This window comes from Lactuca virosa, chromosome 8, assembly GCF_052849685.1.
Source record: "Lactuca virosa cultivar CGN04683 chromosome 8, Lactuca_virosa_CGN04683_v6, whole genome shotgun sequence".
NCBI classification, from domain to species: domain Eukaryota; kingdom Viridiplantae; phylum Streptophyta; class Magnoliopsida; order Asterales; family Asteraceae; genus Lactuca; species Lactuca virosa.
Window position 1 is genome coordinate 200,655,545 of NC_136433.1, and position 72,089 is coordinate 200,727,633.

At 37.0% G+C, this 72,089-nt stretch overlaps 1 protein-coding gene across 3 annotated transcripts; it reads right to left on the bottom strand.

Moving 5' to 3' along the window:
- Nucleotides 1-6,747: 6,747 nt before the first annotated feature.
- LOC145133665 (protein phosphatase 2C and cyclic nucleotide-binding/kinase domain-containing protein) lies at nt 6,748-12,839 on the bottom strand. Of its 3 annotated transcripts, none has more exons than XM_079068602.1 (16): nt 12,708-12,839; nt 11,016-12,221; nt 10,771-10,902; nt 10,440-10,673; nt 10,130-10,255; nt 9,979-10,041; nt 9,799-9,881; nt 9,432-9,663; nt 9,046-9,341; nt 8,855-8,942; nt 8,692-8,758; nt 8,225-8,502; nt 8,080-8,145; nt 7,853-7,974; nt 7,607-7,763; nt 6,748-7,237 (listed from the first exon to the last, which is right to left on the bottom strand). In XM_079068602.1, exons 2-16 carry the CDS (start codon nt 12,030-12,032, stop codon nt 6,986-6,988), a joined length of 3,213 nt encoding a protein of 1,070 aa, XP_078924728.1. In that variant the 5' UTR covers nt 12,033-12,221; nt 12,708-12,839; the 3' UTR covers nt 6,748-6,985. The 3 variants fall into 3 exon arrangements, 2 of the variants coding, with proteins under 2 accessions (XP_078924728.1, XP_078924729.1); XM_079068603.1 differs by lacking the exon at nt 12,708-12,839 and adding an exon at nt 12,660-12,677; XR_013718674.1 differs by lacking the exon at nt 6,748-7,237 and having other exon boundaries at nt 7,625-7,763; nt 7,853-7,960.
- Between the last annotated feature and the right edge of the window lie 59,250 nt (nt 12,840-72,089).

The following is a 72,089-nucleotide window of genomic DNA, read 5'->3' on the forward strand; positions in this document are numbered from 1 at the left end:
TACCAAAACCACAGAGACCACTCGTGTAATTTACTCTTACCTTTTCGGTTTGTTCACATCTGGATAACTATATTTTTTGTACACATCTAGGTAACGAACTTTTTGAAAGTGTTCACATATGACCCTTATGACTGGCTGTAACCTGCTACAGCCAGTCATAATTGTCATATGTGAACACTTCCAAAAAGTTTGTTACCTAGATGTGTACAAAAAAAATAGTTACTCAGATGTGAACAAACCGAAAAGTTAATAACCTTAATAAGTTTATTTCCCTTTTTTATTTAAAATTGGAAAATGATATATGAGATTACATTGATTTGCTGTGCTCTTTACTAACTAATTCTAAATAAATAAATAAAAATACTATTTATTTACTATATTGTTAATAAATTTTTGTTATGGCCACACCGAATACATCTAAAATGAGACTATAAAAGTCGTCCTCTATGTGTGATCGAGAATTCACAACAAAAATGTTGATAAGATAAAAGAGTATGACTTTGACTAACATTCGTCGACTAGACTTGGATAAGTATTGATAACGAGATTGTCAAATATGGAAACACAAATGTCATTTATTCAACACATGAATCTTGAGTGAACCCATATTTCGATAAAAAGTTATTTGATTAGGCAAGAAAATGTAGAAAACGAACATTTATTGTTTTTAGGCACGGAATTAGTTATTAGTATATTATAACCGGCAAGTTAGAGCAATTAGCAATTTAGATCGAACTAAACTTTGTAAAAGTTTTGATTGGTGTATTTTATAATAACATGCTCCTTAATTAGAACAAATTGTTGGGAATTAGGTGAATTTGTTGATGATCAAAAGACCTAATTTGCTTGGATAGTTATTAAACAGTGATTCCATTTTCTTTGAAAACTACTAGCAACCCACGGTTGGGATCTATACATATGATAGAACACTTAGGGTTGTTTGGTGGGATCTAAATGATTCATATTTGAATCATGCATATACGTATGCATATACGTATGAATGGCATATAGGCTATGAAAAATCTTCAAAATGAAAACATATTGTTTAGTTAAATATTTGAAATCTAAATGATTGTACGAGAATTAAAGCAATAACACCAGTCTTTGAGTTACTCTAAAATTCATTAGTGACAAAAAATAAGAGAAATTAAATATCCTCCTACCTATTGTTCCTATCAATCATTATATCCATTTAAATGATAACATGTGTCATATTAGTATCCTAAAATAGTTAGATTTCATTAAATGAGCATTAAATATTATATATGTCACTATTTAATTGGGTAGGATGATATGTAGGAACAAAAAATAGAAAGATATTTAGTTTCTCAAAAATAAATATTACGTAGAAGGAAATAAATTTGGGTTATTCTATATAAGGAATCCTAGTAGTTTATCTCTACTTCTTAATGTGAATAGTTAATGAATTATAATTATGTATGAGATAAACAATAAATTTGTTGGGGAGTGTTTTAGATTATGCAAATGCTCAATTTTCATGATTCCCAATGGAACGTCATTTCGTCTGAAAATTGTCCAAGCTTGCCGAACATTAGGTTTAAATTGGTAAGTTATACATGTGTTAGAGACTTTTTTTTTCGTAAGAACATTATTGTCTTTTTTTTATGAAGTTTACCATATAAATATTGTTTGAACTGTGTGTATGAGACATACCTGAGATAATAAGATTATGTCAACATTATATGAATTTATTGGGTCGCATAAACATAGAAATAGACTTGAAAGAAAAACATGTTTTATTAATATATTAAAAGCTAGCAAGATGCTACAAAAACTAGTTTGATTAATAAGTTGGTTGAGTTGGATTCTAGGTTGGATCACGGAGAAGGAGATCGTCTAGATGAGGTTGCTCAGATGTCTTTGTTAAAACATATAGGTGATATAGATTGTATCCAAGCGTTAGATGTCACACAAAAAGCTAAACTGAATGGGGCTATAGAGGGGAATGAAAACTCTAAATATTTTCATGGCACTCTAAATAAAAAAAGAAGTCATTTGACTCTTTAATGTCATACACCGATCCATTCTAGGAGACAGATGTTAGACGAACCTCCATAGGATGAAATAATCTCCTAAGTATTCTTGGTACATCCATCCATAGAGTAACACATAGCTTGACCAATATCTATAAAAGCATTTAATTCTTCAATAAGAAAAAAAAACCTTGAGGTTTTTTTAACAAATCTAATCGAGTCACCAAAAGAGGAATGTGAGGAATGTGAATCTCCAAATTCTTCCTTACAATGGTTGATTTCAAAATTTGAATGAAATTTTCCTCACTATTACCATTCGAAAATTGTTGATAGGTTTGACAATACCTTTCACCTTGGAGACTCATTTGGGTGTGTGATTCATGTGCAAAAACGAAGGATGAGCAGCCCCTACCGAGGGCAGGAGCAACCCTAACCGAAGGTGAGCCCGTAGCTACTGGAACAACAACTCCCTAACGAGGTTGTTGGCCTTGCTATGACTAAATCCGATGATGTTGGCAGGATTTAGACACCAGTTGTTTAGTGGTGGCGGGCCTAACTTGTGGCTCCAAGTTGTCTAGACGAACTCTAGACGACAAATTCTCAAAGACTTACTGCTGAGAATTGTTCCCAAATTAAGCATTTCTCAAATTAGGGGTGAAACCCGAAGGATGTGAAAGTTCCTCTTCATTGTTTTCCAATTGCTTTTCTTTATCAAGCACATCATAAATGCCAAATGGATCCTTAGAAACTCTCATCTCTTAGACTAGGAGCGTTGAGATGCTCCTGTTGTTGAATTGTATCTGAAATTCCTTGTGAATCATCATCTTCCTTCCAAGTTTCCACCACTACCGAATTTCCCACTTGTCCTTCTTCCAAATCAACATAATTGCTATCATTATTAAAAACTTCATTATTCGCCACCTCCTTCTTAGATTCATCTTCAATAAAATCTGGAGACCATTCCGTTATCTTTTTACCTCTAACCATGAACTTAACCTCGAATAGAAATCTTGAAAGATTCCATGATCAAGGATTGTTCACGTGTAGTAATGCATAAACGCTTACTATAGAAGTTGTTGTTATTCGGGCTATCCATATAAAGAACATATCCCCATTTTTTTGCTATCTTGGAGAATGTTTTAAAAGTGCATGCCATAGTTGGTACCCCTTCAACATCAATCCAAATAACTCTTTCTTTAAAAAAAAAGTCATCACACCATGCAATAAGATTAGAAAACCACGAATACACTCCTACATCTTGGAGAAAATCTCCTTAGCATGGATGGAAACAAATTCCATAGACACCCATCTCCCACGCAAGTAATCAAACTTTATCTCTTCAAACCCTTCATTAATTGTAACGCCTGGTTTTTCAGGTAAATTCCTTATTCATTAAGTGTTTATTCATGTTGCATAGAGACCAAGTACGTTGGGCGTAAGTGAGGTACGTTGGGCGTACCTCAAAGAGCCTTGGACACAGGGTTAGCCCCCTGGTACCCTGGTACCCTGGGAGTACGTCAGCCATAGGTAAACCCTAATTTGTAGTGTATGCACCCTATTTAAACACCTTATGTCCCAATGCTCTCTCCTTATCAGCCTCCATTTCCCATTTTGAGCATTATCTCGAAACCCTAACCCATTTCTCAAGAGGTTGACCCTTGTGTGTGTTTTGGTGTGTGTGTGTGTGTAGTGCATATTGAAGAAGAAGAAGCCTTGTAGAGGAGCATTGAACAAGTTGAAGCTTGTAGATCCAGGGTTTATTCACTCTTTTCAGGTTATTGGAGGTATAAAGTCTTGACCTTGCTTATCCTATGTCTAGATCTATAATTAGTTGAGATTTTAGCATATTTTGGTCCCATGAATGAGTTCTTGTGAGTAAATGTTACTCCAGAAGTTATGATATGTTTCTTTTGATGTTTCTGAGTTTCTTAGTCCATAAAGTTTGCATCTTGATGTTTGTAGATCAACCATGCATGAGTTAGTGATCATCAGTGTTGTAAATATCGGCCTAGGTGGCCGCCTAGGCAGCGCCTAGGCGCTAGGCGGTCTGCAACTGATTACGATTAGGGGTGCTTGGCGGAAATTGGTCAATATCGGTCAAACTCGGGCTCGACGGTCCTCGGCGGTCCTTGGCGGGAAGATTTTAAAAAATTCAAAATTTCGAAATTTCAAATATTACACCAAATTTACAAAACTTCAAAATTTTAAATTTTTAAATATTCAAATTTTCAAATATTATACCAAATATTTCAAAATTTCAAATTTTAAAATTTTAAAATTTTCCAATACTATTTTTTCTTAAGATATATTAAGTTTTAAAATAATTTTATTAGTAATTTATGGTCCCCGATTAATCTCCGCCAAACCGATTAATCGCTTGACTCTAGTCGACCGCCAAGCTACCGTCGAGCGATTTTTACAACCTTGGTGATCATTTGATGGAAGTAGAATGATAAATCTATGGGTTGAGTATCCTTGAGCCATGCAAAGGTATCAAGATGGTAACTTTATTATTTAAGACGTCCCTCAAGAGCTAGATCTGAAAGATGGACGTTAGACTTGAAGCATTAAGTACTTAATGAAGTCTTGGTTGGATGGGGCGTACGCCGAGCGTACGCGGCTAAAGCCCCGATCTTCCTCGCTACGAAGCAGTACATCGAGCGTACGTAGGTGGTACGCTGAGCGTATTCACCTGGGACCATTTTGGAGGTTTTGGGCCTTAGGACCTTTGGACTTGGGCCATGGATTGATGGGCCCATTAGAGGAAGGGGTAAAATGGTCTTTTACCCCTTGGCATGTAAGAGGGTAATCTGAACCATTCAAGGGTTATTACCCTGAGTATTGATTAAGGTTAATTGAAATGTTCAGCGTGAGGAGCCTTAGTAGTAATAGCCCAGGAGTGTGAATTCTCTATCTTCAGGCTGAGGTGAGTTCCTTCACTATACCCGTGGGTCGAAGGGGGTGAAATAGACCCAGTACCGGATGAAAGAGACCGAAGGGGGTGAAATAGACCCCGTTGTGTTTTTTTACTGTTATGTATGTATGGTATGGGGTATTTTGAGAAAACTCACTAAGCGTTGTGTTTACAGTTTATGTTTATGATTTCAGATACTTCCAGCTTGAAAGGGAAGGGTCTGGCATGATCGCACCTCATCCGCCCATGTTTTCCACATCTTGTGATTATCGAATTTTGTACTCTGATGATTATTTACTATGACATACTTTTGGTTGGTTTGATATGAATATTTGATGTTTTGGAATGAATTAAAAATGAAATTTTTAGGATGTTACATTAATGCAAATGACACATTAGTTTGTAAGGGGTTGAAACTCCTTAACCTCTCCAATAAGCGTAATAGAATCTTTTTTAAACACTAAACAATCATCATCAACAACCATTGCAGGTTTATCTTCATTATTTCCATGTAAAATCGAAGCATAAGATTACGTAAAATCGAAGCATAAGATTTTGAGTTTGATTGACCCAATGAATGATAGTTCGAGTTTACCGTAGGATATTTGATCAAATTGACATTAACCCCCTAATCACCCCCTTTGAAAACGAGCAATGTTAGCAAACAACTTAAGTTTTTCAATCCATATGGTGCAAAGCTTTGACAGTAAAATGTCGATATTCACGGTTTTTGAGTACTCAACAAAAGCAAATGGTTGTCCTATCTTTGACAATCTTTTAACAATAAAAACATCCAGCATAGTCTCATATCTTTCACAAGTCTTCTACAATTCACGTTCAGTAAAGTGGGAAGGAAAATTAGTCACGTAAACATTATGTTTGATTTTTATTTCTTTCTGTTAAGGTTTCATTTGTAGGTGGATGTTTAAATCCAACCCTAGATGTGATCGATGGCATGAAACAGACTTACTAGACAAGAAACGAGTAAAACGAGAGAAGGAACCCAACCGACGTTTGTCCCCGTCGGAGAAGATGGATTATATCGTCGTGATCGCCCTAATCACCATAGCGCCTTTTGGTTCCCTGCTAATCTTTTACTCTTTTACTGGCATGTTCGTTTAAACATGATTGCTACTCGTGTCAATTTAGATGCAAAACGCATGGATATGTTGTCCATTGTTTGTGATATTTGCGACCTATATAGTTATATGTGACGTATTTTCATTTTTTGGCAAGTAGCTGCAGATCTTTAATGAATTATTGGTAGATGGTGCAAGTTGGTCATGCCGGATTTTATTGATATGCAAGATGTGGTGCTCTGGATTGATGTTACGCCTTTCTCAAACGAAAATAATTGTTTTGGAAGCTATCAATGTGATCATGTGGTTACTTCTTTGGCGATTTTGTAATGATGTTCTTTTTTAGGGTCACAATATGAAAGAATTCGTTGATTGATAGATTATTCTTATATCTAGATATTCTTATATCTAGATAGAAAACAGGAATAAGAAATTCAATGTTGGTAGATAAATTGGTTTTCGCATTTAAATCATATTCTTTCTATTCCTATGTAATAGAAAGAATTAAGCTAGCTTATACACACCAAACATAACCTTAGTCACATATACGGATCCCCTCCACCCCTTTTTTCATTACTAATCGAATATCCTTCTCTATTTGACTAAAAATGGAGCGAAATGATCTTGTTTTGTTCCTTACAAACCAACTTTGATCAAGTCAAAGTCAAACTCCATCTAGGTTTTTCCACCACTTGTAGTCTAAAAATCCATTTAGAAAGGGACTACAGAACAAGTTGGATAAAATAAACTTCCAAAAAGATGAACAAAATCCATATAATACATTCATTTCAAGTTTTGAGGAACAAAAGATGATTCAAAAGCAAAACTCCGATGCTTACACACATATGCCCTATTTACACAAGTTGAAAAAAGAATAAAAACCAATACACCTCTCTGTATATATAGATAGTGTCTGCTTAATGCTTATATAAGTTTTCATGCAAGATTTATACCAACACAACAAGATAGATGATCTTGGAACAAAACACACATGAGCTCTACCAATCATGGAGCCATTCTGGTGTGTTGAGTTCATCCATGTCTTCATTTGGCAAAATAGATACAGATACAGATAGATTATCTGTGGGACGATTTTCAAGATATTGATCTATACGGGAGATGATCTCCTGTGGTGCAGTGCAGGTGCCATCCTTTATGCTTTTCCAATTCACACCCTTAAACCATTTATGACTTTTGATACCATCTGCACCTTTGCTTCCAAGTCTTTCGTTTTCATCTACTTCCAGCAACTTCAGGTTCAAAAAGAATCAAATTGTTACAAAAAGTGGGACTTGTTTTTGTTAATAATATCCAAAAACCAATTTCTTGAAAATCTTGAAGTACCCCTTAACAGTTTATGACTAAAAATCCAAACCTTTAGTGAAAATTGTGAAATCTTGAAAAACTTAAACAACCCCTTAACAGTTTATGACCAAAAATCCAAATATTGGGTGAGAATTAGTTGTGAGATCTTGAAAATCTAGGGGAAGAAACAATTCTGACTTTTAAGGTCAAAGTTGTTCTTAATCTCAAAATCTTTAGAGAACCCATATCAGTTTGTGACCAAGTAGTATCAAAAGTTTGACTTTTGAGGTCAAAATCATGGTCAAATCTCATACCTTTGTGATGAGATCAACACCTTCAGGGCTAAATGTTTCAGGAAGAGTGAATTGTCCTTTAGCAATCTTTGCAAAAGTATCAAGTTCATTTTCTCTCCATGAACCAAATGGCATTTCCCCTTGTAACATGAAGTATATCAACACCCCCAAACCCCACCTGCATATAATCATTTAACATTTTTTATTTTGTGGGGTCCACATTACACAGGGATAGAAGAAATAAAGGTTTAATTTTTTTTTTTTTACCAATCAGCAGCAAAACCATGGCCTTTTCCTTGAACAATTTCTGGAGCTAAAGAGTCAACCATTCCACATATTGTAAATGTTCTCTCACTGTCTAATTTCTTCCCAAATCTGAAATCAACTAACTATATAAAATAAAACACACGTGTGATTATTATTATTAATATGATTTAAGCTACTTTAACTATTTCTGTAGTTATTGCATTTAAACCATAAACAGTTAAACACACCTGTACATGTCCTGTTTGAGCAAACATTAAAACTTCAGGTGACACACCTCTGTAAAGAATGCCAGCCTGAACAAACCAAATTAAATACAAATTTTTATTAAAAAAACAAAAAAACATTTAATAATTGGAAATTTGAAAGACTAACCTTGTGTAATTCTTCCAATGCTATAACAACAGAAGCAGCACAGAATCGAGCAGATGATTCATCAAGTGGAGAGTGAAGTATGGAATTAATTGGACATGAAATGAGAGTGTTCAAAAGTATGCCTACATGAGTTTGATCAGCACATGTGCATAAAACTTGTGGGACACCTGGCAATGCTTTCGCATTTTTTATTAATTTTTTCTCCTTTAAAACCTGTTCTTCCTTCCCAAGTTTCTTGATCTTCTGTTTCGAAAATCTTTTTAAGCTAAACAAATGCTCTGATTGGATACAAACAAAACATTCATAAATTGTAAATCACCAAGATTTTGAAATTATGCTACAATCATATTCATTTCACCCATTTTATAAAATTTTACATAGTGGGTATTGGTTAGAAATCTTTTGTTTGACCTCAAAAGTCAACTTTAATGTTTTCTTTAAAAGGGAGAGATGATTGAAGCACTAACCTGAATCCTTTTGTTGAACAAGCCCAATTTCACAACAGTCTGTGGAATATAAACATGTTTTCCATTCCTAAATAAAAACTGGATATATTAATTTATTATCTTGATTTCAAGAATAAACATAAAAAAAAAAAAAAAAAAAAAAATTATGATGCAGTTTTCATACCAAATCAGAAAGCTGAACATTTGAGAACAAACTCGGATTAATACTTTTGTTTATCTCACGTGGAAAATCACTAGAAGTTTCTCTTGACCTGAGCAATTGATTAATGAAGAATTAGACACTTGAAGTACCTTTTTGTGGTTATTATGGGAAAAGGGTATATGTGGAAAATGTGTAAATGTGGGATTTCTTACCTGTATCCATCTTGTAAGGCTTGTGACACAGGCCCAACAACTAACTCAAACTTTTCCTTTGTTAAAACTGCACAAACTACATCACCTAAAGCAACAATATGTAAAGAATCAATGCATTCACCAAGAAGTGTCCATTCCCCAAAATACCCCCCCTCACTCTTCTCCATTGAAAGCTCTGAACCACTTTCCATGTCATCAGACATCAAACTGGTTGCATTTTGACTTCTGATATATGAGTCAAACGTGATCCTCACTTTTCCCTTTTGTATCATATATAACCCTGAAACACCATTGCCCTACAAATAGACATACTTATATATAATATTAATGAGTGTTGAAAAATGGGTATTTTTTATTTTTTGATAATTGGTAAAGTTTAGTTTTACCTTATCAACTATTGTTTGTCCATTGGAGAAGGAAACTTCAGAAAGAGCATCAGCAATGAGACTGAGTTGTAAAATGGTCAACCTTGAGAGAAGGTCAACAGATCTGAGTAATTTCAATGATGATAAATTTGAAAACTCTGATGTGAGAATTCCTCTAAAATCTTCTCTTCGTAGGGCCCACAGAGTTCCATTAGTCACTGCACGTACTGAAGCTTGAAGAGGCTTATTGTACCTTTAGTGGAATGGAATCACAAAAGGAATAGAATTATAATAAAAAAATAGTTATTTTGGAACATAACAAAAACTAATTTAATGGAAGTTTTGATTTTATTAAAAAAAACATTAAATAAAGTAAAAGATGTCTCACATTAGTGCCAGCTCACCGAATGAAGATAATTTATCAGCTGTATACCGTTGTAAAACCCTAGGAACTGCTCCTGTTGTTTCTTCCTGTTGAAAAATTGTATCTTTTTTTTTTTAAATCAAAACATGTAAAAAAATTGATGATTATAAATATTTTTTATATTTAAAGAAGGCATCACATCACCTGTGTTGCAAAGACCTCAAATTCACCACTTCCAACCACATAGAAACAATCACCCTCTCCACCCTTCATAATAAATATAACACCAATCAATTAGACTTGATTTTCTAATATCAAAATTGAAAACATAAATATGATTCAAATAAAAAATTACCTGTTTGACCACAGTATCTCCTGCTTGAACTTCAACTCTTTGCATACAATCCAACAAAACATGACACTGTGAATCCGTAAGTTTTCTAAAAAGAAAATGATCATGCAAAGCCCTTTCAATGTGTGCCTGTTTGTAAATCAACAAAAATCAGTTATCAACAAAAAAACAAATCTAATCAAAACCTAAAAAACCATAGAAGTTTCATACATTGTTCCAAATTTAACCATGTTTCAACACCTCTTATATCATGTTTCAACAGTAATTTGGCATGATGTGAAAATTAACAAATGAGGAAAGTAAAAAAGTTTACTTCTTCTTCCCAAGTTTTTCTATGTCCAGGAGATGGTGGGACCCACAACTGTCCATTCTCCAAAGAACTTTCAATTGCCCTCAAACGTGTCCTTGATATATCAGTCCTTACTCTCTGATTTTTAGCATTCCAGTTCATTGTTGTAGAAGGAGATTCTGATCCTGATAACTCTACAATTTGAGGTATTGGAGGCCTTAAAGCACTGCTTGAAATGCCTGCTTGACCTACTGTAACCTGTCATAAAAATATAAAAATTCAAATAACAAATATAACTCAACACCCGAAAATTATTTATATAAAAAAAAGTAATTCAAGTTCAACAACTACTTACCCCTGTTAATCCACTTATTTGCACAACTATAACAGTTATATCATCTGTTCGAGTCTCGAATTGCAACCAAAGTCTATAAGATTCTGCTACAATTGCAGCACATGCATCACGTGGATCTGTAAAGCTTGATACCTATTTTTATAAAAAGGGTATTAGAATTTTATGATTTTGAATAGGATATTGATGAACTTGAAGATTGATTCTGGATATTTCATGTTTCTTTTGGATAAAATAAGATACCTTACCATGTCAACCACAGCTTGACTAGAGAGAAATTCAAACACTCCATCACTAGCAATCACAAAGAAAAGATGATCTGGAGTAAGATCCAATGCAACAATTTCTGGATTTGCTACAACACCAATTGTCTCAGCAATTGAATCACCAATGCTTCTTGTAAAAGCTGTTCCAGGGTACATCCCATTTGGGACCCACAACCGAGGAGGATCACCATCATCACCTTCTTCAGTGTCCCAACATTGCACATCTGGATTCTTTAAACCTTCAATCTGATCCAATGTTAGAACTCTTGCCCCACATAATCTAACCCTTTCAAGCTCATCTTCTCTAAATGGAGTTTGATCTATTGACAAATCAACTGCCACTATTTCTGTCCCTCTTTTTTCAGCTATAATAGCTCTTGAATCACCTGAATTAGCAACATAAAGTGTCTTCCCACGAACTAAAACAGTTATGGCTGTTGTCCCACTCATGCTGTCATCTACATTGTTGTCTGCGTGTAATTGAGAATTTGTTGTTAAAAAAGCAGCATGACAGGCTTCAACAGGGTCCACATGAAATCGGCTGTTTCTGAGTAGATTTTCACATAGCTTTTGCTTCACGAATTGAGAGCATTGAGTTCCATATTCACCATGTCCATCAAAAACCCCAAAGAAATGATCGTTAGGGTTTGTTCCAAATGGCGTGTGAATGCAAAAACTATCTTGATTGGCTTTATCGAGGGCGTCGGGGTAGTAGCCTCTTTGAGATAGATACGAATACTGTAACCTGTAATTTCCTGTTGGAATGACGACGATTCTAGACCCATCTGGTGGTAGAAATTGAGCTGAAACCCTTCGTAACCTTGTTATACCTGCTTCGGGATTCTGATTTGTGTCTCCATCGTCTTCTTTGTATGAAGATTTGGGTGAAAACACGGCGATTTCAGATGTACCCACATTATCGGTTTCTTTCACTTTAGGATCTCTAGGTAAACAGATATCACCGATACAGTTACAGTCTACTGAAAAAGCACAACCCATTACTGGATACGAGAATGCACCATTGATCCTTGTTCAACAGTTGGATTAAAACTCATGATCAAGAGGTTTATAGACTCCGTATATAGAAACGAAATCAAGAAGCACTTTGCCTAACTTTCCAATTAGAGCTTGCGCGATTCTTTACTTCAACTTGTGGACTTGTGGATATTTCTCTCAAGTCTTCGAAAACTAAAACAGAAATGTCAAAGAAACAACCGATTAGAATCCAACAGATACCTTATCTCCTGGCGTAATCTCTATCTAAATCCAAGAATCAAAAACCATCACGTATCTAAGTAAAAGCATACACTGAATCCCCAAATAATTCCTCCAACTAAACAACAAACATTCAAGACCTTAAACAAAATTCTTCTCCAATCAATCTAACAAAAAGTAATAACCACTAACCCAAACCCAAAAACCTTATCTACTAATAAACGGGTAATTGCAAAATTTAGGCTGTGAAAACAAAAACCCACTAAACATAAAACCTAAAATGTTGATAGATACGGTCATGATCTATGAGTAAGGAAAAGCCTGTTGGAAAATGGCACACACACACACACACACACAGAGTTAGTGAATGGATATGGATGGTTGTAACACACACAGTTGCTTGTATTGTACCTTGAAATTGAAGATAAAAAAGAAGGCAGAAACTGACAATTATCTCACCTCGTTACAGCTGGTTTTGATCAGGAAAAAAAGGGAGAGAAGAGCAGAGAGAATGGAGATGAATGAAGGATCGATGCATGTGTGTGTGGAGCGACAAGGTTCTCAGCTTTTTAGTTGATGAGTATAGCAAGTAGACACTGGGGTCTACGCGCTTCTTATCACCACGCGCCGCCATCCTACTGATTACACTAATCATCTTTAAATCAACTTCTCTTTACCCCCAAATCAATCGATACCGATATCAATCTATATACATATTCGAGTGGTTTTAAAAGAATCCAATCTTTTGTTTTTTTAATATAGAAAATTTATTATATTTTATTTTGTTTAATGAAAAATTTTTAATTAAATATGACCGGGTCAGATTCAACTTTAAATTTGATCGAGTACGAAATATATAAAAAAACGACGAGTGAATCAATGACTTTTAATTATGATATAAATAGTGTGTTTTGTTTATTTATATTTTACTTAAAAAGATGTATAATTGAAAATAGATAATCATTTTGAGGGGACGGCACTTGCGTAATTACGAAAGTTTAGGGAGCAAATCTATATATATATATATATATATATATATATATATATATATATATATATATATATATATATATATATATATATATACACACGAAAGTTTTGTGGCCAGAAATCCAAAAGGCTAAGGACTAAAACTACTAAAACTGTCGATATATGAAAGTCCTGTGATGAAAATGTGAAACTCAAAAAATACGAAACATGTCAATATACGAAGATATAAAGATCAAAGTATACTTGTAGTCAAAAGTGTCAAACTATAAAACCCACACATTTTACTGTTTATTTTCAATTTTTCACTTTCAAATTAGTATATATAAATATAATAATAATATTTTCCTCTAAATTTACAACTAGTAATTATCATATGTGTCTTATTCACAAAAAAAAATCAAACATGAGGTACACATATAGTATTTACAAAAATAAAAACCGTATTAACCAAGTCTCACGTCATACATGTATGTCACCAAATTTATGATGTCGGTTTAATGTATTGATTAAAACGCTGGAAATTTTATTATATTCATTTAAGAAAAGCTTTGACAAAATTGACATACTTTAGCATGAAATTTGCAAGAGAATACAAGTATACAAATAAACTTATCCAGTATTTAATTGGACCCGTTAAAGCAAAAAACAAAAGGAAAAAAAAAAAGTTAAAATGTCTTGACATTCAAGATGCAATATTTATATTTATAACTTATAATATATTTTTCGTACTTGTCATATTTATTTAATGTTGTTTTTAGTAACTAATAATACAAATTTCTACTTTTTATCGTCAATTATCTTTATATAATATTTAAAACTTTTATAATATTTAAAACTTTGCTTTTGATTGATAATTCTTTTTTATGATATTTTATGTTCATTAAACTATATGTTGAACCGGATATCATGGAATCATACTAATTTAGAGTTGAAAGTGTGTATTAAAGATTCGCAATTAGAGAATGTTTGGTTACATCAATAACATGATACAGTTTGGCTTTTGGTGTGTGACACTGTCTCGTGTTCCCTTTCAATTTTATCCATAATAAAGCAATCCATGAGTGGGTTGGCACATACCCAAGCCAAACATTCCGATCTCTTTGAAAATAATTGACATCAAACCATTTATTGCTCACATTCATGAACTTATAAATAGTTATATTTTATAACATTTGAATTCGTTGTTGTTATTAATGTTTTGGTCGGGATGTACAAAATACAAGCTTGTTTTTAATAATAGTTTTAGTCAAAACAAGTCAAGATAAAACAACTCAAGCACCTTAATATTATGGAAATAACTTACATCTTACATCTCAATTTCTCTTTCATGTTAATTAGGAGTACTCCTATGCATCATTTGTTTTCTAATCGACTCTTAAGTAGTCAACTTCTTGCATTATGATCTTAATCCTCGTCACAATATAAGTAGAGGTGTCTGTTTGGATGTATCGGTTTGATCTGATCCAATCAAGTGAATCAAATTTGATTTCAGTTTTCAAAACGTGAATCCAAATAGTCCAAATTAAATTCAAATTCAATCTGAACCAACAAAATTTCAATTCGGTTGGATCGGTTTTACAAGAGGCGGACATTTAAAAAATTATATAACATTAATGTTAATCCACTCTAAACAAAAACAAATTGTTTGTTTGGAAATTAAAACTTATGAACAACTGTTCAAAGAACGTATAATCATTTAATATATTATAGATTAAAAAAAAAACTTTGAGAAGTACATTAAGATATTTTATATGATAATTGTTTCTAATCTGTTTAAAAATACAATTTAATAAATTAATAAATAACTAAATGTTGTATATGAAAAAAAAATCCATATAAATAAAATAAATAATAAACTCTTATTCGGATTTTTTGGACTATTCGATTTTAATTTTATAAATTGTAACCAATCCGAAATTCAAGATAATAATTCAGTTTTGCTGAAAAGTTATCCAAAAATTTGAATATCTGAACAAAATAATACGATCAAAATTATCTAATTGCACAATTCGGTTTTATCCGAATAGTAAACACTCATAGGCTCAAGTCACGACATGTTTCACTTAATCTACTACTCTTACTCTATTAGGAACTTGATCAATATCTCATAAATAGTCTATTGTCATCACTTGAAAAATAAATGGTTCAAGCCTAGTTATAAATACATACACAATTTGTTTAAACATGTGATTTAATTAGCTTACTATTTATTCTTGGTTGTTATTAACTATTATGTTTGTTGCAACTTAGTTTAGTGGTACATTTTAATAGCTCAGTTTAGTTAATATGGTGCACGATAATCCTTGTATGTAATCTTGTAATAAGTTCCTCATTCAGTGATAAGTTTAATTCAGTCGTTCTTAATTTTTCTTTTGTTTCATTTTATTATCCGCAATATGGTATCAGAGTGCGCTTTCTCTTATGTTTCGCGCGCATAGTACTTTTGATCTTCATTTAAGCTTCGTTTATTGGGATTTGTTCTTTATTCAAGTGAAATTGAATTTTCGATATCTCTTCAATCGCGATCTGTTCTTCGTTCAAGTGAAATTAATATTTTGATTTCTCTTCAATATTTTCTTGATTTTAATTTAAGTCATCAGATTGTTCTATTTCTTCTAATTCTTCTCAAATTGGATATGTGAAATGTCGAATTCTTATGGATCTAACACAAATAATGCATCTGGTGACACAAATTCAAACCATGATCCATACTTCTTGCATTATTTTGGTCCTGGCTTAGTATCGGTTTCACAGATACTCACATGCGATAATTATGCTTCTTGGAGCAGATCAATGGTTATTGCTTTATCTGTAAAGAACAAGCTGGAGTTTGTTGACGGAAATTTGACTCAACCAAGCCCTAATGATTTGGTTCGATTTAAATCTTGGACTCGAAATAACAATGTAGTTATTTCATGGATTTTAAACTCAGTTTCTAAGGAGATCTCTGCTAGTATCATTTATTTGGACATTATGTTTGATACATGGAAAATCAGCTCCTCATTTGAAAAATAATTACAAAACCTTTTAATACCCACTTCCTATTAATTATAATAATATATTTAGATTATTTTGTTACCCATTACATTTTAAAAATAAAATACCAAAAAACGGGGTGTTACAACTCTCCCCCCGCTTAAATCAGACTTCATCCTTGAAGTCACTATTAACAAACAATTATGGATAGTGTACTCACTTCTATGCTTTCGGTTTCTATGTATACTCGGAAAAATTTATGAAGCTGCCACTGAACTTTGACTAACCCAATCTTTTTGTTTCTCGGAGTCTTTGTCTCCCATTCTAGGATGGATATCGGTCTCTTGACATAATTGAGTCGCTCTTCAACTTGAATATCCTCAATTAGTACCACTACTGACTTATCCACCAAACACTTCTGAGACTAAGTGTAACGCCCGGGTTTCGGGGCTAAGCATTTTTAGACGATGTAATAGTCTAGGTCAACTATTGTAACTCTTTTGATGTAATAAAAATGAAATATTTGAGTATTTTGTGAATTATGTGAATTTATGTGCTTATTATTTAATTATAAATGTATAATTAATAAAGAATAAAAATAAGCGTCAAAATGAAATGTTAGATAAACCCGATATCTATGAAGGATGTGGTAGTGGTCGTGACAAGGTTTCCGAATATATAAAGAATGCCAAAATCCGAGTTATAACGAAGAAGTTATGACCCGACGAAGTTTCACGACGGAACCGACACGATACCGGGAAGCGTAAATAATGAATTTACGATAAAGCGAGTTTTAGCCTTAGCGATCTAAACGAAAGTCGTAGAGTTCGTTAAACTGAAAGTGTGCATAAAAAGAATGCCCAAATCTGACTTCATATGAAGAAGTTATGATTTTTCTAAGTTTCAACTTAGCGGTATACAGCCCAAATACTCGATTTGAGATCGAGCGGTTTTTAGCCGACACAACCTAAACGAGAATTGAAGATCTCGTTAATAGTAATGCAACGGTAAAAAGACAGACGAAAACGGACGTCGGATGAAGAAGTTATGAATTTTTAACGGACTAATCCTGTCCCGGCCCTGTTAAAAATATAACTGTTAAAATAAATTCAAAATTAGCCGACGGAGTCTAAACGAAAGTTGTAGATTACGTTCCCGCCTACGCGTGGATATAAAGAACATCGAAAACGGAGTTCATATGAAAAAGATATGAATTTCCAAAGTTTTTAAAATAATTAATATTTATTTTTAATTATCTATTTATTTATTATTCGTTCGACCGGACGAATCTCCTTTACACCGGAGAAAAGGAAAAGGAGCTGACAACTAATCGAGTACTGTTAGGTGACGTATGCAGTGACGCCGTGTACGCCCAGCGTACTTTGAGATTACGCCCAGCGTACTGAGTACGCCCAGCGTACTTGAAGTTACGCCCAGCGTAATCGGGGTTTCCAGCCCCTATAAATAGAAACCGAAGTTCAGCCATTTTCCTTACCAATATTCATTCTTTCTCTCTAAATTTTGCCTTGGTTTGCGTGCCAATATTATCCCGAAGCCCCGATATTATTCCCGAGCCCCGAAGCAAGTTTTGAAGCCCCGAAGATCCCGAGAAGTGCAACTCTCGAGCCGAAGCTCTGCTCGCGAGAAGCTCGGTTTTTGTGAAGATCTTCCAGGTCTACCGAGGAATACTACTTCTACAAGTCGTAGTACTGTCCGGTTATCTTCTGAACAAGTGAGTGTGTAGTTACTTTCTTCTAACGCATATTATGAAGTATTTATTATAAAATATATGTGATGTGTATATTTGGTTGTTATATGTGTGAATGTATATTCACTTTCTTCTATCTCATATATATGATATATTATCTATGAAATATGTGTTATATGTGTGTGCCTTATCTGTTATGTGGAATATATATTAAATGAACATGCTTTACAGGTTTTAAAACTATGCATAAAAATATATATTTTTATCTACTAATATGTTGGGTAGAACATGGGTAGATAGTTGATGTGTGATAAACAGATGAGAGGCCTCGATGTTGTTGTTGATCTAGTCATCTAGCGGAGTATGGATGACGACCACGGACTCTTCTAGGCAGTCCAGTGGAACACTAGCAGGCTCATAACCTGTAGGTGTTGTGAACGACGTGTTCACCGGTGTACTCTACTCCCCCACATGGTTGCCTTTAGGACATCTATTGTTGAGGAAACCCCTTAGCAGTAATGTCCGTCCCGATGAATTTTCCTAGATTAGGTCCCTTTAGATAGATGTTATTTTAGGGACGTAAAGTGAGGATAACGGGAATGGGTAATCGGGTTATTGTTAGTCGGTAAATATATATATATATATATATATATATATATATATATATATATATATATATATATATATATATATATATAATTATTTATTGCGGGTTGAAAACTCTATATGCTCACCAGGCTCCCAAGCCTGACCCACTCAGTTTATTTGTATTACAGGAAGTGGCGCAAGGGCATAAGATGGATGAATCATCAAGTTGTTTTGTTTATGAGCCTTTATATGAATTCAATTGTTGTATTGCTTGTAATATTTGTTTATGCTTTTGGTCTGTTTATCGGAACATGACATCCCGAATATTGTTATAAAATGATTATGCTTCTTTGATAAAATGCTTTGATAAACTTTATTTTATCATATTTTGTTTTGGGACAAATTCCGCAACTCTTTTGAATAAAAGAAAAAGATTTACTCTGAAAATATTTTTAAAATCATAAATAAAACCGGTCTTTTCTGACCGAGATTTTGGGGATGTCACAGTTGGTATCAGAGCATTAGTTTAAGCGAACTAGGAATTTGTAGGATTTCTAGACTTAAACGTAGAATGCTAAGCGATGATTGTGAGGTGTGAGCACTAGCTTATTTTAGGAATTGTGCCTAAAATGCTTTTATGTGCTAAATGATTTATGCCTTATATGCTGTTATTTGTTCGGATCTATGGTCTGTTGCCGACCGGATCTGGAAACCTTATGTGTTTAGGATTCTAAACGTACGACTACGATATTAGAACTAACATGTAAACGTTTCGGAGAGATAAGGATGATTTAAACGTCTATCCTGAATAAAGATCTAATTCACCTTATTCGGGGTATAGATCAAAATGGCAAGAACCCGCAGTGGAGCTGGAAACGCAAACGAAAACAGGAATCGACCACCTGTAATTGAGCAAATACCTGTTGTAGCTGCAGCACCTGAGCCAGTAGCGATGGCTGGTGTACAATTGATGATTCAGGCGATGTTGGATAATCAGATGGAAGAAACTAGACGTCTGCTTCGACAAAATCGTGAAGAATTTTCAATCCAAGTTGAAGAGCCCGAAGTGAATGGAGGGCCATCGGAAGGTGGAAACTTCAGTGGTACTGTTGGTCAAGCCAACCCACTAATAGTTAGGCAAAACCACCAGGATGGAGGAAATGACGGACGTGGATGCAAATACAAAGATTTCATGGCATCCAAGCCATCGAGTCTATCTGGAAGCCCGACGCCGGTGCAAATTATGGATTGGATCTCCGAAATGGAGACAATGTTTGAAAGTTGCGAATGCAGCAACAGGCAGAAGACCGCTCTTGCTATCCCGTTGTTGAAATCTGGCGTGTTGAGTTGGTGGAAGCTGTTAGCTGACTCTATGCCCAAGGGAGAAGCGAGTAAATTGTCTTGGGAAGATTTTGTGGAACAACTGAAACTGCAATACTGCTCAGAGCAGGACCTACTGGAAATCAATAACGAGTTTTAGAATTTGAAGAAGGGAAAGATGAGCGTTGCTGAATACGCTGCAAGTTTCACGGAGAAAATGAAGCTTATCCCATACCTAGTTCCAACAGAACTCTCAAAGGTCAATAAGTTTGCCTTTGGACTACCAGCGGACTATGGTCCAATGGTTAAGCAAGCAACCACGTTGAAAGCCGCCATCTGGGCTGCCAGAAATGTTGAGACCCAGATCAGGGAGAAAGGTCTGGAAAGGTCAGAGGTTGGTGAGAAGAGGAAGTTTGACGGACCCTCGGGGTCCAGCAAAAAGGGTAAATTCTCAAAGTCTAGTTCGAAAGGAGGTGGAGGAGGCGAAGTGAAGTGGTGTGACAAGTGCAAGAAGAAGCACTCTGGGAAGTGCGACGGAGGGGTCACTTGTTTCAAATGTGGGAAGCCTGCGCACTATGCCAATGAATGCATATTCACTAAGAAGGTCTGTTATGAGTGCAACGTGGAGGGGCACATTTCGAGGGACTGCCCAAAGAAGAAGGAAGCAGGAAGACCCAACATTCCGCCAAAGCCAAAGGCTAGAGCCTTCCAGATGACACTGGAAGCTGCTAAGGAAGAAGCTGATGTCGCTTCAGGTACCTTTCTCGTAAACAAATTGCCTGCCCAAATTTTATTTGATTCTGGAGCCAACTACTCCTTTATTTCGCATGAATTTGGTAGAAAGCTAGCTTTGCCTGTCGATAGACTAGATAATGCCTTATTAGTCGAAGTTTCTAGTGGCAAGTTTGTACCTGTTAACCATCATATGAAAAACATCTTAATTGATTTGAACGGGAATAAGTTTCACGAGGAATTATTGCCTATCGAACTTAACGGTTTCGACATCGTGTTGGGAATGGATTGGCTTAGCACCAATGATGCGGAAATACTGTGCAAAAAGAAGATTGTAAAAGTAAACCCGCCTGGGAAAGAGTCGTTTATGGTGTATGGGGACAAACGCAGGTTAAATTCTGGAATCATTTCTCTAATGAAAGCCAGAAAATGTTTGACCAAGGGATGTACATCATATTTAGCATTCGTGATCGATGCTAAGAAGGAAAAGAAGGTGATACAGAGCATTCCTGTCGTGTGTGATTATCCGGAAGTATTTCCCGAAGATCTTCCCAGATTACCGCCTGATCGACAAGTAGAATTCCGTATTGACTTGTTACCAGGAACGACACCAATAGCAAAAGCACCTTACCGATTAGCACCGACGGAGATGAAGGAGCTGATGATGCAACTTCAGGAGTTATTGGACAAAGGTTTCATTAGACCTAGTTCATCACCCTGGGGAGCTCCGGTGTTATTCGTGAAAAAGAAAGATGGAAGTATGAGAATGTGTATTGATTACAGAGAGCTGAACAAGGCAACAATAAAGAATAGATATCCGTTGCCAAGGATTGATGACCTGTTCGATCAACTGCAAGGTTCAAGTTATTTCTCAAAGATCGATCTTAGGTCAGGATATCATCAACTGAAGGTGAGAGATCAGGATATTGAGAAGACTGCGTTCAGAACGAGATATGGACACTACGAGTTCTTGGTTATGTCGTTTGGACTAACTAATGCTCCAGCAGCATTCATGGATCTGATGAACAGGGTTTGTAAACCATTCCTCGATAAATCCGTGATAGTGTTCATAGATGACATTCTCATCTACTCGAAAAGCCAAGAAGAGCATGGTAGACACTTGCGGGAAGTGTTAGAAGTCTTGAAGAAGGAGAAGCTGTATGCTAAATTCTCCAAATGTGATTTTTGGATTCGAGAAGTCCAATTCTTGGGTCACGTAGTCAACCAAGAAGGGATAATGGTCGATCCAGCAAAGATTGAAGCGGTAATGAAGTGGGAACAACCAAAAAGTCCCACGGAGATCCGAAGCTTTTTGGGATTAGCCGGATATTACCGAAGGTTTATCCAAGGATTTTCTTCAATCGCTAGTCCATTAACAGCGTTAACCCACAAAGGAGCTACCTATGCTTGGAGTGATAAGCATAAAGAAGCATTCGAGAAGCTAAAGAAGAAACTATGCGAGGCACCGATACTTTCTCTACCCAATGGAGTTGAAGACTTCGCTGTTTATAGTGATGCGTCTGGTGTTGGGTTGGGTTGTGTTTTGACCCAAAGAGAAAAGGTGATCGCATATGCGTCTCGACAGTTGAAGGAACATGAAAAGAACTACCCGACTCATGACTTGGAGTTGGCGGCGGTAGTTTTCGCTCTAAAAATATGGAGGCATTACCTCTATGGCATGAAGTGCAAACTTTTCACCGATCATAAGAGTCTTCAATATCTCTTTAATCAGAAAGAATTAAACATGAGGCAACGACGCTGGCTAGAATTACTCAAGGACTATGACTGTGAGATACTTTACCACCCCGGTAAAGCAAACGTTGTCGCTGATGCTCTCAGTCGAAAAGTCAACCTTGAAAGAAAAAGGCCAAGAGCGTTGAGAATAGAAGTTGTCTCGACCATTGTGGAAAGTATCAGGGAAGCTCAAGAAGAAGCTTCAGAGAAGAGTGACCGAAAAGAAGAACGTTTGGGAAAAACATTACTGTTTGGTACAAACAGTCAAGGACTAAAGGTATTCCAAGATCGGATTTGGGTACCTAAGACTGGAGGAATAAGAGATCTTCTGATGGAAGAAGCTCACAAGACCATGTACTCGATTCATCCCGGTAGCACTAAAATGTATAGGGACCTAAAACCCTACTACTGGTGGCCGACGATGAAGCTCGACGTTGCGAAATATGTGGCCGAGTGTGTAACTTGTGCAAGAGTTAAGGCACAACATCAGAAACCATATGGGAGTTTAGAACCCTTACCTATACCCATGGGTAAATGGGAAGACATCACCATGGATTTTGTGACTAAACTACCCAGGACGAAGAACGGTCACGACATGATTTGGGTGGTCGTGGATCGTTTCACAAAGAGTGCACACTTCATAGCTGCCAATGAAAGGTGGTCTATGGATAAGCTTGCAAATGCTTACGTGAAGGAAATTGTGAGACTTCACGGTGTTCCTCTAACAATTGTATCAGATTGTGATAGTCGTTTCACGTCAAGGTTTTGGAGAAGTCTACAAGAGGAATTGGGTACGAAGTTATGTCTGAGTACAGCTTACCATCCGCAGACTGATGGTCAGAGTGAAAGAACGATTCAAACGCTTGAAGATATGTTGAGAGCATGTACCCTCGAGTTCCAAGGTAACTGGGATGAGCACTTACCTTTGGTAGAATTTTCCTACAACAACAGTTTCCACTCGAGCATCAAGATGGCACCTTATCAAGCTTTGTATGGACAAAAGTGTCGTACGCCTTCTTGTTGGCTTGAGGCTGGCGAAAAGCAGTTTATGGGCCCCGAGATAGTCCACGAGACTGCTGAGAAGCTGAAGGTGATCAGGGAAAGGATGTTAGCAGCTCAGGATCGTCAGAAGAGCTATGCTGACAAGAAAAGACGACCGATGACCTTCGAAGTTGGGGATTCCGTTTTGCTTAAAGTCTCACCGTGGAAAGGACTTATACGATTCGGGAAACGAGGAAAGATGAGTCCAAGGTTTATTGGACCGTTCAAAGTTCTTCAGAAGATTGGGAACCAAGCTTACAAGCTGGAATTGCCCAAAGAACTCGATGGTATTCATAACACCTTCCATGTATGTTATCTGAGGAAATTCACGGGAGAAGTTCCCGACATAATTCCGATCTCGGAGTTAAGCATGGATGAGAATAAGAGGCTAATCGAAGAGCCCGAGGCAATTGTTGACCGCAAGATTAAGAAGTTACGACGCAAGATGGTCGACTTAGTGCTAGTCCGATGGAAACATTCGAATGGGCCGAATCTCACTTAGGAAACAGAGGAGGACATGATGAGTCGCTATCTGCATCTGTTTGCTGACGCATGATTCCGGGACGGAATCATCCTAAGGGGGAGAGAATTGTAACGCCCGGGTTTCAGGGCTAAGCATTTTTAGACGATGTAATAGTCTAGGTCAACTATTGTAACTCTTTTGATGTAATAAAAATGAAATATTTGAGTATTTTGTGAATTATGTGAATTTATGTGCTTATTATTTAATTATAAATGTATAATTAATAAAGAATAAAAATAAGCGTCAAAATGAAATGTTAGATAAACCCGATATCTATGAAGGATGTGGTAGTGGTCGTGACAAGGTTTCCGAATATATAAAGAATGCCAAAATCCGAGTTATAACGAAGAAGTTATGACCCGACGAAGTTTCACGACGGAACCGACACGATACCGGGAAGCGTAAATAATGAATTTACGATAAAGCGAGTTTTAGCCTTAGCGATCTAAACGAAAGTCGTAGAGTTCGTTAAACCGAAAGCGTGCATAAAAAGAATGCCCAAATCTGACTTCATATGAGGAAGTTATGATTTTTCTAAGTTTCAGCTTAGCGGTATACAGCCCAAATACTCGATTTGAGATCGAGCGGTTTTTAGCCGACACAACCTAAACGAGAATTGAAGATCTTGTTAATAGTAATGCAACGGTAAAAAGACAGACGAAAACGGACGTCGGATGAAGAAGTTATGAATTTTTAACGGACTAATCCTGTCCCGGCCTGTTAAAAATATAACTGTTAAAATAAATTCAAAATTAGCCGACGGAGTCTAAACGAAAGTTGTAGATTACGTTCCCGCCTACGCGTGGATATAAAGAACGTCGAAAACGGAGTTCATATGAAAAAGATATGAATTTCCAAAGTTTTTAAAAAAATTAATATTTATTTTTAATTATCTATTTATTTATTATTCGTTCGACCGGACGAATCTCCTTTACACCGGAGAAAAGGAAAAGGAGCTGACAACTAATCGAGTACTGTTAGGTGACGTATGCAGTGACGCCGTGTACGCCCAGCGTACTTTGAGATTACGCCCAGCGTACTGAGTACGCCCAGCGTACTTGAAGTTACGCCCAGCGTAATCGGGGTTTCCAGCCCCTATAAATAGAAACCGAAGTTCAGCCATTTTCCTTACCAATATTCATTCTTTCTCTCTAAATTTTGCCTTGGTTTGCGTGCCAATATTATCCCGAAGCCCCGATATTATTCCCGAGCCCCGAAGCAAGTTTTGAAGCCCCGAAGATCCCGAGAAGTGCAACTCTCGAGCCGAAGCTCTGCTCGCGAGAAGCTCGGTTTTTGTGAAGATCTTCCAGGTCTACCGAGGAATACTACTTCTACAAGTCGTAGTACTGTCCGGTTATCTTCTGAACAAGTGAGTGTGTAGTTACTTTCTTCTAACGCATATTATGAAGTATTTATTATAAAATATATGTGATGTGTATATTTGGTTGTTATATGTGTGAATGTATATTCACTTTCTTCTATCTCATATATATGATATATTATCTATGAAATATGTGTTATATGTGTGTGCCTTATCTGTTATGTGGAATATATATTAAATGAACATGCTTTACAGGTTTTAAAACTATGCATAAAAATATATATTTTTATCTACTAATATGTTGGGTAGAACATGGGTAGATAGTTGATGTGTGATAAACAGATGAGAGGCCTCGATGTTGTTGTTGATCTAGTCATCTAGCGGAGTATGGATGACGACCACGGACTCTTCTAGGCAGTCCAGTGGAACACTAGCAGGCTCATAACCTGTAGGTGTTGTGAACGACGTGTTCACCGGTGTACTCTACTCCCCCACATGGTTGCCTTTAGGACATCTATTGTTGCGGAAACCCCTTAGCAGTAATGTCCGTCCCGATGAATTTTCCTAGATTAGGTCCCTTTAGATAGATGTTATTTTAGGGACGTAAAGTGAGGATAACGGGAATGGGTAATCGGGTTATTGTTAGTCGGTAAAAAATATATATATATATAATTATTTATTGCGGGTTGAAAACCCTATATGCTCACCAGGCTCCCAAGCCTGACCCACTCAGTTTATTTGTATTACAGGAAGTGACGCAAGGGCATAAGATGGATGAATCATCAAGTTGTTTTGTTTATGAGCCTTTATATGAATTCAATTGTTGTATTGCTTGTAATATTTGTTTATGCTTTTGGTCTGTTTATCGGAACATGACATCCCGAATATTGTTATAAAATGATTATGCATCTTTGATAAAATGCTTTGATAAACTTTATTTTATCATATTTTGTTTTGGGACAAATTCCGCAACTCTTTTGAATAAAAGAAAAAGATTTACTCTGAAAATATTTTTAAAATCATAAATAAAACCGGTCTTTTCTGACCGAGATTTTGGGGATGTCACAGTTGGTATCAGAGCATTAGTTTAAGCGAACTAGGAATTTGTAGGATTTCTAGACTTAAACGTAGAATGCTAAGCGATGATTGTGAGGTGTGAGCACTAGCTTATTTTAGGAATTGTGCCTAAAATGCTTTTATGTGCTAAATGATTTATGCCTTATATGCTGTTATTTGTTCGGATCTATGGTCTGTTGCCGACCGGATCTGGAAACCTTATGTGTTTAGGATTCTAAACGTACGACTACGATATTAGAACTAACATGTAAACGTTTCGGAGAGATAAGGATGATTTAAACGTCTATCCTGAATAAAGATCTAATTCACCTTATTCGGGGTATAGATCAAAATGGCAAGAACCCGCAGTGGAGCTGGAAACGCAAACGAAAACAGGAATCGACCACCTGTAATTGAGCAAATACCTGTTGTAGCTGCAGCACCTGAGCCAGTAACGATGGCTGGTGTACAATTGATGATTCAGGCGATGTTGGATAATCAGATGGAAGAAACTAGACGTCTGCTTCGACAAAATCGTGAAGAATTTTCAATCCAAGTTGAAGAGCCCGAAGTGAATGGAGGGCCATCGGAAGGTGGAAACTTCAGTGGTACTGTTGGTCAAGCCAACCCACTAATAGTTAGGCAAAACCACCAGGATGGAGGAAATGACGGACGTGGATGCAAATACAAAGATTTCATGGCATCCAAGCCACCGAGTCTATCTGGAAGCCCGACGCCGGTGCAAATTATGGATTGGATCTCCGAAATGGAGACAATGTTTGAAAGTTGCGAATGCAGCAACAGGCAGAAGACCGCTCTTGCTATCCCGTTGTTGAAATCTGGCGTGTTGAGTTGGTGGAAGCTGTTAGCTGACTCTATGCCCAAGGGAGAAGCGAGTAAATTGTCTTGGGAAGATTTTGTGGAACAACTGAAACTGCAATACTGCTCAGAGCAGGACCTACTGGAAATCAATAACGAGTTTTAGAATTTGAAGAAGGGAAAGATGAGCGTTGCTGAATACGCTGCAAGTTTCACGGAGAAAATGAAGCTTATCCCATACCTAGTTCCAACAGAACTCTCAAAGGTCAATAAGTTTGCCTTTGGACTACCAGCGGACTATGGTCCAATGGTTAAGCAAGCAACCACGTTGAAAGCCGCCATCTGGGCTGCCAGAAATGTTGAGACCCAGATCAGGGAGAAAGGTCTGGAAAGGTCAGAGGTTGGTGAGAAGAGGAAGTTTGACGGACCCTCGGGGTCCAGCAAAAAGGGTAAATTCTCAAAGTCTAGTTCGAAAGGAGGTGGAGGAGGCGAAGTGAAGTGGTGTGACAAGTGCAAGAAGAAGCACTCTGGGAAGTGCGACGGAGGGGTCACTTGTTTCAAATGTGGGAAGCCTGCGCACTATGCCAATGAATGCACATTCACTAAGAAGGTCTGTTATGAGTGCAACGTGGAGGGGCACATTTCGAGGGACTGCCCAAAGAAGAAGGAAGCAGGAAGACCCAACATTCCGCCAAAGCCGAAGGCTAGAGCCTTCCAGATGACACTGGAAGCTGCTAAGGAAGAAGCTGATGTCGCTTCAGGTACCTTTCTCGTAAACAAATTGCCTGCCCAAATTTTATTTGATTCTGGAGCCAACTACTCCTTTATTTCGCATGAATTTGGTAGAAAGCTAGCTTTGCCTGTCGATAGACTAGATAATGCCTTATTAGTCGAAGTTTCTAGTGGCAAGTTTGTACCTGTTAACCATCATATGAAAAACATCTTAATTGATTTGAACGGGAATAAGTTTCACGAGGAATTATTGCCTATCGAACTTAACGGTTTCGACATCGTGTTGGGAATGGATTGGCTTAGCACCAATGATGCGAAAATACTGTGCAAAAAGAAGATTGTAAAAGTAAACCCGCCTGGGAAAGAGTCGTTTATGGTGTATGGGGACAAACGCAGGTTAAATTCTGGAATCATTTCTCTAATGAAAGCCATAAAATGTTTGACCAAGGGATGTACATCATATTTAGCATTCGTGATCGATGCTAAGAAGGAAAAGAAGGTGATACAGAGCATTCCTGTCGTGTGTGATTATCCGGAAGTATTTCCCGAAGATCTTCCCAGATTACCGCCTGATCGACAAGTAGAATTCCGTATTGACTTGTTACCAGGAACGACACCAATAGCAAAAGCACCTTACCGATTAGCACCGACGGAGATGAAGGAGCTGATGATGCAACTTCAGGAGTTATTGGACAAAGGTTTCATTAGACCTAGTTCATCACCCTGGGGAGCTCCGGTGTTATTCGTGAAAAAGAAAGATGGAAGTATGAGAATGTGTATTGATTACAGAGAGCTGAACAAGGCAACAATAAAGAATAGATATCCGTTGCCAAGGATTGATGACCTGTTCGATCAACTGAAAGGTTCAAGTTATTTCTCAAAGATCGATCTTAGGTCAGGATATCATCAACTGAAGGTGAGAGATCAGGATATTGAGAAGACTGCGTTCAGAACGAGATATGGACACTAAGAGTTCTTGGTTATGTCGTTTGGACTAACTAATGCTCCAGCAGCATTCATGGATCTGATGAACAGGGTTTGTAAACCATTCCTCGATAAATCCGTGATAGTGTTCATAGATGACATTCTCATCTACTCGAAAAGCCAAGAAGAGCATGGTAGACACTTGCGGGAAGTGTTAGAAGTCTTGAAGAAGGAGAAGCTGTATGCTAAATTCTCCAAATGTGATTTTTGGATTCGAGAAGTCCAATTCTTGGGTCACGTAGTCAACCAAGAAGGGATAATGGTCGATCCAGCAAAGATTGAAGCGGTAATGAAGTGGGAACAACCAAAAAGTCCCACGGAGATCCGAAGCTTTTTGGGATTAGCCGGATATTACCGAAGGTTTATCCAAGGATTTTCTTCAATCGCTAGTCCATTAACAGCGTTAACCCACAAAGGAGCTACCTATGCTTGGAGTGATAAGCATAAAGAAGCATTCGAGAAGCTAAAGAAGAAACTATGCGAGGCACCGATACTTTCTCTACCCAATGGAGTTGAAGACTTCGCTGTTTATAGTGACGCGTCTGGTGTTGGGTTGGGTTGTGTTTTGACCCAAAGAGAAAAGGTGATCGCATATGCGTCTCGACAGTTGAAGGAACATGAAAAGAACTACCCGACTCATGACTTGGAGTTGGCGGCGGTAGTTTTCGCTCTAAAAATATGGAGGCATTACCTCTATGGCACGAAGTGCAAACTTTTCACCGATCATAAGAGTCTTCAATATCTCTTTAATCAGAAAGAATTAAACATGAGGCAACGACACTGGCTAGAATTACTCAAGGACTATGACTGTGAGATACTTTACCACCCCGGTAAAGCAAACGTTGTCGCTGATGCTCTCAGTCGAAAAGTCAACCTTGAAAGAAAAAGGCCAAGAGCGTTGAGAATAGAAGTTGTCTCGACCATTGTGGAAAGTATCAGGGAAGCTCAAGAAGAAGCTTCAGAGAAGAGTGACCGAAAAGAAGAACGTTTGGGAAAAACATTACTGTTTGGTACAAACAGTCAAGGACTAAAGGTATTCCAAGATCGGATTTGGGTACCTAAGACTGGAGGAATAAGAGATCTTCTGATGGAAGAAGCTCACAAGACCATGTACTCGATTCATCCCGGTAGCACTAAAATGTATAGGGACCTAAAACCCTACTACTGGTGGCCGACGATGAAGCTCGACGTTGCGAAATATGTGGCCGAGTGTGTAACTTGTGCAAGAGTTAAGGCACAACATCAGAAACCATATGGGAGTTTAGAACCCTTACCTATACCCATGGGTAAATGGGAAGACATCACCATGGATTTTGTGACTAAACTACCCAGGACGAAGAACGGTCACGACATGATTTGGGTGGTCGTGGATCGTTTCACAAAGAGTGCACACTTCATAGCTGCCAATGAAAGGTGGTCTATGGATAAGCTTGCAAATGCTTACGTGAAGGAAATTGTGAGACTTCACGGTGTTCCTCTAACAATTGTATCAGATTGTGATAGTCGTTTCACGTCAAGGTTTTGGAGAAGTCTACAAGAGGAATTGGGTACGAAGTTATGTCTGAGTACAGCTTACCATCCGCAGACTGATGGTCAGAGTGAAAGAACGATTCAAACGCTTGAAGATATGTTGAGAGCATGTACCCTCGAGTTCCAAGGTAACTGGGATGAGCACTTACCTTTGGTAGAATTTTCCTACAACAACAGTTTCCACTCGAGCATCAAGATGGCACCTTATCAAGCTTTGTATGGACAAAAGTGTCGTACGCCTTCTTGTTGGCTTGAGGCTGGCGAAAAGCAGTTTATGGGCCCCGAGATAGTCCACGAGACTGCTGAGAAGCTGAAGGTGATCAGGGAAAGGATGTTAGCAGCTCAGGATCGTCAGAAGAGCTATGCTGACAAGAAAAGACGACCGATGACCTTCGAAGTTGGGGATTCCGTTTTGCTTAAAGTCTCACCGTGGAAAGGACTTATACGATTCGGGAAACGAGGAAAGATGAGTCCAAGGTTTATTGGACCGTTCAAAGTTCTTCAGAAGATTGGGAACCAAGCTTACAAGCTGGAATTGCCCAAAGAACTCGATGGTATTCATAACACCTTCCATGTATGTTATCTGAGGAAATTCACGGGAGAAGTTCCCGACATAATTCCGATCTCGGAGTTAAGCATGGATGAGAATAAGAGGCTAATCGAAGAGCCCGAGGCAATTGTTGACCGCAAGATTAAGAAGTTACGACGCAAGATGGTCGACTTAGTGCTAGTCCGATGGAAACATTCGAATGGGCCGAATCTCACTTAGGAAACAGAGGAGGACATGATGAGTCGCTATCCGCATCTGTTTGCTGACGCATGATTCCGGGACGGAATCATCCTAAGGGGGAGAGAATTGTAACGCCCGGGTTTCAGGGCTAAGCATTTTTAGACGATGTAATAGTCTAGGTCAACTATTGTAACTCTTTTGATGTAATAAAAATGAAATATTTGAGTATTTTGTGAATTATGTGAATTTATGTGCTTATTATTTAATTATAAATGTATAATTAATAAAGAATAAAAATAAGCGTCAAAATGAAATGTTAGATAAACCCGATATCTATGAAGGATGTGGTAGTGGTCGTGACAAGGTTTCCGAATATATAAAGAATGCCAAAATCCGAGTTATAACGAAGAAGTTATGACCCGACGAAGTTTCACGACGGAACCGACACGATACCGGGAAGCGTAAATAATGAATTTACGATAAAGCGAGTTTTAGCCTTAGCGATCTAAACGAAAGTCGTAGAGTTCGTTAAACCGAAAGCGTGCATAAAAAGAATGCCCAAATCTGACTTCATATGAGGAAGTTATGATTTTTCTAAGTTTCAGCTTAGCGGTATACAGCCCAAATACTCGATTTGAGATCGAGCGGTTTTTAGCCGACACAACCTAAACGAGAATTGAAGATCTTGTTAATAGTAATGCAACGGTAAAAAGACAGACGAAAACGGACGTCGGATGAAGAAGTTATGAATTTTTAACGGACTAATCCTGTCCCGGCCTGTTAAAAATATAACTGTTAAAATAAATTCAAAATTAGCCGACGGAGTCTAAACGAAAGTTGTAGATTACGTTCCCGCCTACGCGTGGATATAAAGAACGTCGAAAACGGAGTTCATATGAAAAAGATATGAATTTCCAAAGTTTTTAAAAAAATTAATATTTATTTTTAATTATCTATTTATTTATTATTCGTTCGACCGGACGAATCTCCTTTACACCGGAGAAAAGGAAAAGGAGCTAACAACTAATCGAGTACTGTTAGGTGACGTATGCAGTGACGCCGTGTACGCCCAGCGTACTTTGAGATTACGCCCAGCGTACTGAGTACGCCCAGCGTACTGAGTACGCCCAGCGTACTTGAAGTTACGCCCAGCGTAATCGGGGTTTCCAGCCCCTATAAATAGAAACCGAAGTTCAGCCATTTTCCTTACCAATATTCATTCTTTCTCTCTAAATTTTGCCTTGGTTTGCGTGCCAATATTATCCCGAAGCCCCGATATTATTCCCGAGCCCCGAAGCAAGTTTTGAAGCCCCGAAGATCCCGAGAAGTGCAACTCTCGAGCCGAAGCTCTGCTCGCGAGAAGCTCGGTTTTTGTGAAGATCTTCCAGGTCTACCGAGGAATACTACTTCTACAAGTCGTAGTACTGTCCGGTTATCTTCTGAACAAGTGAGTGTGTAGTTACTTTCTTCTAACGCATATTATGAAGTATTTATTATAAAATATATGTGATGTGTATATTTGGTTGTTATATGTGTGAATGTATATTCACTTTCTTCTATCTCATATATATGATATATTATCTATGAAATATGTGTTATATGTGTGTGCCTTATCTGTTATGTGAAATATATATTAAATGAACATGCTTTACAGGTTTTAAAACTATGCATAAAAATATATATTTTTATCTACTAATATGTTGGGTAGAACATGGGTAGATAGTTGATGTGTGATAAACAGATGAGAGGCCTCGATGTTGTTGTTGATCTAGTCATCTAGCGGAGTATGGATGACGACCACGGACTCTTCTAGGCAGTCCAGTGGAACACTAGCAGGCTCATAACCTGTAGGTGTTGTGAACGACGTGTTCACCGGTGTACTCTACTCCCCCACATGGTTGCCTTTAGGACATCTATTGTTGAGGAAACCCCTTAGCAGTAATGTCCGTCCCGATGAACTTTCCTAGATTAGGTCCCTTTAGATAGATGTTATTTTAGGGACGTAAAGTGAGGATAACGGGAATGGGTAATCGGGTTATTGTTAGTCGGTAAAAAAATATATATATATATATATATATATATAATTATTTATTGCGGGTTGAAAACCCTATATGCTCACCAGGCTCCCAAGCCTGACCCACTCAGTTTATTTGTATTACAGGAAGTGGCGCAAGGGCATAAGATGGATGAATCATCAAGTTGTTTTGTTTATGAGCCTTTATATGAATTCAATTGTTGTATTGCTTGTAATATTTGTTTATGCTTTTGGTCTGTTTATCGGAACATGACATCCCGAATATTGTTATAAAATGATTATGCATCTTTGATAAAATGCTTTGATAAACTTTATTTTATCATATTTTGTTTTGGGACAAATTCCGCAACTCTTTTGAATAAAAGAAAAAGATTTACTCTGAAAATATTTTTAAAAGCATAAATAAAACCGGTCTTTTCTGGCCGAGATTTTGGGGATGTCACACTAAGATACATGTAAAATGTTGCGGTTCAAACTCAAATCATCTGGTAGTCCCAAGCGATACACTACCTTCCCTACTTGAGCGATAATCTTGTACAGACCTATGTACTAAGGTCTCAAATTTTTCCTCTTATGGAAACGGATCACCATTTACATGGGGAAACCTTCAAAGCCTTTATGAAAGAATCTGCAGTATTATCTTCTGAGGATATTCTCTTCACCAAGAGATGGCCTTTTTCAACCCTATGTCTAACGTAATGGTAATTTTTGTTGATATGCTTGGATCTACCATGATCCTTGGGTTCTTTGGTCAAAGAAACTGCGCCTTCATTATCACATAAAAGTTCCACTGGATCTTGAATGGTCGAGACTACTTCGAGATCACCGATAAAGTTCTTCAACCAAGTCGCTTCCTTTGATGCCTCACTCGCTGCGATGTACTCTGATTCACAAGTAGAATCAACCACTGTTTCCTGTTTGGAACTCTTCCAAGTAACTGATCCATTGTTTAACAAAAACACCCAGTCCGACTAAGAACAGAAGTTGTCTTGATCTGTCTGAAAGTTTGTATCACTATATCCAGTCACTCTCAATGTATCACTACCACCAAGGACTAGAAACATTTCCTTTGTCCTTCGCAGATACTTTATAATGTTCTTTACTGCAGTCCAATGAGCTCTGTAAGGATTTTCCTAAAAGCGACTGACCATACTCAAAGCATATGACACATCAGGGTGAGTACACATCATAGCATACATGATCAAACCTACAACTGAATCATATGGGACTCGACTCATGTCAGCTATCCCTTCATATGTATTGGGGCTTTGAGTCTTACTCAACTTGACAGTACTATGAATGGGTAGTTCCCATTCTTGGAATTTTCCATACTAAAACGTTTTAGTACCTTATCCAAGTATGTACTCTAACTAAGACCAATAAGTATTTTCTTGCTATCCCTCAGGACCCTATCCCAAGAATATAGGCTGCTTCCCCTAGATCCTTCATGGCGAAACACTTTCCACGCCAAGATTTTACTTCTTACAAGGTTGCAATGTCGTTTCCCATAAGGAGTATGTCAGCAACATACAATACTAGGAAGGTCACTATACTCCCACTAGATTTGACATACACACAAGACTCATCCTCACTCCTAGAGAAACCAAATTCTTTGACTTTCTCATGGAAGCAAAGATTCCAACTGCGAGATGCTTGTTTCAATCCATAAATGGATTTCTCAAGATTGCACACTCTATTAGGAAACTTTGCATGTATAAAACTCTCTGGCTGGCTCATGTAAACATCCTCAGCCAACTTCCAATTGAGTAAAGCAGTTTTGACATCCATATGTCATATTTCATAATCATGAAAGACAGTTATAGAAAGCATTATCCTGATAGACTTTATCTTAGCCACTTGTGAGAATGTCAAAACTGCTTTCCTCAATGTCGTTCTTCTTCTTGAAGATCCATTTGCACCCAACTGTGTTCCGACATTTCCCCCCTTATAGTATGGCTTCGTGAATGAGGCGTACTAACGATGTGACTACTTGTCTTATACATATAATAAATTAAACTTTTAATAGTATATATAAGGTGTATTTTAAAACTTTTCAAAATACAAGGTTTAAATATTAATTATCTAAATTAAACCTTTTAATTAATTAATATTAAACCAATTATGATTTATCTTTATCTTTTAATTAAACAATTAATTAAATCATCTAGGGATTAAATAATTATTTAAATTAAGCAATTAATACAATAATTCAAATTTAATGCTAATCCAAACCCTTCTAATTTTTGAAAATTAGGGTTGGGTTTATCAGGTTTTGATTATTCAAATTTTAAAGTTTTTAAAACAATAATTAAGGAAACTAGATAAACCCTATCTTACCCTAGCAATTTTCGAAATCTAAGGGGTGGAGGTTAGGGTTTCAAGAACCCTAGCCATTTTCGAAAATTCATCCCTTATGGTTTAACTTCTATAAAACCTAATTTTGATCTATTCAACATTATGCAAGATCAACTGAAAACTATGGATCTGATACCACTGATAGGTTTTCTAGGTTATAATTAAAACCAATGTTTTAAAAACTGATTTGAATAGGTCGGTCGAACCGGTTAGACCGAGAACCGGGGAAGGGAGCGATTCAACTATCACCAGTTTTATGTCTATTTCTGAACCGGAACGAACCGACCGATTTTTTCAAAACCCCGGTTGAACCGGTTAAACTGAATAAAAACACATGGAGTTGAAACATTCTGCAAAATAAACTTTGGTGGTTTTTTCACATCTATTAAGATTTTTATGAATAAAAGCACATGATAAATGTTATGAAGTTTTTTGATGTGTTTATATCATTTAGGACTTTATTTTGTTTCGTTATTATACTTTATTTTCTTTTTAATGCACATGGATTGATGTAAAACTTATGTTTATGTGTTATTTTAATGTATTTAGATTGATTTACAACTTGTTTTTATGTGTATTTTTGATGTTTGAACTCGTGGACATCAAATTCTTGATTTATGTATGTATATGTGAGTAGGAAAATACAAAAAGATAAGAAAATTATAGAAACCGGTTTACTCGGCGGTCGAACCGGTTAAACCGGTTGAACCGGAAACCGATCACCATACAAGCTCAACTCAAAAACCGGTTTTTAAAACATTGATTAAAACATATAGCAGAAAAACTTAACCCTTAAGTTCACATGCAACCTATTTGGATCTAAGTTTTCTCTATTGATAGCAATAAACAATTGAACATCAAGAACCCTAAGGAGGCCCTACTATAATCGAAACTACAAGGGATTTAGGGTTTACATATCTCTTGATTATTGTAGCAAATAATCAAAGTAGTTACTTTCTTCTGATCTCTTGGAAAGCTAGCATCGGAAATCCAATGCATCTAATGGTTTGTACACAAACCCTAGCAATAGAAGACTTGAGAGGAGAGAGGAGAGGGGATTATATTTTTAGCTATCCTTCTAGGAATATGAGTGGCCGAAAATCATATGCAAAGGGTCGTATTTATAGCTGATAGGAAAACCCTAAATAACCCTAATTTGAAATAAAATAATATTATTTCAAATCTTGACTTTATCTAGTTTTCTTATTATCAATATTATCCACATAGAATAATATAGAAACCCTAGGATTAAATCAAATTTCGGCCAACCCTACGAATCTTCCAGAATCATTCTCTTTCAACTATTAAACAATTACAGCTTTAGTCCTTGCACTTTTAATTAATCCCAAAATTAATTCCAATTAATTTCTGATTAATTATTAATTAAATAATATTATTTCTAATTAATATATTAATAAATCGTTTATAGCTATTTATTAATCATATAATAAACCAATAAATCAACCTCTCTCTCTCTCCAAAAGTCATTGTGTCAATTACTAGTTTAGAGGGCAACCCCAAAAAGAACTTTGCTTTTAATTCAAGTATATACCAATTTATTTATTGGCCCAGACACCTAATCCAATATAACCATCATCCCAAAGACCTGAATAAACCCTATAATCATACCTCATCCTATAATGGTAGTATCCAAGAACAATTTATCAAACTCTATGGACCTAAACAAATCCATCTAGTTGTCGGACTATGCCTCGAATCTCCAAGACTTTATCAAACAAGAACAAGTAAGGGAACCCTCACCACAATCCTAAACTGGAACCTATCGAAATAACTCTAAGAAGCCAATCGGTGTTGATGACTCAAAATGTTTGGCAAAAACTAATTCCAGAACAAGTTGCACGTTCATAGACAGTCGAACCTGTGACATTTCTAAACACACAATAGAGCACAAAGATACAACATTCCCGCACCAAATCTCCTATCTTTGAGGATTGTCTGCTTTTTCTCCTCCCCGCACGTGCCTCTTGAAAAGACTAGAAATTACGAATGTTCGCAACACCTGCCTAACAATACCAAAATTTATGCAGTCCTCATACCTTTGCCCTGGATGGGTCACTCTTCCCCACTTGGAATCTGAACTCATACATGTTTGCGACGGAAAAACACCTCCACATCAACCATGCGCATCCAATCCATCCCCACATTGCTATCATAGTTCGATCGATCAGTTACTTCTAACTTCTAGAAGTGGTCCCAAGCTCCCCTAACAACATCATTCTCTTGCTAATAGAAAACTATACAAGGACCAACTCGTTTTCGAGTTTGAATTGGTTTAAGCACTTGTACACCATACATAATGAAATAGACATTCAAGTAACTAATTCTAAGGTCGTGCAATCCTAACCATGCAACTTCCCAACTCTAGTCCCACTATAACTAATGCAAATCCGACTATACATACCCGAATGTATGTAACAAGAATATAATAAAAACATCATAAAACACGAAGAATACATACAATCTATGTCTCGAGGCCCTACCTCCGCTTCCTATAAAACCGTAAGGGCTAGGACTTGTGTTACCCTACCACTAAACACGTACATTTGGCCGTAATGTGACCACATTGATGACAATGGTGACACAAATCCACCTCCAATGTGAAGTCTTGACGAACATGTCCCTTTTCGTCCGTACCGACCGCATTTAGACTTGCGGCGTAGTGACTAGCGGTTCCTTCCACCCTTACCACATATGCCATGGTCCTTCTGATCTCCAGTGCTTGGCACAACACCATCAAGCTTCTTGGTGGTTGTTAGAAAAGTTAGTACCTGCACCCGCTTCCTCTGTCCTGACTGTGTCTCCAAACTAAGCTCTCTCTCTCTCTCTCTCTCTCTCGCTCGCTCTCCCTCTCCCTCTCTCTCTCTCTCTCTATATATATATATATATATATATATATATATATATATATATATATATATATATATCTTTTGAAACACATCAACAATCTCATCATTAGTTTGGGCAGCTGTAATCCGCTCCTCAAACCTGACGACCAACCTGTCAGTGATCCGTCCAATGATACCAAGCTGCTCTCTTAGTAAGGCTTGCGAAACCTCAGTAGCAATCCAAACACACAGTGTTGTATTTTGTGAACCAATCCAAAGCTCTTTTCTCCATGTCGCTTAGTCGGTATTCCGTTGATATAAACATAACTCGTCACCACCTATCCAAATTATTATCATTATACTACTCTCTATCTCCTCGTCCTTCGGTGTCCTCGATCACCATTTTCAATCGTATGGAAAACTGTATCCATAATGTACTAGTACACTATCAATATGCTTACTAGTTCACACTTAGCTCCTTGGATTACCCGTAACTTTTCTTGACTCGATCGTGGATCTTGTGCTTCCGATAGTAGGAGCTCTATTCCTATCTTCCACACATATCCATACCCATTTCAAGACCCATCGCGGAGTAACCAAGCCGCTTCGCACTAACAATTCTAGCACCTATGTCTACACTAGCATGTACTAATACTTCTCCTAGCTTAGTAGAAACCTCACCTCACCTTGCTATTAGTCGTGGAAGAAACTTCTACCGATATCAACTAATTATCTTATGAATATCATTACATGAAACAAAAATTAAATAGTCTCTCGATTGAAAGATCCTACCCTGCAACAGTTAGACTCAGACGAGAGTTACGCAATAGAGCCAAATGAAGCATTCTAAAACTATTTATTTTTGTGGCATGCAACCTAACTTATTCGCTTGATAGTTAGTTAATATCAATATAAGGTTCACATAGCACATATCAAGCAACATTCAAGCAGTCGGTCTAACATGCAATTCTTTCACATACACTCTACTACTCTAGTTCATAATGAATCTCCATCAGTCTGGACGTGTCGTCTCATAAATACACATTTGTATATGTGACATCCCCAAATTCACGGTCATTTTAAATTTTTATTTATGCTTATTTGAAAATCAGAGTATCCTATTTAAAGAATAATATTGTGGAATTTGTTTCCAAAAAAACATGATAAATTTATTATCAAAGCATTTCCGAAGAAATGTATTTTGTTTTATTCAAAACTTTGGGATGTTATCATCAATACAGAAACATAAGCATAAACATACCTTACATTCATTTACACTAGTGATCTACATCTCCTTTAATCTCTCAGTGTAGTGTAGCTTCGTATCGACACCTGTGATACAAATAAATTGAGTGGGTCAGATTGGGAAACGTGGTGAGTACATAGGGATTTCAATCCCACATATATATATATATATATATATATATATATATATATATATATATATATATATATATATATGTTTTAGAACTCACAATATATACAATTTCACCTCATATAAGCAATTTTACCCCACCCCGTCGATCGACACGATCTATACTCTCGGATCTAAAATCAACCTCTTTACTTAATCCATACTCCCGGATCTAAAATTAACCTCTTTACCTAATCCATACTCCTGGATCGGGTATGTCTAATCCATGCTCTCGGATCAATAACTATGTCCATCAAATACTCTCGAACTAGGGACAATTGACTATGTTTAATCCATGCTCCCGGATTAATGACAAATAACTATGTCCTCTCCATACTCTCGGACTAAGGACAAATGACTATGTCTAATCCATGCTCCCGGATTAATGACAAATAACTATGTCCTCTACATACTCTCGGACTAAGGACAAATCACTATGTCTAATCCATGCCCTCAGATCAATGACAAATCTTAAAGTTCGACTCTCCGTGTATATCTTACCCACAATCATAAGTAGATACTGCCCAATATTCCTCTTAATTAATTTAGGTTTACTCTATATCTCAAATCATCATATATTATCATATATGCTCTTAACAAATATTTCAGGCAGTAAAAAATATTTCACACACAAACATATATTTAATTCCTTAATCAATACTTGTATTAAAATCATGTTCATGAAAGGGACTATGCACTCACTTGTTAAAGTGATGATTCCAAACTCGGGCAGCGCTTCACTTCTTAACAATATAATTTCCTTCGACGAAACCTAGTATTATTACCACTAGATTTTAGTCTAATATTTATTGCGACTAATTACGAGCGATTTTGTTTTATAAGTGTTAAACACTACTTTTCAACCACTATGTACAGACATGGGCCAGACATGAAACACCGGAGGGCAGGACCATTTTGGCATTATATCACTTCTGAAATCCAACAACCCTATGCGACCCTTCAAACCAGATTCCCCGTACTGCGATTAGTTAAAGATATTATAATAACACTTTGTATATTATATTTTAGAATATATTTATTGTTTATAAGTTCCTAATAACAATATTAAACTTAAACATAGGCTATACTTGAAGTAGGGTAAGCATAACTCACTTACCGGGAGGTTTGACTCGGAACCGGGCTCTGCGGGGGCAGAACTTCCGAGCCGAAAGCTCTTCTTCTCAGAGCCTTTGGGCGCTCCGTGGCTTTCCTCTATCACCTAGAGGTTACTAGGGTTTTGGGAGGCTTAGAGAGAAGTTAGAGAAAGAGAGAATGAGTTTTTGGTGTGAGAAATGAAGGCACTCTCACATGCTATTTATAGGCTGAATTTTGGCTCAACTCGTCGAGTTTGAGCCTCCAACTCGTCGAGTTGGTGCCACATGTCACCCTCTGGTGGCAAGGCGTAGGGAGAAAGCAATGGTCCTGATTAAGCCATGTCACCCATTTCGCAGCAGCACCCTTCCGACTTCTAAATTCCGTAACTTTCGCATACGAGCTCCGTTTTCGACGTTCTTTATATCCACGCGTAGGTATTGACAAGATGTACAACTCTTCTTTTGACTCCATTAGCTATTTCTCGACCGATTTTAAATTTAACAGTATGAGAATATTACACTATTTAATGACCGTGTAAAATTCATAACTTCTACATACAGACTCATTTTTCAACTGTCTTTTTATCGTTGAACTCCTTTTAATGAGATCTTAAATTCTCATTTAGGTTGTGTCGGCTAAAAATCGATCGATCTAAAATTCAAATTTCGGGTTGTGCACTTCTATGCGAAATCTTGGAAAATCAAAACTTTGTTATACGAAGTCAGATTTTGACGTTCTTTTTATGAACACTCTCGGTTTAATGTATACTACAACTTTCATTTAGATCTATAAGGCTAAAAAGTAGTTTATCAAAAATTCACTTTTTACGTTATGCAGTGCCGTGCCGGTTTAGCCATAAAACTTCGACGGGTCATAACTTATTCGTTATAACTCTGATTTCAGTGTTCTTTATATGTACGGAACCCTTGCGACATATACTATAACTTGATTAAGATTATTCATTCTAAATAATCTTCCATAAAAAATCATTTTTGACGCTTATTGTCTCTAAATTGACTAGCCCAAATCTGCGGGCGTTACAGTATACAATGTAAAACCAAATAGTCATTCGAATAAAAGATCCTGCACCATAATGGTTGGACTCAAACGAGAGTTGCGCACTAGGATAAATCATACATTCTAAGTCTATGTAGTTCCTACAACATACAACTTAAGGTATTCATTTAACAACCTACCGGTACTAGCATAAATTCCAAATAACATATAACAAGTCTCTGACACAACATGTAAAGTATCATGTTATATGGCATACATACACCTTATGTCTTAGAAATAAATAAACCACATCAAACATTAAACCTTTTCCTTCGGCTTCAACTGAATGTACACATTGCGTCCTTGATCCTTGTTTCCAAAAAAAATGCCCATTTTCTTTTTCAAAACTTTTTAGGAAAACTTTTTCGAGCTGCAAACTTGAGTTCAAACACATCGAGATGTGTTTGCTTCGCTCAAGCCATGATTTTATACCAACTTGTGACGTCCCAAAAATTACAATAAATTTAAACTTTTAAAAATTCATTTGTTTAATATAAAATACATTTCATTATACAATTAACCAAAACAGTTATCTTTAACTAGAAACATTCATAATAATAAAATTTAACTATGTTCCAAAATCCATAAAGAAGCGGAATAAAGTTAATCAAATCAACATCCCAAAATAAAACATCAAGTAGCGCTCATGTGTATTGTCATGCATTTCCATCCTTGGTACGTGACAATTCTGAAATAGTAATTTTGAAGGGAAAGGGTAAGCACGAAGCTTAGTGAATTTCAACACAACATCACACATCTGTATATATATACTTTACACCTATCACACGGGTAAATCATACATGCCAACAATTTGTAATCCAAACATACCACACGGGTAAACTTCCAGTACACGACACTTACATATAAGGTCTTGCATAAGGAGAACTTACAACTCAGGTCACGTAGACAGGCACTTAAAAGCTCACCTTAGCACATCTAGACCAAGCACTTACCAACACAAGTACATACCACGTAGAACATGTCAATAACATTCAAATTCTAGACATTATACTACCTAGTACTAAACTATGCAAACTAAAATCAAACACGATTAAAGCAAAGGACATACACATCAATATAACGTGGTGAGAAACTCACCTCGAACCAAATGTAGATTGAAACAAGCAACACTAAAATCCAAGGAAATCAAGACACTTCTTTTCCCCTATAGAAGTGTCATTGAGTATTAATAAACAACCCTTAGACATTAATTCAATCAATAAGTCCCTAGATTCATTTTCAACTTTTAATACCAAAAGTATAGTCTGTTCAAGACTTGTTTTGACCACCTTAAACCCATTCAATCCAGATTATTATCTCATATTGAGAAAGTTTAGCTCAATACCTTCCAGGGATATAATACACTAAGTTTAATCATCTTATTACAACTTACTATGGATTTTACAAAACAACATATCATAGTAGCTAAAACCAGACCAATCGGTGAAAATCACACTTTTCACCCTAGTTAGAGTCGTTTCCAGTTTTCGGTCAAAACTAACGAAATCGAGTAGACTCAATTTCGGAACTTCAGAACTGGTCTCGACCAAATAAAACATGTCTAGTGTTAGTTATGCTCTTTACAAAAACATAACAGAACATTTACTTTTCACATGAAATTATAACTTTGCATTTGGGTTAATTTTGCATCTTAACCCATTAAATCCTTAGGAAAACAACCTCAAAGTTGGAGAATAAGGACTTAACAATCATTATGAGTTGTTATGACATAATGGTCAGTTGATGCTTAAAACAACATCACAAAGTAAGGAATGTTTATTAACACTATAAAATCTTAGGGGGGGGAACAGATCTTATGCATTTTTAATGTAAAAAAAATGAAAATAAACTTAAGAATGTTCTAGTGACTTCAAGGATTAAGGAGTGTTTATTAACACTATGAAATCTTAATATATGGGGGGAGGGAGTACCTTGATTTTCAGGAGCTCGGGGTGATTCACATGAGTTTTAAGGTGAGTTCATCACTACATAACATTAAGGTTTTATATGCTTACTATTAGCTCGTGTGAGAATTAGGATAAGTGTGATTAATACTAGATGTTTTTATTACTTATATTGCTTGAATTTGATGTGTTTGGAGCCAAAGGCCGAAAGGCCGAGCCGATTCTTATGTAGAGATAGACGGGTAGAAGTTTGATGTTTATTTGTTACCTATTGGTGTTAGAGGGTTTGATGTTACTCTCGGTATGGATTGGCTCAAGAAGAACCATGCTAAAATTGCTTGTGATAGTAAGTTAGTGTTGGTGGAAGTGCCAAATGGAAGGAAGATAGTTATCTACGGTAAGAGGAACCGACATATGCAAAGTGTGATCATGGTAGTTAAAGATCAGAAATATGTAAGGAAAGGTTGTGATTCATTTCTGGTATATATGGTAGATTCAAGAAAATAAAAGAAGAAGTTGGAGGATGTGAAAGTGGTTAGATATTTCATGGATGTTTTTCCTGATGAACTTCCTGGTTTGCCCCCGGTATAACAGGTATAATTTATCATTGATTTATCCACTGGTGCTAGCCCGATTACGAATTCTCCTTATCACCTAGCTCCTTCGAAAATGCAAGAGTTGTTGTCCAAACTTCAAGAGTTGTTAGACAAGGGATTTATCCGACCGGTTTCTTCACCCAAGGGTGCCCCAGTATTGTTTGTAAAGAAGAAATATGGTTTCATTCGTATGTGTATAGATTATCAAGAGCTCAACAAGGTTACCATCAAGAACAAGTACCCGCTGCCAAGGATAGATGATTTGTTTGACCAATTGCAAGGAGCGGATGATTTTTCAAAGATCAATCTTGTAACATCCCAAAAATACAGATAATTTTGTTTTAATTCTATCAAAACATAAGGTATTCATATGAAGACAGTCAAAAGTGTATCATCGCAACATGTTATCGGAGTAGAAATTCAGAGAGTCTCAAAATGTGGAAATCATAGGGTGACGCGGTGCAATCAAGTCGGGCCCTTCCCCTTCGAACTGGAAGTGACTGAAACATAAACTGAAAACTGTAAACACAAAGTTTAGTGAGTTCCCCTAAAATATCACATACCATACAAACATACAAACATACAACCAAGCATATATGGGTGCTTGCAATCCCCTTCGGTCTATTTCAACCGGATACAGTCAAGCATATTTGGGTTCTTGCAATCCCCTTGGGTCTATTACAAGTGGATATTGTCAAGCATATATGGGTGCTTGTAATCCTCTTCGGTCTATTTCACCCCTACCACTACCATATAATTTCATAACAAAGAATCACAGAGTCATCAAGCAAACACATGCATAACTGACAGTTGTCACGAAGTCAACCATCAGACTACAACATAGACTAGTGGGCCATCATTGGTGCCTTCGACCCACAGATACAGTGAAGGAAACTCACCTGATACTGAAGACAGCTAAATCTCGCACTCGAACTGCTGGAACTAAACTCCACCTAATAACACAATAATTAACCCTAATTAATAATTAAGGTCCATCACTCAAATTGCGAGTCCAAGGCCCACAAACAAACCCCCTTAAGGGCAAAAAGACATTTTTCCCTCCCATGGTCCAAAACCCTAAGTCTTAACCAAAAGTCCAAAAGTCAATAAAAGTCAACTGCCCAGCACATACGTTGGGCGTACTCCCTTCCTACGCAGGACGTACTCAGGAAACAGGCGGGATCGGGGCCTCACCTGGCTACGTTGTGTGTAGCCAGTAATACGTGGCGCGTATTCCGTCTGACCCAAAAAACCAATCCAAAAATGGTCTTAATCAATAAGACATGCATCCAACCACATATCTGACCTTCTTAGAACGTCTTAATCCATAAAGTCTAAAACTTAAAGCCTTTGCATGGCTGAAAAGGGCTCGAGCCTTAAAACTCTAACCTAATCAACACTCATCACCACCAAAATCTTGCATGGCAAGAAAAGGACCACCAGGTAACCATTTGTATGAATCTACAAGACCTAAATGCATAAAAGGACAACTAATATGCTATGGAATGTCCCAAACTCATAAAGGTCCAAACTTTAGGGACAAAAGCTCATAAAACCCAACCATGGAGATCAAGAAGGAAACACATCAAGGTATAGACTTTATAACTTCAAAAGATGCACAATGAGGAGTAGTTTCTGGATCTATAAGCTTGCAAGCAACACCTCCTTCTTTAATGGTCTTCTTCTTCAACCAAAAAGCACCAAAAGTCACTAATAAGCTCTAAACTCTCACAAACAAGAATTAAGCTCGAGATTAGGGTTTTTGAGGGAAGGTGGATGATAAGGAATGTCCAAGGGAGGCATAAGGTGGCTCAAATAGGGAAGCAAACCCTTAAAATTAGGGTTTTGATGCTGAGCTAGTACGCCCGGCGTACCATACGTATGCCTAGCTTACTAGTGTACCCTCCGCGATCTGATCACATGAGTATGCTGAGCGTACCCATATATTGTTGGGTTATGAGCATTCTAACACTCCTAAGTGTACATGCAACCCTAAATACCTTGGATCTATGTTTTCTCTATTATACATGCAAATATGAATATTCCAAGGTATTACCCTATCTAGCATACAATCTTTGATACTTGGGTAATAAAAACAAGTTTGAAGACATACCTTTTTGTGTAGCTTGATTCCTTGATGCTTAAGAGTCGAGTGCCCCAAGTGTGACACCTCAAATGGTTCACACAACATCAAATACACTTGGAATAACTTAGAGAGAAATGAACCACTTCATGAAATCGGCTAGCCCTCACCATACACACATAGTTCTCTCATGGTGGCCGATTTTGACAAGAATAAGATGCTTATATAGTTTGTCACAATTAGGGTTACACCATGTAAACCCTAATTGTCATGGCCTTTTATTTCCATGATCCATGGGTAAAAAACACCATGGAGAATCCATGGAGCATCCTATGGGTTTTAGCCCAACTTGATAATCCATGGAGCATTAGCCCACTATACAAGTATGGATGATTTACACAATCAACCCATATATTTAATTAGTCTCCTTTTGATCACTTAATTAATTCCAAATTAATTCTTGATCAATACTATTTAAATAATCTTATTAATATATTAGAACTTATAGTATATTAGTAAACCTTAAGTGTTATTTCTCTCATTTTAGTCTATCCAAATGCATGATGCCATGCAACCCAAATGGACCATGCCAATCGGGTCAAGTACATACCAAATATAGTTATGAACTTAGACACTAATCCAACACATATACGCCCAACGTACGGGATGAAATATAGTATATTAATGAACCACTTCATGAAATCGTAGCTCTTTAAGCCGTTGTCGAACTCTGACGTTGTAACTGAACTCTGATCTCGTCAATGACTTGTCCATTAGATAAGGGATCATATATTCCTCCATTCTGGATATCATATAGACTGAGACATGGATTATAAATCATTCTCTCTGTGCATTTGTTGTTTCCCGATTTCCGATTCATGATGACTGACTGATTGAACAAATCAAATCAGTCCTGGCTTGGCCAAGCACTCACATGTGTCATCGTTAAATCATCGAGGGGCCCAAAGGTATCGCTTTTATCTCGAAGGTAAAAGGAATGGATAAACTTCGACTGATATGGCTTGTTCTACTACTTGTTGAATCATACACAAAGGCACGTTTTATAATATCGAGTTACCAATGCGGTTTCGTGCAATCAATGTATAACCAACTCATAGTAACAACTCATATTTCTAGGTTTGAAGAATATAAGATATTATCGTCTCATGATCACTCGTGATAAAATCCATGAAGTGATCCAAATGAGCGCGGGTTGAATCCAATACTCAGAACTTATGAGCACTCATGAGTGTTGTAGCACCACTTTGTCCAACATCTTAGACCTCTACAAGTCAACCCATGACAATCTTGATTCATATCTACTTCCAACATATGACCGACTGTGGATGGTTTGAATAACTTAGTCATTCAGGAAGAACGACCTAGTTATTCTGGAAGTCAAAACATGCAAAGTAAAACACAAGAATAATTGAATCCTATATGACCATATTGATTACCCATTATTCATTGTATACTGTTTCAACTGTCAACGTTATACTTGAATTAAAACAATAGTTGTCCCATGCTCCAAGCATGTACACTATGTTTTCTAAACACTAGTCATGCCATACACCAAGTATGCACACTATGTTTGTCTAAACATTAGTTATGCCATACATCAAGTATGCACACTAAGTTTGTCTATGATCTTTACTCTATGAAATAGATCGATTGAACATAATTCCAATGATTCTCATTTCACAATCCCAATTCCTTACCGCAAATGCAAGAATTCCAAATCCTGCCATTTACCTGAATCTGTTAGATTCTAAACTTATATGCATTGATCCTCTTGTAATGATTATGCACAAAGTCACAAATACTTGTCAACAGACATTACAGAGTATTCCAATGGAGATCAACTCCATGGAAATATCCTTCTTGCATTAAGTTTTTCTAATCTTACACAGATTGAATCCACCTATGGAGACAACTCCATATTCCCATTTTGACTATCATTTCTGAGCAAGAGTTGCCTCTTTTCAGAACATGTCAATATGGTCCTTCCAGAAACACTATACTTCCAACTGTCCCTGAGCAACCAATCTTTGGTAAACCTTAGATTGTCCTCGACAATTGCTTAATCATTTTAGTCGTATCCAATTCTAGACCTTTTCCCCTTCTTAATGCCTCAGGCATTTGGAAAATTTAGAAAGGATAAATATTATAGCACATGCAATCGATATTATACCCAAAGCAAATGGAACACGATTCATGATGTCTCACATAAAGACATGATTCTAGGTCAGTCTTTTTGCTATAATATCTCTATTTCTATTTCCCAAGTTCTCATAATTCAGATTATGAAAAGGGATGCCGTAATCATAATCGAAATTTAGAATGCAAATAATGGACCTATATATAGAATTTCCTTATGTTGAGCCATTCCAACACAAAATTCATATATACCATTGACTAAAGATGATTAAAAACCTCAATCTAAGCTTTTAGAATTGAAATGAAGTATAATTTCCTCTCCCTTAATTATAGCAAAACAACTTTTCAACCCCTGTAACTTCCGGAATTGAAACTTTTGTTTTCTATAATTAACATTGCTATCTTGCAATACTAATCATAATTATCATGCTCCCACTAACATGATGATTATTAGCATAACACTTATGCTCCCACTAGCTTTGACATGTACTCAGAAATCAGCTGGACTTCTAGAAATCAATACTTTATTGACTTTCTTACCAAAGTTCAGACTTCCGATACGAGATGCTTTGATAAAACTTTATCAAAATCATACATGTTTCCTTAGATAGCACACATGTGTGTCTAATCAATTTTAGAACTATGAAAAGGGATGCCGTAATCATAGTCTCAATTGTTTAGACCTTTTCCATTTCTCACAAGTCCATGTTAGTGTGTCGGTTAACCACACACGCTCCACTAACGACTTTGAGAATGCAAATATCACAACTGTTATCTACCTAAAATCTACTTAGTGAAAGTGTTTCCTCACCATCATTTTCACGAATCGGAGAGAAACCTTGTGACACTTAGATTTTATGGTTTATGTGTTCTTATCCATGTGAATTTGTCAAAACCATAATCACAAGACTAGGATAATGACAAATCCAAACTCATATGGACTGAACTCAATCTTAATTTCTTGCCACCTGGCAGCACAAGGGTCTGTCATTGCTTCCAAGTTGTTATGCAACCAATTGAGAACTCTCAGAACTCATATGCAAAGCCAACTTTAACTGGAATGGGCATAGAAACAGGAATATGTCAACACGATAGGTTATAAACCTCACGTCGTGTGCTAGTGATAGACTACATGTTTTTATTCTTGATTAGAATCTTGAAATCTTTCAAGATCTTTAATACTCCCACTGTCCTCTTGACATATAAGACTATCTTGCCAAATATTCAAGAGATAGTGCGAATTCTTTATCAAGACAAACACTTCACACAATTGGCCTTAGTTGGTCTTTGTTTTATCCAAAACATCACAACTTATCAATTTCAAATGTACAAGAGTAGGACACTTTTACTCTTACATTTGACAAGTGTTATAAACCTTTCTTTAAGATATATCACTCAACTTACAGTCTTGGAGTATGACTCTAAAACTTGTTTTTTTGGAACGAAGTATGACTCGTCTTCTTGATTTAACCATTTCAACAATTCACGATTCCTCTTCTTAGCCATAGGAATGCACTAAGATGTCCTTAGAGGAAGAATTGTGATATGGTCTCACAATCATTAAGATGATCATAAAACATGATACTAAAGTACTCTCCCATCTTTTCAGATTTGAGAAACTTTTATCTTTCTGCCTAATTTGATTCTTCTCATTCGTTCTGCCATACATCGAAACTTTTCCAATGTTTTAGAATTATACTTAAACTTGTAAGTATAACCATATTTACTAAACTTTAGTAAATCATGACGAATAGTTTTATCGATCTTTTGGTGGTAGACTCTGACCAGTGCACAAGAATTTGTACTTGATCCCTTAGTCCTTCACTTGAGTCACATATACATGTGAACAAGCAACTAGTCTTAATTTTTCCAAAGATGATACAATACAACTTGCATGATTCCAAGTTTCTATCCAACTGAAACTTGGGTGATGGCAATCTTTCCTTATTTGGTAAATTATGACACTACCACAAATGAAAGAATCAATTTCATATTTCCATTATTGATATCAATGGAATCATATAAACAACAATTTTTCACAAATGCTATTGTAAGGATACTTAGAACAAATGAAAAAAATTTCCTTTTATTTTAAAACTTTGCGGAAAAACTTATCCTTACAGTGCAAAAGCATATGAAAAACTTGTTGTTATCTATTCCTAAGCAATATATCATAACTCCTAAGCAACAGCTCAAAATTCTGATCACCGAACCATGCGATCGAAATCCATCTTCGCGATCAGAATCAACATATACTTCCTTTAAGTTTCTTCACTTTTCTTTGATTCTTAAAACATCAACATGTGACCCAGTCACATCATGTAATAAGAATCTCAGAATAGAAACTTAACAGAGTTAGATAGTGGACTTTACCTGAAGTAGAGTCAAACTTCTTGACTTGATCAACCTTATGATCTTTAAGGTAAATAGGCAGCTTCGCAATCAATGCCCCTTCCTTTGGCAATAGACACATATGGACCCTTTGGGAATGGTTCATGGGACTATCTCAGACTTAGTCATTCTCTTTACCATTTGGTCAACCGAGTTGACTATGGCCGGTCCCTTTCCATTGGGAAGAGAAAGCCTTTTCTAGATATCCAATGTTACCATTGTCAATGTCCATTGGGAAGTTCATCTCCTAATCAAATTTGCTTTACTAGTCCTCAAACCATTGTTGATTCAGCAGCACCAAGCAAATAGATAAGATCATTAAGGGTCATGTCATAGTCTGTTTCATATTAGTCCCAAAGGAACTCACTATGTGACTTAGAAAGTGATTGAACATCCAACTTTCTTAAGACTTTGACACCCAACTCTCCCGGCTTGTCAATATGTGACTTCATCTCCAAGATGTGATCATACATAGACCTTGCTTGCCAATAGGGCTTGAGTGACCTTGAACTTGTGGGTTAGGAAAAATAATTGGAGAATGTGGAGGAAGTGAAGTTCCAAGAGATTTGGCAAGATCATAAATGTCTGAACTAGACATCTTTTGGGAGATATTCAAGATAGTTGATCTAAAGTCCTTAATATAACACCCAATATGAAATATTAAGGCTAGGACCCAACACAACATTTTATAACTTGGAAGAGGAATGCCGTAATCCAGGTTATAAAATATTTGAAGGTAGGTGAATGACGATTCATCAATTTCCACCATGAAAACGAAATAATTTATTAGGTTTTAATTGGCTTTTAAAACTCCTAGATTCTTTTGAGATTCATTGAACTTTTCAATGGCATGTTTCAATCTCGATTGTGCCCTTCAGGTTTTGTGACTGGGATGCCGAGGATCACAAAACAAGGTATGAATAACCATGCAAATATACTTGGTACCCTTAATATTTATCACTTAATCGATGTGCCGGTTAACCACACGCGCTCCACCGATCCTATGATAAACATTAAGTTACCCTTTGTCTACCTTGTTAAATCCAGGTTAGTGTGCCGGTTAACCACACACGCTCCACTAACCGACTTAAGCAAAGTGCAAAGTGTAATTTCATGGGTTAGCACCAAATTCACATTTTCCTAAGTAACTAAGATTGGGAATTTATAAAAGTTTAGTTACTTCGTATTTATCATTAATACTTTTAATGAAGGGAGATTTATAGTCCTTGTCCTACCCGTTCGGCTAACGACCCTCCACCAGTCAAGGAAGCGGTGGGTAAGAGTGGACACCCATTAAGCTCCCATTTTATAGGCAACAACCTTATACCCCCCTTATAGACCGGCTTCGTGAATGACGCCTACTAACGGTAAGACTGACTTGCTCTTATACATATATATATATATATATATATATATATATATATATATATATATATATATATTATTAACTTATAATACTATAAAGTATAAGGGTTGAATTTTAACTTTTAAAATTCTAAGGGATTAACTTGGAATTAAAGTATTCATAAGGGAAAACTTTTCAAATTCCAAAACTTGAGGGCAAGTTTTTGAAACTATTCAAAACTATTCAATTCCATAACTTATGTGTTTAAAGTAGTTTTTAATACAAAAAACTCTTCAAGTTCCATAACTTGAGGACAAATTATGGAAGACTTTAAAGTATTAAAAGAATGTAACTTTTCCTTTATTCATAACTTATGAAATATTTATGAGTTTTATGATTCTTAAATGTGACTTTTCATGTAACTTGAGGACAAGTTACAAAAACACATTTTAGAATCAACTCTTAAATTAAAATGGATTGAAAACAACAATTTCACATAACTTTCCTATTAATCTAAGCAACTCATAAAAACAAGATAATTTAATCAAACTTTTTCATGTAATTAGCCTAATCATTAAACTAATACAAAACATGAATCTATTGACAATTATCTATGAAATTGGATTAGAATGAACATTACCACATCAAAAACAGGTTTATAGGTTCAAAAACAGCTTAGGGTAATGATTCTAGTCCAATTCCAGCCTTAAAAGTCGAAAATATGTTGTCAGGGGGTCCTACTCGTCGAGTGTATGAACCTACTCGACGAGTAGGATGAGTTTCCTCATGGACTCGGCGAGTCCATCAGTGGACTCGGCGAGTCCAGTGCCCAGACAGCCCGAAAATCGATTTTTTCAGCATTTTTCAGCACTTTGCATCAAGTATAATTGAAAACAAACCTAGTCTCTGATACCACTGTTGGGTTATGAGCATTCTAACACTCCTAAGTGTACATGCAACCCTAAATACCTTGGATCTATGTTTTCTCTATTATACATGCAAATATGAATATTCCAAGGTATTACCCTATCTAGCATACAATCTTTGATACTTGGGTAATAAAAACAAGTTTGAAGACATACCTTTTTATGAAGCTTGATTCCTTGATGCTTAAGAGCCGAGTGCCCCAAGTGTGACACCTCAAATGGTTCACACAACATTAAATACACTTGGAATAAGTTAGAGAGAAATGAACCACTTCATGAAATCAGCTAGCCCTCACAATACACACATAGTTCTCTCATGGTGGCCGATTTTGACCAGAATAAGATGCTTATATAGTTTGTCACAATTAGGGTTACACCATGTAAACCCTAATTGTCATGGCCTTTCATTTCCATGATCCATGGGTACAAAAACACCATGGAGCATCCATGGAGCATCCTATGGGTTTTAGCCCAACTTGATAATCCATGGAGCATTAGCCCAATATACAAGTATGGATGATTTACACAATCAACCCATATATTTAATTAATCTCTTTTTGATCACTTAATTAATTCCAAATTAATTCTTGATCAATACTAATTAAATAATCTTATTAATATATTAGAACTTATAATATATTAGTAAACCTTAAGTGTTATTTCTCTCATTTTAGTCTATCCAAATGCATGATGCCATGCAACCCAAATGGACCATGCCAATCGGGTCAAGTACATACCAAATATAGTTATGAACTTAGACACTAATCCAACACATATACGCCCAACGTACGGGATGAGATGCAAAACTCTCTAAATGGAACCAAATGCACAAACTCAAATAGGTTAAGGCTATAAATATAAATACCTGATATTCGGATGCTACAATTCTCCCCTACTTGAATCAGACATGGTCCTCGAAGTCCGCTTCCGGGAATAACTCAGGGTAATGCTCCCTCATCTCATGCTCCGACTCCCACATCCATTATGTGTTGGATTAGTGTCTAAGTCCATAACTATAATTGGTATGTACTTGACCCGACTCGGCATGGTCCATTTGGGTTGCATGGCATCGGAACATTTGGATAGACCGTTTATGAGGAAAAGACATTTTGTGACATATTAATATATTATAAGTTCTAATATATTAATATGAAATCATGTTATTTAATTAGTATTGATCAAGAATTAATTTGGACTTAATTTAGTGATCAAAAAGAGGCTAATTAAATATATGGGGATTGATTGTGTAAATCATTCATTCTTATATATGTGGGCTTATGATACAAGATTCCTTTATGTTGGGTTTAACCCATGTGGTGATCCATGGATACTCCATGGAGGTTAAAACCCATGGAGCATAAGGAATGGGTAAAGTCATGAGTTACATGGTGTAACCCTAATAGCCACACTATATAAGAACCCCTTTAGTTCAAGAAATTAACGACAAGTGATACATACTTTGAGGGCTAGCCAATTTGAACATGTATGTCTTCTTCTCATGGTTATTCCAAGAGTTCATGATGTTGTGTGAACCATTTGAGGTGTCACACTTGGGGCACTAGGCTCTCAAGCTTCATGGAGTCAAGCAACAACAACAAGGTATGTATTCTATCTATTTTATTATCCTAGTATCAATGTTTTGGTATGCTAGTTAGGATAATACCTTGGATAATCATATTTGCATGTATAATAGAGAAAACATAGATCCAAGGTATTTAGGGTTGCATGTACACTTAGGAGTGCTAGAATGCTCAAAACCCAACAGTGGTATAAGAGCCTAGGCTTGTTTTCAATTATACTTGATGCAAATTGCTGAAAAATGCTGAAAAAGTCGAATTTCGGGCATTCTGGGCACTGTACTCGCCGAGTCCACTGATGAACTCGCCGAGTACATGAAGAAAATCATCCTACTCGGCGAGTAGGTTGATACACTCGACGAGTAGGAGCCCCAGACAGCATATTTTCGAGGTTTTTGGCTAGAAATGGACTAGGAACATTACCATAAGCTGTTTTTGAACTTATAAACTTGTTTTTGATGTGGTAATGTTCATACTAATCCAATTTCAAATATAATTGTCAATAGATTCATGTTTTGTATTAGTTTAGTGATTAGGCTAATTACATGAAAAAGTTTGATTTGAATTATCTTGTTCTTATGAGTTGCTTAGATTAATAGAAAAGTTAATTGATTATGTGTTTTCAATCCATTTTAATCTAAGAGTTGATTCTAAAATGTGTTTTTGTAACTTGTCCTCAAGTTATATGAAAAGTCACATTTAAGTTTCATAAAACTCATAAAAGTTGGCAATGGTTACAAAAAATGAAGAGTCTTGTCCTCAAGTTATGGAGGTTCAAGAGTCACTTCATTAAGTAATAAAATGTGTAACCTTAGTTAATTCCATAAATTACAAAATAAAGAAAAGTTACATTCTTTTATTAGTTTAAAGTCTTCCATAACTTGTCCTCAAGTTATGGAACTTGAAGAGTTTTTTAATTAAAACTACTTTAAACACATAAGTTATGGAATTAATTAGTTTTGAATAGTTTCAAAACTTGCCCTCAAGTTTTGGAATTTGAAAAGTTTCACTTATGAATACTTTAATTCCAAGTTAGCCCTTAGAGTTTTAAAAGTTAAAATTCAAACCCTTATACTATTATTATAATTTTAATTATATAGATATGTATAAGATAAAGTCAATCTTACCGTTAGTAGGCCTCATTCACGAAGCCGATCTATAAGGGGGGTATAAGGTTACTGCCTATAAAATGGCAGTTTAATGGGTGTCCACTCTCACCCACCGCTTCCTTGACTGGTGGAGGGTCGTTAGCCGAACGGGTAGGAAAGGACTATAATTCTCCCTTCATTAAAAGTATTAATGATAAATACTAAGTAACTAAACATTTATAAATTCCCAATTCTTAGTTACTTAGGAAAATGTGAAATTGGTGCTAGCCCATAAAATTACACTTTGTACCTTACCAAGTCGTTAGTGGAGCGTGTGTGGTTAACCGGCACACTAACATGGACTAGTAAGAGTGGCAAAGGGTAACTTAACTTTATTATAGATCGGTGGAGCGTGTGTGGTTAACCGGCACATCGATTAGGTAATATTGTTGAGGGTACCAAGTCAATTTGTATGGTTATTCACACCTTGTTTGTGATCCTCGGCATCCCAGTCACAAACTTGAGAGGGCACAATCGAGATTCAAACATGCCATTGAAAGTTCAATGTATCTCAAAAGATCTAGGAGTTTCAAATCCAATTAAAACTTAATTATATTTCGTTTTTCTATGGTGGAAATTGGTAAATCGTCATTTACCTACCTTTAACTATTTTATAACTTGGATTACGGCATCCCTCTTCCAGTTATAAATAGGTTATGGGGTCCTAGCCTTAATATTTCATATTGGGTGTTATATTAAGGACTTTAAATCAACTATCTTGAATATCTCCCAAAAGATGATCTTCTCAAATCTCTTGAAACAAGCTTTCCTAAATGAAGATGATGTCCCATGGAAATCATACTTCTTTCACCTCCTCCAATTATTCTCCCTAACCCACAAGTTCCTAAAAAGTTTAAGGTCACTCAAGCCCTATTGGCAAACAAAGGTCTATATGTGATCACATCTTGGAGATGTAGTCAGATGTTGACAAGCCGGGAGAGTTGGGTGTCAAAGTCTAGAGGAAGCTGATGATCAATCACTTTCTAAGTCACATAGTGAGTTCCTTTGGGACTCCTATGAAACAGACTATGACAAGACCCTTAATGATCTTATCTATTTGCTAAGATCAACTTCCTAAAACTTTATGGACATTGACAATGATGACATTGGATATCCAGTAAAGCTCTCTCTTCCCAATGGAAAGGGATCGACCATAGTCAACTCGGTTGACCAAATGGTAAAGAGAGAGGCTAAGTCTGAGATAGTCCCATTATCAATGGTCCATTGCCAAAGAAAGGGGCATTGGTTACGAAGCTGCCAAATTTACCTAAGGATGTTAAAGTCAATAAGTTTGACTCTACTTCAGGTAAAGTCCACTATCTAACTCTGCTAAGTTTCTATTCTGAGATTCTTGATACATGATGTGACTGGGTCACATGTTGATGTTTTAAGAATCAAAGAAAAAGTGAAGAAACTTAAAGAAAGAATATGCTGAATCTGATGGCATAGATGGATTTCTATCGCATAGTTTGAAGATCGGATTCTTGAGCTACTTCTTAAGAGTTATGATATATTGCTTAGGAATAAATAACAACAAAGTTTTCATGTGCTTTTGCATTGTAAGGATAGTTTTTCTGCAAAGTTTTTTAAAATAAAAGGAAAAATGATGATTGTTTTTATTTATTTTAAAATATCCTTACAATGGCATTTGTGAAAATCTGTGTTGCTTATAAGATTCTATTAATAGCAAGAGTGGAAATATGAAATTGATTCTTTCATTTGTGGTAGTGTCTAAATTTACCAAATAAGGAAAGATTCTCATCACCTAAGTTTCAGTTGGATAGAAACTTGGAATCATGCAAGTTGTATAGCATGATGAATAAGAACTTTCAAGCATTGGAAAATTAAGACTAATTACTTGTTCGCATGGATGTGTGAGTCAAGTAAAGGACTAAGGGATCGAGTACACATTCTTGTGCACTGATTAAGTCCACCACAAATAATCGTTAAGACTATTCGTCATTATTTACTAAAATTCAGTAAATATGGTTATACTTACAAGCTTAAGTGTAATTCTGAGACATTGGAAAAGGTTTCAATGTATGGCAGAGCGAATAAGAAGAATCAACTTAGGCAGAAAGATAAAAGTTTCTCAAATCTGAAAAGATGGGAGAGTACTTTAGTATCATGTTATATAATCATCTTAATGATTAAGAGACCTTATCACAATTCATCCTCTAAGTGCATTCTGGTAGCTAAGAAGAGGAGCTATGAATTGTTGAAGTGGTTAAATCAAGAAGATGATTTATACTTCGTTCCAAAAACAATTTTTAGAGTTATACTCTAAGATTGTAACTTGAGTGACATGTCTTAAAGAAGGTTTAAAACACTTGTCAAATGTAAGAGTAAAAGTTTTCTACTCTTGTACATTTGAAATTGGTAAGTTGTGATGTTTTGGATAAAACAAAGACCAACTAAGGCCAATTGTGTGAAGTGTTTGTCTTGATTAGAATCCACACTATCTCTTGAATATCTGACAAGAGAGTCTTATATGTCAAGAGGACAGTGGGAGTCTTAAAAGGTCTTGAAAGTCTCAAGAACTAATCAAGAGTAAAACCTAAAGTTCTTCACTAGCACACGACTTGAGGTTTATAACCTATCATGTTGACTATTTCTGTGTTCATTCCAATTATAGTTGGCTTTGCATATGAGTTCTTAGAGTTCTCAATTGGTTGCACAGCAACTTGGAAGCAATGGCAGACCCTTGAGCTGCCACATGGCAAGAAATTAAGATTGTGTTCAGTCCATATGAGTTTGAATTTGTCATTATCCTTGTCTTCTGATTATGGTTTTGACAAAATTCATATGGATAGGAACTCATACACCATTAAAATCTAAGTGTCATAAGGTTTCTCTCCGATTCATGAAAATGATGGTGAGGAAACGCTTTCACTAAGTAGATTTTATATAGATAGCAATTGTGATATTTGCAGTTCTCAAAGTCGTTAGTGGAGCGTGCGTGGTTAACCGGCACACTAACATGGACTTGTGAGAAGTGGCAAAGGTCTAAACAATTTAGACTATGATTACGGCATCCCTTTTCATAGTTCTTAAAATTGCTTAGACACACCTATGAGCTATCTAAGATAGGGTGTATGATATTGATAAAGTTTTATCAAAGCAATCTAGTATCAGAAATCTGAACTTTTGTAAGAAAGTCAATAAAGTATTGATTTCTAGAAGTCCAGCTGATTTTTGATTACATGTCAAAGCTAGTGGGAGCATGAGTGTTATGCTAATAATCATCATGTTTGTGGGAGCATGATAATTATGATAAAGATTGCAAGTTAGCAATGTTAATTATAGAAAACAAAAGTTTCAATTCGTGAGGCTGTAGGGGTTGGAAAAGTTGTTTTGCTATAATTAAGGGAGAGAAAATTATACTTCATTTCAATTCTAAAAGCTTAGATTGAGATTTTAATCGTATTTAGTCAAGGATATATATATGAATTTCATGTTTCAATGGCTCAACATAAGGAAATTCTATATATGGGTCCATTATTTGCGTTCTAAAATTCGATTATGATTACGGCATCCCTTTTCATAATCTGAATTATGAGAGCTTGGCAAATAGAAATGGAAATGTTATAGCAAAAGACTGGTTTAGTCTTTATGTGAGACATCATGACTCGAGTCCCATATGCTTCGGATATAGGATCGATTTCATGTGCTATATTCATCCTTTCTAAAATTTTCCAAATGCGTGGGGAATTAAGAAGGGAAAAGGTCTAGAACTGGATATGACTAAAAGGATTAAACAATTGTCAAGGACAATCTAAGGTTTACCAAAGATTGGTTGCTCAAGGACAATTGGAAGTATAGTGTTAATTTTGGAAGGACCATGTTGACATATTCTGAAAAGAGGCAACTCTTGTTCAAAGTCATGGTCAAAATGGGAATATGGAATTGTTTCCATAGGTGGAAGTTATTATTTGAATAAGTGTAAGATTAAAGAACTTAATGCAAGAAGGATGTTCAAAGGAATGTACTTTGAATTTGAGACTTCACTTCCATGGAATTGCTTTCCATTGGAACACCTTGTAATGTCTGTTGCCAAGTCTTTGTGACTTGTGTGCATATTCATTACAAGAGGATCATTGCATATAAGTTTAGAATCTAACAAGATTACGGTAAATGACAAGAATTTGGTGTTCTTACATTTACAAAAAGGATTTGGGACTGTGAAAGAGGATCATTGGAGTTATGTTCAATTGATCTAATTCACAAAGTGAAGATCATAGACAAACATAGTATACATACTTGGTGTATGGCATGACTAGTGTTTAGAAAACATAGTGTGCATGCTTGGAGCATGACATGACTATTGTTTCAATTCAAGTATTAAGTTGATTAATCGAAACATGAATAATGAGTAATCAATATGGTGCTTAGATAAAAGATGTTTTATTTACACTCAAAGTGTTGGGGGCCATATAGGATTAGTATTATTTTGTGTTTCACTTTGCATGTTTTGACTTCCAGAATAACTTGGTCGTTCTCCCTGAATGACTAAGTTATTCAAACCATCCACAGTCAGTCATATGTTGGAAGTAGATATGAATCAAGACTGTCATGAATTTGGCTTGTATGATTTGTCTAATGTGCATTAGACATAGCAAGAGTTGCTACAACATTCATGAGTGCTCATAAGTTCTGAGTATTGGATTCAACCCGCGCTCATTGGAATCACTTCATGGATTTTATCACGAGTGATCATGAGACGATAATATCTTATATTCTTCAAACCTAGAGATATGAGTTGTTACTATGAGTTGGTTGTACATTGATTGCACGAAAACGCATTCGGTAACTCGGTGTTATAAAACATGCCTTTGTGTATGATTCAACAAGTAGTAGAACAAGCCATATGAGTCGAAGTTTATCCATTCCTTTTACCTTCGGGATAAAAGCGATATATGTGGGCCCCTCGATGATTTGGTGATGACAAATGTAAGTGCTCGGCCGGGCCTGGACTGATTTGATTTGTTCAATTAGTTAGTCGTCATAAATCGGAAATCGGGAAACAACAAATGGACAGAGAGAATGATTATAATCCATGTCTCAGTCCATATGATATATAGAATGGAGGAATATATGATCCCTTATCTAATGGACAAGTCATTGACAAAGGTCAGAGTTCATCTACAAGGTCAGAGTTCGACAGCGGCTTTTGAGAGCTACGATTGCCAGTTGGTTCCTGAAGTCATACGCAATAATAGTTTTAGACTTATCCAAGTGGGAGACTGTTGGATTAGTGTCTAAGTCCATAACTATAATTGGTATGTACTTGACCCGACTCGGCATGGTCCATTTGGGTTGCATGGCATCGGAACATTTGGATAGACCGTTTATGAGGAAAAGACATTTTGTGACATATTAATATATTATAAGTTCTAATATATTAATATGAAATCATGTTATTTAATTAGTATTGATCAATAATTAATTTGGACTTAATTTAGTGATCAAAAAGAGACTAATTAAATATATGGGGATTGATTGTGTAAATCATTCATTCTTATATATGTGGGCTTATGATACAAGATTCCTTTATGTTGGGTTTAACCCATGTGGTGATCCATGGATACTCCATGGAGGTTAAAACCCATGGAGCATAAGGAATGGGTAAAGTCATGAGTTACATGGTGTAACCCTAATAGCCACACTATATAAGAACCCCTTTAGTTCAAGAAATTAACGACAAGTGATACATACTTTGAGGGCTAGCCAATTTGAACATGTATGTCTTCTTCTCATGGTTATTCCAAGAGTTCATGATGTTGTGTGAACCATTTGAGGTGTCACACTTGGGGCACTAGGCTCTCAAGCTTCATGGAGTCAAGCAACAACAACAAGGTATGTATTCTATCTATTTTATTATCCTAGTATCAATGTTTTGGTATGCTAGTTAGGATAATACCTTGGATAATCATATTTGCATGTATAATAGAGAAAACATAGATCCAAGGTATTTAGGGTTGCATGTACACTTAGGAGTGTTAGAATGCTCAAAACCCAACATTATGAACCCTTGCATGGCTACCACTGCACCTTTACCAGCTCAATAACCTTGTTCCTCAAGGTTTTTGTCTTCCTGTCGAGGATCACTACCGGTCTCTCAATGTAGTTCAGGCGGTTGTCCACCTAAATATCCTCCAATGGAACCACTGCAGAATCATCAACCAAACAATTATATAGCCGAGAGACGTGAAAAGTACTATGAATCTGACTTAGTTCCTCCGGCAGATCCAACTAATATGCTACCATGCCTACTCGGGCTACAACCCTGAAAGGACCGATATACCTCAGGCCCAGCTTGCCCCACTTCCTGAATCGGATGACACCTTTCCAAGGTGACACCTTCAAGAGAACCATATATCCAACCTGAAACTATAGGTCTGATCGGCGCTTGTCGGCATAGCTCTTATGTCGACTCTGAGCCGTATAAAGTCTATTTCGACCTGCTGATTCAACTCGGTAGTCTTGACTAACACCTCGATACTCCCCATGACTCATTGACCGACCTCACCCCAACATATTAGGGTCCTGCATTTCCTCCCACAGAGCATCTTAAAAAGGGGTCGATCGATGTTGGTGTGATAGCTATTGTTGTACGAAAATTCCGCTAACAGAAGATACATATCCCAACTACCGCCGAAATCCAGAACACACGCTCGCAACATATCCTCCAATGGCTGGATGGTCCGCTCGCTCTGACCATCCGTCTGTGGGAGAAAGGCCATGCTGAAATGCAGACGTGTACCCAACTCCTCGTGAAACCTCTTCCAAAACCTGGAAGTAAACCTCACATCCCTGTCTGAAACCACCAAAACCGGCACCGCATTCCGTGCCATAATCTCCCTGATATAAATATCAGCCAACTTCTCTGCAGAGATACTCTCCTTAATTGGAATAAAGTGCGTGCTCTTGGTCAATCGATCCACAATGACCCAAATAAAATCCACTATGTGCGCTATCCGAGGCAACTTTGTAATGAAATCCATGGTAATCTTTTCCCATTTCCAAACGGCAAAGTATAATGGATTCATCTTGCCATGAGGCCGCTGATGCTCGGCCTTGACCTTCCTGCAAGTAAATCACCTCTCCACATACCAAGCTATGTACCGCTTCATACATGGCCACCAATAATCAGGACGAAGATCTCTATACATCTTTGTCGCCCCTGGATGAATGAAGAATCTCGATTTGTGTGCCTCCTCCATCAGAACCTGGAGCACACCTACCCAATAAGGAACCCACACTCTCCGATGGAGAGTCAATAAACCCCAGCTATCATAATCGAATGAAGCCACCTGACCTACTATGTGCTCACTCTTTCGGTGCTATTCCTTCATAGCCTCGACCTGAGCCTCTCGAATTTGTTCCAAGATTGGAGTAATCACTGTCATCCTCATACAGATATCCCTGATCGGAGCCGCGACCGCCTTGCGACTGAGAGCATCGGCCACCACATTGGCCTTTTCCGGATGGTAAAGGATCTCACAATTATAATCCTTCACCGCATCCAACCACCGACACTGTGTCATATTCAGATTCGGCTGATCCATCAAGTACCTCAGGCTCTTGTGATCCGTGTAAATAGTACAACAAACCCCATAGAGGTAATGTAGCCTAATCTTGAGGGCGAAAACCACAACCTGTTAGATTAGGTGTCTAAGCCCATAACTATAATTGGTATGTACTTGACCCGAGAGTAGCATGGTCCATTTGGGTTGCCTTCACCAGAGCAATTTGATAGGATGGACTTTTGAGAAGAGGTTATTTATGATTTATTAATATATTATAAGTTCTAATATATTAATATGAAATCATGTTATTTAATTAGTATTGATTGTGATCAAAAGAGACTAATTAAATTAACAGGGACTGATTATGTAAATCAGTGATATATATTGTTTGGGATATTGATCGATGATAGGCTAAGTTTATGTAAGTATACATAAAGAGTTAGCCCACATGAAATATGGATCATAACCCAAGTGTATGGATTAGGGTTTACCCATGACTCTTTGATTCCTACACTATATATATGACACCCTTTTGGCCTAAAATTGGTTGAACATGTATTCTTGGAGAAGCATAGCCCAATTTTAGTGCTCCATATTCTCTCTCAAAAGTCCTCCATTTGTTCATGGTGTTTGTGAACAATCTGAGGCATCACATTTCAGGTGCAAAGTTCTTAAAGGCCAAAACTACAAGCTACAACAAAGAGGTAATTCTATAACTCAATTCTATGTTGTTTATGTCAATTGTATGATAGTTATAGGCTTCATGCTTTGGAAACAATATTGCATGTATAATTAGAGAAAACATAGATCCAAAGTAATTAGGGTTGTATGTGCACTATAGGATGTTGTAGTATACAAAACCCTTCATTGGTATCAGAGACTAGGATTGTTTTCTATTATATTTGATGCTTGCTATTTTTCAAAGTTGAAAAAATCGATTTTCTAGCCTCTGACTGATGAACTCGCCGAGTCCACTGGCTGACTCGACGAGTCCACTCAGTAAAAGGGAAACTTGACGAGTCATGATCATGCACTCGACGAGTTGATGCCTCTGGTTGCAGAATTTCGATTTTTTGGCCAGAATTGGTTTAGGATCATTACCACAAAATGTTTTGTAATCATAAAAAATGTATTTTCTGATTTGGTAATGTTGATCCTCATCCAATCAAAGGACAATTGTCAAATTTTAAGATAATAAGATAATTATTTGTATTATTTGATATGAATTGTCTTGCTATATGAGTTAATTTAGATCATGAAAAATTACATGATAATTTTGCTTGGTAAAATTGATCTTAAATGTTTTTTAAAGTCCTCCATAACTTGTCCTCAAGTTATGGAACATGAAAAGTTTTTTCATAAAAAAAATCACATTAACTCATAAGTTATGGAAAACCAAAAGGTTTTAAAGAGTTACAAAACTTGTCCTCAAGTTTTGGTATTTGAAAAGTCTCAAATTAAGAAACTCTTGTAAATAAAAGGTGTAACTCTTGGGTTCATAAATTAAAAATTAATTAAATAGTTTTTAATTTTGAATTTTATTTAGAACCTTGATGTTTTTGAATAGTTCAAATTACACCTTATGGACTTTGTTAAATTAATTAAAGTGTTTAATTAAAAGAGATTTAATAATTCCATAATGACATGGTTTAAGTTTAATTAAATTAAGAGTATAATTTATTAATGGATTAAACCATCTAGTATTTTAAAAGTGTAAAATACACCCTTATACTATATAAAATTAAAAGTTTAATATATTATATATGTATAAGTTAAAAGTCAGTCTTACCGCTAGTAGGTCTCATTCACGAAGCCGGTCTATAAGGGGGGTATAAGGTTACTGCCTATAAAATGGTGGTTTAATGGGTGTCCACTCTCACCCACCGCTTCCTTGACCGGTGGAGGGTCGTTAGCCAAACGGGTAGGATAGGACACTAAACCCTCATTAAAGTATAATGAATTATAAAGTAACTAAATATTTTATAAATTCCCAGTCTTAGTTACTTTAGGAAAAATGTGAATTTGATGCTAACCCATGAAATTGCACTTTGCACCTTGCCAAGTCGTTAGTGGAGCGTGTGTGGTTAACCGACACACTAACTTGGACTAACAAGGGTGGCAAAGGGTATCTCGATGTTTGTCATAGATCAATGGAGCGTGTGTGGTTAACCGACACATTGATTAGGTGATAAATGACATCGAGAGTACCAAGCTAATTTGCATGGTTATTCACACATTGTTTGTGATCATCGGTATCTCAGTCACAAAATTGAAGGGCATAATCGAGATTAAACATGCCATTGAAAATTTCAATGAATCTCAAAAGATGTAGGAATTTCAATTCATTTAAAACTTAATAATCAATTTCGTTTTTCATGGTGGAAATTGGTAAATCGTCATTTACCTACCTTCAAATAATTTGCAATTGGATTACGACATCCCTCTTCCGAATTGTAAGTTATTGTGTTGGTCCTAGCCTTAATATTTAATTTGGGTGTTATATTAAGGACATAAATTAACTAAACTTGAATTTCTCCCTTGTAGATGTCTAGTTCTGACAACTATGGTCTTCACAAATCTTTTCATTATAAAGATGATATTCCACAAGACGATCAAGGTGAAAGATTAATCCCTTCTTCGTGTTGTAGTGGTACTTCACTTCCTCCGCCTCCTCCAATAATTCTCCCTAACCTACAAGTTCAAAGACTTGAAAAGTTCAAGATCACTCAAGCCCTATTGGCTAGCAAACACCAAGATGGAAGGTCTGTGTGTGCACATGTATTGGAGGTGAAGTCACACACTGACAGGCTGAGAATGTTAGGAGTCATTGTGTCGAGAAAGTTGGTTGTTGACTTGGTTCTTCAATCCCTTCCTTAGTCGTATAGTCATTGTGTCGAGAAAGTTGGTTGTTGACTTGGTTCTTCAATCCCTTCACTGGTCGTATAGTCATTGTGTCGAGAAAGTTGGTTGTCGAGAAAGTTTGCAGTAAAAGGTATGCAGTTGTACAAGAGAGGATATCTAGTGCCATGGCTCAGATGCATCTCACACGGTGAAGGACAAACCCTCTTGGAGGAAAGCCATTCAGGTGAAGTAGGAGCACACGAGGGGGCACAGGCACTCACGGTAAAAATAGTTCGTCTAGGCGTATACTGGCCCAACGTATACAAAGACGCGGCCAAAGTTACCAAGAAATGCCTGGAATACCAGGCATTCACCCCGTTCCAGAACCAGCCAACAACAATCCTGACCATCATTAGCAGCCCATGGCCCTTTCACCAATGAGGCATTAACATCGTAGGGCCGTTCCCGGCTGCCCCAGGAGGACTGAAGTTCCTACTGGTCGCAGTTGGTTACTTCACGAAATAGATTGAAGCGGAGCCCTTAGCCACAGTCACGGGCAAGCAGATGATCCGGTTTATGTGGAAGAACATCCTAACCCGGTTCGGCACTCCCAAAGTCCTAATAAGCGACAATGGCACCCAATTTGAGGGAAGTCCCTTCAAATAATTGTGAGGGGAGAAACAGATCCACCATCGCTTTACCTCAGTTGCGTACCCCCAAGCGAACGGCCAAACCGAAATAACAAACAAAACCATCGTGAATGGGCTTAAGAAACGCCTGATGAAAACAAAGGGGGCCTGGACGGAAGAACTGCCAACAGTGTTGTGGTCGTACCGTACCACCGCAAGGTCAGGAACGGGAGAGACACCCTTCAACCTGACATACGGCACAGAGGTGGTGCTCCCACTCCAGATTTCGAGCGAATAATTGGTGGTAACCAGTTTCGACGCAGACTCGAACGAGGCAGAACGACAGCAAGACCTGGACATGCTTGACGAGAAACGTGAAGCCACCTAACTACGACAAGCGGCCTACAAAGCCCGTGCAGAAAACTTTTACAAAAAACGGGTGTAGGTAAAGAACTTCAAGATAGGAGAATGGGTGCTAAGGAAGAACGAATCTAGCTGCTCGGAGCCACTGGGCAAGCTAAGTGTGGCCTAGGAAGGACCATACAAGGTAGTAGGGGAGCATCGAGACAGAGAATATACGCTAGAAGCACAAGACGGGAAGCGGATACCTCGGACATGGAACGCGCACAGCATGCGCCATTTTTATTTGTAAAAATGGGGGATGTAGTGGCGCCCGGGCTACCGTCCTAGGAACCACACCTCGGCCAAGCGCCGGCACAACTATCTTTCGGTTATCACCAAAATGTTCCGGTTAATAAAATTTCATGAGTCATGAATAAAGTAACAGTGACCAACTTTATGTACCAAAATACGCACATACGTGTAAAAACACAGAGAGAAAGAGTTGCGTGTGTTTACCAAATGGAGATATGGGTTGATCACCCACATCATTTGAGCAAAACAAACCGCTAACATGCAACCATAAATCTCAGAAGTTTATAACCCCTCTCTGTAAACATGTCGATTCAAACAGCAACAAAGCCTCCAGGCTCTTCAACCAGACATACTTGAAGGGTTCGAAGGATCATAACCTTCCCCTCACAATTTAACATACATAAGTCCAGGGAGTCTCGAGGTGACGATCTCGACTCACTTTAAGCATACACAAAAGAGAGGCAATTGGCCACTTGACCAAAAGCCAAGAGCAAGGCCCGCAAAACAATCTTTAGAAACAAAAAGAAACACTCACAAAAATGGGTGAACGCTATGAAAAAACAATCAGTCTTTAAACAAAGATCAACCATGGCGGGGACGAGCCAAGTCAGCGCCCTCGACACCACCATCTGAAGCAAGTTCCTCCTCCTCGGAATATAGTTGGCGAAGGTTAGCAAGACCGAGCTCGCCCAAGCGAAGATAGGACACAAAGTCTGTCTCGGCAAAAGCCCTGATGGAAGCTTGCATCGCTTCAACAGATCGTGCCACACCATTCGGTTCAGACAAGCCGAGACCACCGCTAGTCGGCCACCCTCGCGCCACCTGCTTCCCACTCTTTATACCAGCAGCCACACACGCGACCTTCACGCGTTGGATTCCAAGCGCGAACTAAATGCTCTCGACAACACGGTCCACCACACGAACCACCCCCTTTTGAAGGACCCAAGCCAAATCAACCTCCAAGATCTTCCTCCTCGAAACCTTAGTCGCCAGCTTATCGTCCTGAAACGCCAAGCGCTCCGCTAATGCTTCTTCTCCGAGCTCAAACTCTGGACCTGCTGGGACAAACGATTGACCTCCCCGTCCAGAGTTGCCACCTGATCCTCGACAACAGATTTCTACACGGATAATACGAGGATGCGTTCATCGAACTTGCGCATGTCTTCAGATCGGGTGCTGCAATTGTCGGGAGCCAGGTCCGACCAAATCGCCGTTAACCCACAACTACAGTTCCTGCCAGTTCTTCCTAGACGCCTTCTGATTAACTATAAAGGCGTGCGTACTGCGGTGCTGGGAAAATGTGTGAACACCCGAATGGGTAGACGAATTGACGAAAGATTGGAATGCTCGAAATTGGGGAAGGACACCCAACGCCCGACACCCCAACTCAAACCCAACTATCTTGTTCACAACGTTTTTGGGTCAATTCGTGAATAGAGAAACCATATTTTCACATAACCTCGTCGAAGAAATCTGAAACAGGAAGACGAAACCCGACCTCGAAAATCGTCATAGGAATACCAACCTTCCCCGCCGGTGGTTAATAAATCGTAGACCCTTCTAGCGGTAATTGAACTTCATGCTCAGGCATAAACCCAAACCAGAACTCAAGAGACTCGAACTCGTCAGGCGTAGGGGCGGTTCCGGATCTGGTGAGGGTCATCGGGAATCGAAGAAGAAAGGCGTAGGAGAAAGAAAAAGCGACAAAGGAGAACGAGATGGCTGATATACGGAAAAATGAAGCACGTAATTGTTCCTAAAAATAAGGGACCCTTAAATAAGTCGCGAAGTGATGGAACCGAACCGTTCCGAAGGCGGAAACTATCTGGCCAGAACGGCTCTATTACGTCAGAAATGCGTCACGAACCGTTCTCACCAAACACGTGCCCAAATCCACGCTAGAACAACTCAGCTAGCTCAAGCAAACGCTAGCATTTACTAGCCTAGGGGACTTGTTAACGTATCTAACCAAGAATACATCAAAGGGTAACGGAAGCGTCAACCATAAAACAACCTGATCAAGGATTGCCACTTGGACGAGTGCCAGACCCGAACCATCGCCCAAGAACCCTCGCGTACTCATCCTCGTATTCCGCTAATCAGGGACAACCCTCCAGAAATGGGGCCTACGTCTCCCACTGGACAAAAGAGTACTTACAGCTCCCACAGAGACAAGGATAGTGCTCTAAATCCCGCCTCCCGACAACGTTGCACCAATAACAAACAACCATGTGCGGGGCACGTCCCACCAATGAAAAACCTCCACGATCTGCAGGACCTGAAAAGGTAAAGGATATTGTCGGGGATTTATTCCCCTAAATACATGTATGAAAAGGTTCCTTCTCCTCCAAGAGAATGGACCGAGAATCTTCTACTTCTCTCCTGCACTTGAATAGACTTGATCTCTCTTCTCTCAAGGAAAAGAAAAACTAACTTGACCGTCGGAGCTTAGTTCCGGGAGACCTTCTCGGACGAAGCCTAACAAATTTCTTCTCTTGTACTGTGATCCTCAGGCTTGCTTCTTCGGTTGCCAAAGAAAACGGAGTCAAGTCGGAAACTTATCACAACAACAATATAGGTGAGTCGACTATGATATTGGAAGCTGTTGCATCGTAGGATTTGTAGATATGACATTCGTTCTTTAGAGTTGTAGGGTCTAACAATAACTGTAATGTTCTTGGCCAATCCTCCATTTTCAACGATATATGGACCCGAAAAGCACCTGATATGTCTGTCACAGTGAACGAGCATTCGTAGAAACATGGTTACTACCTTTGTGATGGCATACGCGGTACCTCAAACTGAAAAAGCAAAGTTATTCACAAAAAGACAAGAATATGTTAGAGAGGATATACAAAGGGCATTTGGAGTCCTCAAGCAGACATGACATATAGTGAAATATGTTGCACGACTCTGGGATATGGAAAAGTTAAAACGAATAATGTATGCATGTATTATAATGCATAATATGATTATTGAATATGAATGTAGAGCGATTTGCATGTACGATGAGAACGACATAGGTACCCCGACTTAAGAGTTCATAACCGGTTCAACTAAATTTTTAGCAAAAGTAATTGAAATTCAGAACACTGAAACTCAATCTTTTAGAAGATCTAACGGAGCATATGTACCAAAACAACATGAACGAAGAATAGTAACATCTTTGAATTATGTTTTTTTATGGAACTTTTATGTTATGTAATTTTATGATTATTTTTGATTGAAGGTAGAGCGATCTAGCGGAACATGTGTACCAAAACACATAGGTGACATCAATTTATTCTCTATAATCTCTCTTCTATTATTCTCAACACATTACACACGTAACACATGTTTCTGAACCCTCTCAACACTCTTAAATTTCATTAAAAATATTAAAATATTTACTAAACCGATAATTGAAATGGTTAAACGATAATTAAAATCCTAAAACAATAATTAAAATCTTAAATGATAATTAAAAGGGTTTTATGTGAAAAAATCTCATTATTTTGGGAAATTTTTTGATAAAGTTTTAAATATTTTTTTTTGAAAAGACAAATCGCATTATTTGGGAAATCATGTAATATTTCATTTCCTGTTAAAATAAAAAAATAAAATTTTTCGTTAATTTGGGCAAAATGTTAAATAATCAGGACTTTTCTGTTTAAAAAAAATTATGACTTTATCAAAAAAATTTCCAAAATAATGAGATTTTTCTGCATAAAATTCATAATTGAAATCCAAATGTATAAGTACTTAAACATGTGGCATAAGTACTAGAACATGCGGGAGATAAAGAGAGTTATGGGTTGGAAATGGTCATGAACCCGTCTAGCCTAACCCAAGCTGGGAGCGAAACCGCCAGGACCGCTGACCCCACGGCTTTTTCCCACCAAAATCGACCAACTCCGTGCACCTTTAGTACTAAAAAAACTAAAAAAAGAAAAAAAAAATCCATTGAACCAGACCAAATCAATCTAGTCCGTGGTATGGACTTAAAAACAAAAAAGAAAAAAAAAAGAAAAAGGAAAACTTAACGGATGGAACCATTAGAGATCGGATCCAATGATACTACTCATCATGTAGAAATTACCAAGTCGAAATTTATCTTATTTAGCCTACCAACAAGAGATGGAAAAAATACTCGTACCCATCAAAGAATCCACTCAAACCCGAATTGACCGGGGAAGGAGATACCCCTCGGTCCCAACCACAATACTTATATAATCTCTAAATAATAATCTAAACTGTATAAGCTATTTTCTTAAAAAAAAAATGATCAAACTCAACATGTCAGACTCCAAACAAAAGCTCACCAATTTATAAGCATTTCAGGGCAGTTCCTAAGCCCTTAGAGTTTGGTCGAATTCATATGAATCTACCCACGTGACAAAATGTAGAAAAACGAACACAACATATTCAACAAATCTCCAAATGACTCGCTGTTTCTTGCGTTGCAGAGTAAACTTCCAAATCTTTCCAACCATATAC

Excerpts from the sequence above, each read along its gene's own strand:
- LOC145133665 (XM_079068602.1), bottom strand. The coding sequence starts at position 12,032 with ATGGGTTGTGCTTTTTCAGTAGACTGTAACTGTATCGGTGATATCTGT. Across the intron at positions 10,256-10,439 it reads GAAAAACTTGGGAAGAAGAA|GCACACATTGAAAGGGCTTT; the intron begins GTAAACTTTTTT and ends ATTTACAAACAG. Across the intron at positions 7,238-7,606 it reads GTGTTGATCTCATCACAAAG|TTGCTGGAAGTAGATGAAAA; the intron begins GTATGAGATTTG and ends TTGAACCTGAAG.